Raw genomic sequence first — 54,567 nt, 5'->3', positions numbered from 1 at the left:
CAGGATGAATGAACTGGGCCCCAAATCATAGCCTTTGCTACAAAGGTGTCAGATTAACTCCAAACGCCCCCCACAAGAAGACGGCTGCCTCGAACAGGACCATGGTGATGGCATGCTCCAATTAACGGTGCAACTGATGCTTTTGAGCATCCCAAAAATATCTGGGTTTGTATTGTTTTCAAACACGACTGATCCTCAGCCCCTCTCAACCTGTCCAACAGTCCCTAATCCATACAAAGACCAAATCAAGCATCATGAACACATTTGTGAATCTAATTTTATGCAGTTGGGGTCAATTTCATCTCGATCTCATTCATTTCAGGAATTTAATCACACTCCAATATGATGGGATGCCATGTCCAGAATAACTTGGAATGATTTCTCACCTGTACAGAAAATACAAGTATGGAATACATGTTCAAAATACTTTCAAATGAGAAAAGCCATAAGACTATGTAGTGAAGAAAACACTGTTAATTTCTGATAATTCATCTCAATTAACATGTAATGAGATTAGTGGAGCTCTGAAGAAAAAACAATCAATGAGTAAGCGAGGCAGCTTTCAGCCAAGACTGAGTCACAATAGGTAGTTGGAAGGTCAACAACATTACTGTTGAACTACAAAGCAATATTGCGTGATAGTTCCCTAGTGTGAGTCCTCCTTCATTTCCTGAGTGCTATCTGAGTACCATTAAGGACACACTTATTTTCCATTACAAAGCATCAAGAGGAGAGACCAAACCCATTTTCAAAAGCAAGAGAAAACAGAACGCTGAAAATAGATCCAAATGAATATACATTACATCCAGTAAGGAGACTCTCTTTGTTGTTGAGACTTTCTTGTCTTGCCTGTGAATCATCGACTGAGGCGGGTGGTGAGGGTGGTGGGGATGTTCCCCAAGACTCTTGTCCTCCATTTAGTTTAACAACATCTAATTGGCTGTTGCTACAATACCTTCCGATGCGTGATGTCAGGAGGCAAGAAATGACTCCCAGAGTAGACGCAAAAATGATTTCCAACTTTTTATACTCATCCTGGGAACCCTTTATTGCACTGCAATAGACCTCATCACGCACAGCTTTGACTAAGTCATGTAAGCCTGCACTCTTAGAAAAAAGGGTTCCAAAGGGGTTCTTCGGCTATCCCCATAGGAGAACCCTTTTTGGTTCCAGGTAAAACCCTTTTTGGTTCCAGGTAGAACCATTTCAGATTCCAGGTAGAACCAAAAGGGTTCTACCTGGAACCAAAAAGGGTTCTTCAAAGGGTTCTCCTATGGGGACAGCCGAAGAACCCTTTTAGGTTCTAGATAGCACCTTTTTGTGTATTCGTTTGAAGCAAATGCAGAGGTGATCTAGATTCAAACCAGTGTCCTTATTGTATATTCTTGTCATTATAACAATCTAAAAGTTGTCTGAACCCCTTTGAGGGATTGCATTGTTTTAGTTGTAGTTCTGGTAGTTTAGATATTGTTAAGTGATTGATTACTTCATAAAACCTATGAATGATAGCACTGTATATTCCTGCGCCTCCATCTAACCATTTAGTAGACAGTTGGGCCCCATAAAGCAATCATAATAAGACAGAGGGCAGGAGCAAGGTGCTGTCAGAGAATGTAATTATTATGAAATACTGGCGTAGGGTGCGTTCCTAAAGGTAATGTTCTCCTGCTAATCTGTTGCTATGGGTATGGTTGAGATAGAGTTCAGGCACTGTAATGCTCATTAAGCTGTCGGCTGTGTGCTCTCAGCTTCTGTTATTTTCAAATTGGCAAGTCATTCATACTCATCTGGACAGTTTTGGATCCTATGGCAACAGATACACTACATGACCAAAAGTATGTGGACACTTGCTCGTCGAACATCTCATTCCAAAATCATGGGCATTAATATGGAGTTGGTCCCCCCTTTGCTGCTATAACAGCCTCCACTCTTCTGGGAAGGCTTTCCACTAGATGTTGGAACATTGCTGCGGGGACTTGCTTCCATTCCGCCACAAGAGCATTAGTGAGGTCGGGCACTGATGTTGGGCAACCCATTTCAAGAAGCTCTTGATGAACAGTTCTTGTGCTGATGTTGCTTCCAGAGGCCGTTTGGAACTTGGTAGTGAGTGATGCAACCGAGGACAGATGATTTTTACGCGCTTCAGCACTCGGAAGTCCTGTTCTGTGAGCTTGTGTGGCCTACCACTTCGCGGCTAGGCCGTTGTTGCTCCTAGACGTTTCCACTTCACAATAACAGCACTTACAGTTGACCGGGGCAGCTCTAGCAGGGTGGAAATATGACGAACTGACTTGTTGGAAAGGTGGCATCCTATGACGGTGCCACGTTGAAAGTCACTGAGCTCTTCAGTAAGGCCATTCTACTGCCAATATTTGTCTATGGAGATTGCATGGCAGTGTGTTCGATTCTATACACTTGTCAGCAAAAGGTGTGGCTGAAATACTTTTGTATATATAGTGTATTGTCATTGTCTTGAGATTATGGGGGATTTTTCAAAGGAGAATGACTGTGATAAAATACAATACAACATTCTTCTTTTTAATTTGTATAATAATATTTCATTTTTTTCAGCAAAAATAATTATCCACTCCATGTAGAAAAGTATAGACGCACACAAACAATGACTACATCTCATACAATACAACTTTCATTTACACAAATACAGAGCTAGTGTACATTAATACAAACATTGTGCAGTTAGTTTCCGCTTATTTCCATAGAATGGGTATGAACCATGGATGAGGACATTCCGCTGTGCTGAAGTGACCTCCCTGACAGCCAAAAGAGGGTGTAAATCTGCCTAAATGACACCCACTTTGACACATTCCCTGCGACACCCGCCCTGCAGCTTGCAGTTTTATGAGACTGATGTCTGTTAGGTCATCAATCTCTCTTCCCCTGGTTGGAGCTGAGACGTAGAGCAAATCGCTCTTCACCTCAACCAAGCCTAGCCAGGCCTCAGAATTACCTCTCTGCTCAGTCTCCTGCACAATTTGAGAAAGTGCTATCTAGAACCTAAAAGGGTTCTTCAGCTGTCCCCATAGGAGAACCATTTGAAGAATCATTTTTGGTTCCAGGTAGAACTTTTGAGTGACATATAGAACCCTTTACACAGAGGGTTCTACATGGAACCCAAAAGAGTTCTACCTGGAACCAAAAAGGGTTCTATCTAGAACCAAAAAGGGTTCTCTTATGGGGACAGCCAAAGAACCCTTTTGGAACTTGTTTTTCTAAGAGTGCAGTGCCATGCCTCAACTCTACACATTTCTCAGAAAGATTAATTGAGGCTAGTTGCCACATTTTCCCCAAAGCAAAACTTCATCACTTTGCTGTCGAAGTGTCTTGTTCCTGGGGCCCTTTGAAGACTGACAACGAAATAACAACACTAACAGTCATAGTCTGTGACTGAGACGAATTGAAAAGTTATAAATGGTCATGGCAATGTCTGGGAAGTGAGGAGAACTTCAAGAGCATTGGGAAGTTTCTGTGCTTAATGACTTGTCTGTTTATAAAGAGTTTCCGGCAAACAAAAGAGGCATTGATGAAAAGCACAGTAGCTCGACAAGTTGAAAAACCCTGTTGGTCAAGCCTATATGACAAATAGGAGCACTCTATTCAGGAAACCCTTTGTGGTAGCTAGCAGCCTAGTTGAAATGGCAAAGGGAGTGTAGGAACTCTAATAATTTATCAAAATGACTTTGTATCCTGTATATAACATGGTGTCAGAAGTGGGATCTACAGTCATTTTGACAAAATTGTTATATATGGATGAGGCTGAGAGACATGAGTCAGGTTAAGATGTTAAAGGACCTAAACATGGATTATCTGAGAGGATTATATGGCAACAATACAGGTCATGCATCCAAGTATTTGATCTTGAGCAATATCGAATTAACCCTTTATAGGACAAGTTGTGGCAGGCATTTGTAAGGGAGAATTCAAAAGGGCCAAAACTCCATGTCACATTATTGCATCCACTTATTGTGGAAATGTTACTTAGGCCAAGGGAAAGAAGTTTACTTTTGCAGACACAATCTCTCATGGGGCTTCTCATGTCATGGTCCGCTTATTTGCTCTTAGAAGCACAGTAACCTGTTTTGAGGAGCTTTACGTATATCAAATCAAATCAAATGTTATTGGCCACATGCGCCGAATACAACAGGTGCAGACATTACAGTGAAATGCTTACTTACAGCCCTTAACCAACAGTGCATTTATTTTTAACAAAAAAGTAAAAAATAAAACAACAAAAAAAGTGTTGAGAGAAAAAAAGAGCAGAAGTAAAATAGAATAACAGTAGGGAGGCTATATATACAGTGGGGTACCGGTGCAGAGTCAATGTGCGGGGGCACCGGCTAGTTGAGGTAGTTGAAGTAATATGTACATGTGGGCAGAGTTAAAGTGATTCTATCTTGGATTACGAAACTGTCTCAATGTCACCCTAAGGTCTATATTAACAGTTAACAATGCCACGTCGTGACACTGAGCTCTATTTGATGAACTCTCCACAGACATCTCCCAGCATCTAAAATAGGCAGGAAGCTCTTGGTGGAAGTAAGAGACAAAGTATGCCAAGGACTCGCACGGAAAACAGACTGGCCTGGATCATCTTGGGCCTTCGAGAAAGAGAGTAGTAAGAAAAAAAAGAATGAGGTTAACTAGAATCTTCAAAGTTATTAGCCTCCCAAGGGAATGAAGGAGAGAGGGGAGCTTTTAAAGATTTTGAAAGAACTGAAGGTATCATGGTGGATAGGGCCAGGGCAGGTGACCCCTTTGACAAGAGATCATCTTAACAACAGGGCAACAAGATCTGAGCAAATGACAACTTTTTAAAATGTTTTTTATTTGTGCTTTTCCTCTAGTATGCTACTGTAGCATGAACAGAAACTACAGGATACATTTTTGCTTGGGACCCTGCTATTTCAGAATAAGTCTGGAGGATGCGAAAGTATTCACCTCCCTTGGCATTTTTCCTATTTTGTTGCCTTATAATGTGGAATTAAAATGGATTTTTTGGGGGGTTTGTATCATTTGATTTACACAACATGCCTACCCCTTTGAATATGCAAAATAATTGTTTTTGTGAAACAAACAAGAAATGAGACAAAAAAACTGAAGACTTGAGCGTGCATAACTATTCATCCCCCCAAAGTCAATACTTTGTAGAGCCACCTTTTGCAGCAATTACAGCTGCAAGTCTCTTGGGGTATGTCTCTATAAGCTTGGCACATCTAGCCACTGGGATTTTTGCCCATTCTTCAAGGCAAAACTGCTCCAGCTCCTTCAAGTTGGATGGGTTCCGCTGGTGTACAGCAATCTTTAAGTCATACCACAGATTCTCAATTGGATTGAGGTCTGGGCTTTGACTAGGCCATTCCAAAAACATCCCCACAGCATGATGCTGCCACCACCATGCTTCACTGTGGGGATGGTGTTCTCGGGGTGATGAGAGGTGTTGGGTTTGCGCCAGACATAGCGTTTTCCTTGATGGCCAAAAAACTAGTCTCAACTGACCAGAGTACCTTCTTCCATATGTTTGGGGAGTCTCCCACATGCCTTTTGGTGAACACCAAATGTGTTTGCTTATTTTTCTCTTTATGCAATGGCTTTTTTCTGGCCACTCTTCCGTAAAGCCCAGCTCTGTGGAGTGTACGGCTTAAAGTGGTCCAATGGACAGACACTCCAATCTCCGCTGTGGAGCTTTGCAGCTCCTTCAGGCTTATCTTTGGTCTCTTTGTTGCCTCTCTGATTAATGCCCTCCTTACCTGGTCCGTGAGTTTTGGTGGGCAGCCCTCTCTTGGCAGGTTTGTTGTGGTGCCATATTCTTTCCATTTTTTAATAATGGATTTAATGGGGCTCCGTGGGATGTTCAAAGTTTCTGATATATTTTTATAACCCAACCTTGATCAGTACTTCTCCACAACTTTGTCCCTGACCTGTTTGGAGAGCTCCTTGGTCTTCATGGTGCCGCTTGCTTGGTGGTGCACCTTGCTTGGTGGTGCCGCTTGCTTAGTGGTGTTGCAGACTCTGGGGCCTTTCAGAACAGGTGTATATATACTGAGATCATGTGACAGATCATGTGACACTTAGATTGCACACAGGTGGAATTTATTTAACTAATTATGTGACTTCTGAAGGTAATTGGTTGCACAAGATCTTATTCAGGGGCTTCATAGCAAAGGGGGTGAATACATATGCACGCACCACTTTTCCATTATTTATCGAACAAGTTAAAGCCCAGCATTTTTTTCATTTCACTTCACCAAATTTGTTGTGTATTACATGAAACCAAATAAAAATCCATTTAAATGACAGGTTGTAATGCAACAAAATAGGAAAAACGCCAAGGGGGATGAATACTTTTGCAAGGCACTGTAGAATGGTACTACTGTCACTATTTTGAAATGAAGCATTGTGTATAACATTATAAAATGCCTACACATTCATGAGGAAAAAGGGGTCATACATTATAATACAAAGAATGTGCTCTACCACTTGGCTACATATGCATAAAATGTAAAGCAATTTACTGATGTAATTCTTGATACAGTATAACAATTCAGTCAATAGTGAATCTACACTGCCACCCAGTGGTGATCTAGTGTCACTCTATGGAAATGCACAACTACCTAATGGTGGTAATTTTTGCCTGTTCTGTGTTTACAATCAAAATATAGCCAATCATACCATCAACTGTTGACACTATTTACAGCAATGACAACTTGTATGGATTTATATTACAACATTGTGAAAGTCAGTAACAGAGTTTTTTAAAAATGGTCTATTATCAAACAGGGATGATAAAGAATGAGTCTGGAGTTTAAATCACCAGCCAATCTTTATTTACGTTTCAACACAAAACAGAAAAAGACAGTTCTTTCTTCCATTTGGCAGAATACAGACATATGGCAGGCATTTAATCAGAGACCATTAAATGGCATGGTCACTAGTTAGCCAAAACATAAATTGTGGCAAAATAGAATACAAACACAAAGCTGGTGACTGAAATGTCAATAAAGACCCCTTTTTATCAATGAGAATGTGGTGCACCAAGAATAGTGATAACTGCACTGATTCCGTTACCTATTGGGTTCACATAAACACCTGTAAAGCCAATAGACTCTTGACTAGATATGAGCAATGCCAAACCTTTTTAAAAAACAACAATTCTGAAACATACAGTGCATTCGGAAAGTAGTCAGACCCCTTGACTTCTTCCACATTTTGTTACGTTACAGCTTTATTCTAAAAACAATTACATGTATTTTTTTCCTCATCAATCTACACACAATACCCCATAAATGTATTTTTAAAAAAACATTAAGACGTTATTTATATAAGTATTCAGACCCTTTGCTATGAGACTCGAAATTGAGCTCAGGTGCATCCTGTTTTCATTGATCATCCTTGAGATGTTTCTACAACTGGATTAGAGTCCACCTGTGGTAAATTCAATTCATTGGACATGATTTGGAAAGGCACATATCTGACTAGATAAGGTCCCATAGTTGACAGTGCATGTCAGAGCAAAAACCAAGCCATGAGGTCAAAGGAATTGTCTGTAGAGCTCCGAGACAGGATTGTGTCGAGGCACAGATCAGGGGAAGGGTACCAAAAAAGGTCTGCAGTATTGAAGGTCCCCAAGAATACAATGGCATACATTATTCTTAAATGGAAGAATTTTGGAACCACCAAGACTCTTCCTAGAGCTGGCCGCCAGGCCAAACTGAGCAATCGGGGGAGAAGGGCCTTGGTCAGGGAGATGACCAAGAACCCGATGATCACTGACAGAGCTCCAGAGTTCCTCAGAGTTTGCCAAACGCACCTAAAGGAACAAGTACTGAGTAAAGGGTCTGAATACTTATGTAAATGTGATATTTCAATTTATAATTAATAAATTAGCAAAAATGTCTAAAAACCTGTTTTTGCTTTGTCATTATGGGGTATTGTGTGTAGATTAATGAGGGAAAAAAACGATTTAATCCATTTTAGAATAAGGCTGTAACGTAACAAAATGTGGAAAAAGTCAAGGGGTCTGAACACTTTCCTAATGCACTGTACTTCTTTGTGAAATGCTCTGCTTTGATTGTCTCAATTCTGCACACCAAAAATGGCCTATTTGGCAAGTCAGACACTGAAAATAACTCAGACAGTAACAGACAGCTGGGCAAATCCTTATTCACCTGATAGATACACTATATATACAAAAGTATGTGGACACCCCTTCAAATTAGTGGATTCGGCTATTTCAGCCACACCCGTTGCTGACAGGTGTATAAAATCGACCACACATCCATGCAATCTCCATAGACAAACATTGGCCTTACTAAAGAGCCCAGTAACTTTCAACGTATCACCGTCATAGGATGCCACCTTTTCGAGCAAGTCAGTTCATCAAATGTCTGCCCTGCTAGAGCTGCCCCGGTCAGTGTGAAGTGGAAACGTCTAGGAGCAACAACGGCTCTGCCGCGAAGTGGTAGGCCACACAAGTTCATAGAACGGGACCGCCGAGTAAAAATAATCTGTCCTCGGTTGCAACACTCACTACAGAGTTCCAAACTTCCTCTGGAAGCAACGTCAGCACAATAACTTTGAGCTTCATTAAATGGGTTTCCATGGCCAAGCAGCCACACACAATGCCAAGCGTCGGCTAGAGTGGTGGACTCTGGAGCAGTGAAAACGCGTTCTCTGGAGTGATGAATCACGCTTCACCATCTGGCAATCCGACGAATGAATCTGGGTTCGGTGGAGGAAGAATATGTTCTTCATGGTTCGGGCTAGTACCCTTAGCATGACAATGCCCCTGTGCAAAAAGCGAGGTCCATACAGAAATGGTTTGTCAAGATTGGTGTGGAAGAACTTGACTGGCCTGCACAGAGCCCTGACCTCAACCCCATCGAGCACCTTTGGGATGAATTGGAACACCGACTGCGAGCCAGGCCTAATCGCAGTTGGCGACCTCACTAATGCTCACTAATGCTCGTGGCTGAATGGAAGCAAGTCCCCGCAGCAATGTTGCAACATCTAGTGGAAAGTCTTCCCAGAAGAGTGGAGGCTGTTATAGCAGCAAAGGGGGGACAAACTCCATATTAATGCCCATGATTATGGCATGAGATGTTCGATGAGCAGGTGTCCGCATACTTTTGGAAAGTGTACCTTTGTGGGACTTCCCTTTCACTGCAAACTAAACTAGTTCCCCTTCCTAGATGCAAGTTGCTATTCACACATCTCAACAAAGAGAACAGTAATAGAATTATCTAACATCCTATTCTGATATGAGCTCAAAATAAGTGGAGAGCAGCATTTATTCTGTGAAGGGGTAGGGGTTTCATGACAAAGATGAAGAAATGACACATGATTGGCTCCTGAAGCAGTCAGTCACTTGATTTATGCAAATGTCATCAAAAGTGTGGTGGTTGCATACAAGTTTATGGGCTACAGAGGCGGTGTAAACAGGAAAAAGCCAAAACAGTGGAAAGAAATGGGGATGGGCTGATTTTTTAAAAACAAGCAAAGTCAAGGCACACCAACCAATGAATAAAAGGAAAAACTGTCATATTGATAGAGGTAATAGGTTTCGTAGTAAGGCGTGAACAGTATAATTTGTTTTCAAAACACTCATACTCATATCTTTAGTATATTGTGACAGCACACATGCACATTGTCACATTCTGTAATTCTGTATCTACATAAAAATGTTTTACAGTTTATCGCTGGTGTCTTAACAGGCAGATATAGCACAACAGCACACAAGGAAGGAGAACACTTAAATTTAAATTATACAGTAGATTTGCAAGTCTTCCAAGCTGTCCTTGTATCAGACAAGTCCAAAGACCACACATCATTAACAATAACTATCCCACTCCAAGAAATGCGTTCATCCATAACTCTTCTGTTGAAAGTCTAAGCTTGTCAGGAATGAAATAGGGAATGGTTTCTCTCATGGTACCAGGATAGGCACTATACCGGAAAGAAAAAGGTTACTAGGCAGCACTGGAGTCAGTCTGATGGTGAGCAAGAGACATCAAAGTAGGTGAAATCTGAAGGGGATGTTGTACAGCACCCAGAAAATGAAGTTGCTATGACGTTGCTCTTGAACCAATGGGATAAGGAATACTCCTTTTGGGGAGGTGTGTGGGCCCAGATAGTGAGTGTACAGGGAGTGTTGATTGATTACAGGAGACGTCGTGCGGGACATTGGGGTATGGTTTTGATTTGGTTTGGTTCAGATCCACTTGGCCTGCTAGGAGGTGGTTGCTTGTTTTTCCAGACGTGTTGTTTAGCCGTCCTTAGGCACAGGCATGGCAACAGAAGAGAGAGATACGGAACCAATGAAACACAATCCTCTGTGGACCAAGAGTAAAATCCTGGCATGCTACACACATAGGAATGTCCACTGGCAATTGAACATTTTAAAAGTAAAGCTTCATAGATAAGACCCAAACAGATTCAAATGAATCGAAATGTTTATTTATGTTTCTGTCTAATCTTGCGAGCCGTATTGTGTATGAATGTCTGTCGAGATGGACTACCTTATGTGTGGCCTGACTCAAGGAGGTCATGGAGGCCGACATGCTCGCAAGTGGCAGGGGGTCCGGCATCAGCTCCGATACTACGGACACCACGTCCTTCTCATCTTTCTCCTCATCCTCTTCCGTCACGTTGCTGATGACGAAGGAGGCAGAGGCGGCGGGCTGGTAGGGCGCCGTCTCGAAGGGCGCCATTGAAAAGCTCATGCTGGTGTCGTCGGGGGACAGGAGGTCAGGTGTCAAGGGGTTGGAGCCTGAGAGGCGCAAACAGAGCAGAGTAGTGACAGGCAAATTATCCAACTTGTCAGAGTTAATTTAGATACCATCCTTTTCCCCTTAATAAACATTGGGACAGACAGAGCCTTAAAAAAGGGACACAGATTGGCAATCAACTCATCTCCTGCACTGTGGTGACATGCACTGTTCCCTCTAAGCTGCGCGCGGGCGGTAGCTCCCCCAAAACTGCCAAGCAGAAGAAATATCAGCCCACTGAGAGAAGCACGAGATTGAACTTTACTCAACTTTCTAGAGTTTTCCCTGTTAGTTAACACTATCAACATTTCCCTTTACTGTGGTAATTGTGATCAAATCAGCGCAATATTAGCCACTTTCAATGCAACATACCGAAACAAAACTGTGCAAAATATTTTGTTGTAGGCAGAACGCATCGGAGAAGGATTCTAGAGCATTGACACACTTGACTCAGCCCGTACTCTACACAGGCCGGTGCGGCATAACCAAATAAGGGCTGCAGTAGACCTATATGCTAATAGACCATTGCCATATATGGATCTGTGCCATTTACTTTTAACTGAACTGTGTTTACAGCATGAGCGGTCGTGAGTAGATGCGCTTGTTGCCACGTGTGCACATTTTGTTCATATCCTTTGCTAGTTAGTGAGTTATTAGCCCAGTTATAGATCATTTGTAGTCAGCAATAGGGGAGTGATTGCTTCCTACAAGAGCACAAAACGTGTACATTTCTACACATCTTTGAAAAGCGAGTCAGGTAAAGAGCTTTTTCTTGTCTTAAAAGGGGCAGTGTTGTATTTTGAGGCAGGCTTGAATAAGCTAAGTAGCCAATAGGCAGAAGGTAGCATAATTTGTCTGATTCTCTGTAATAATGGTCTGGGAATAATAATCAATTTTATTTTGTGTAGTGGTTTCTTGCATGTCAAGCCCTGCGTTATATATTTTTTTTTGTGTCATGGAATGTAGGCCTACATTGAACACCACACATTGGCTGCTACTGTAGGCGGAATGATAGAACATGTAAAAATGTTAAGGGATGCATTTTCTCCATTGTTGTTGATGGTAGGCCACTCTGCTAGGCCTACATTAGTATAAAATACCCACAGTAGCCTACTTGGCCATTTAAAACTGTAACTTAAAGTGGGTACAGCCTCACATGCTGACCACACCGCTCGCGTTGCGTCAACGAGCGTCTACGTAGCAGGCGTTAAAATAGAACTTGGTTCTATTTTTTACCCTTGACGCGCTGCAAGTCCCGCCTCTCCCATCTCCTCATTGGTTTTTAGGAGCATATACCCACATGGGTGATTGAAAGCTGAACTGAGGTCCACACTCCAGTCCAGTTGGTGGTGGTAATGCACCTTAAAGTTGGTTGCCCACCGCCATATAAACTCCAAAGAAGATGAAGAAGAAAAAGAAGAAGACTGAAGGAGGAGAGATTGCTAGAAACTAACTAGGTTTACCCTTTTATCTGTGGATTAATTGTCGGAATAAAAGACGGCCTTGTGCATTTCAGGTAAAATAACAACCCAATGTTTATATCCCAGGACAAATTAGCTAGCGACAGCAAGCTAGCTAGCTAAATGGCCATGAATGTTTCATGCATTTCGACCTGTCCCCAAATTAATATAGTTGGTTCATAGTTCGTTTTGATATTTCAACCTGCGTGTCCTGATCGCGTCTGGTGTGGATGGACAAAATCAAGATGCGCGCAATGGCGCACGCACGCACATGCCTGGTCTAGTCAGCATGTCGGTGTTCACAGTAAACGCACGCTGGAAGTTGCACAGAATTTTCACAACGTTCAAGTTTGCGCTCAGTGCTGAAAAGAATTTGAGGGAACATTAGCCACATGGTCAGGCTATTTTTAATACAATGTCCTTTATGAGTTTCTGAGGCATGCGCGGGTCAGTGTGCTTTCAGTTTCAATCCTAAAGCCCATCACTTTCAGAAGACCAGCCCTATGCTTGTCTAGGAAAAGCAGGTTATCTGCCTGATAAGAACTCCATAGTCATCGAACAGCGCATGGCTATAGCATGTGAAACTGGTCATCATAATCCCTGCAACAATGACATGACTTTATGCCAGAGAGTTCCTGTGCATATCCATGCAGAAAGACATACAATCATAATGACCAATAGACGAGCCTACAAAACATAAACACAGTAACAGAGGTTGATTATTACAGGAGGCTAATATAACACATCAGCATTGCGCTAAAGCCATATTGAAGGTGATGACACACCTTAAAGCAGGAATCCACAGGTCGTGGACCTACGCCGCCCCACTTCTTGTGTAGTGTTTTCACTTTGAACGAAAACAAGGGGGTTGAGCCTTGGGCTGGCCTTCTGGGCAAGGTGTATTTTTGCGTTAAATCCCACCTACTTGAATGACCCTGCTGCCATGGCCCAGCAGCGGAAATGAAAGCCACTTGCAAGCTAACAGCCACCAGAAAAAAACAGAGCCGACAAAGCCAACAAGCTAGCTAACTTGTTTGAAGATAAACGGTCCTTGTAGCAGGGACAAAAGAAACAAGCATCATTCTCGGTTCTTGAATCAACTTCACCCCAAAAGGAGAAAAATAAGCGAGAAAATACTCCTCATGATCAATCCAGAAACCGGATAAACATTGGAATTAATTTTGAAAGGTAGAGTGACACTGAAATGGCCACTGTTCTCATGGACTGATAGGTAAGTGTTGGGTTGTGTTTTTAGCCTGCTAGCTACGTTAGCTGCTAACCTTAGTGTGTTCCCCTCATCAATCTACACACACACACACACACACACACAATAGCCCATAATGACAAAGCAAAAACTGGCTAAGACATTTTTGAAAAATGATTTTTGACTTATCCTGAAGCCACTCCTGCGTTGTCTTGGCTGTGTGGTTAGGGTCGTTGTCCTGTTGGAAGGTAAACCTTCGCCCCAGTCTGAGGTCCTGAGCGCTCTGGAGCAGGTTTTCATCAAGGATCTCTCTGTACTTTGCTCCGTTCATCTTTCCCTCGATCATGACTAGTCTCCCAGTCCCTGCCAATGAAAAACATCCCCACAGCATGATGCTTCACTGTAGGGATGGTATTGGCCAGGTGATGGCCGGTGCCTGGTTTCCTCGAGATGTGACGCTTGGCATTCAGGCCAAAGAGTTCAATCTTGGTTTTATCAGACCACAGAATCTGAGAGTCCTTTAAGTGCCTTTTGGCAAACTCCAAGCGGGCTGTCGTGTGCCATTTACTGAGGAGTGGCTTCCGTCTGGCCACTACCATAAAGGCCTGATTGGTGGAGTGCTGCAGAGATGGTTGTCCTTCTGGAAGGTTCTTCCATCTCCACAGAGGAACTCTAGAACTCTGTCAGAGTGACCATCGGGTTCTTGGTCACCTCCCTGACCAAGGCCCTTCTCCCCCAATTGCTCAGTTTGGCCGGGCGGCCAGCTCTAGGAAGAGTCTGGGTGGTTCCAAAATTCTTCCATTTAAGAATGATGGCGGCCACTGTTTTCTTGAGGACCTTCAATGCTGCAGAAATGTTTTGGTACCCTTCCCCAGATCTGTACCTCGACACAATCCTGTCTCGGAGCTCTACAGACAATTCCTTCGACCTCATGGCTTGGTTTTTGCTCTGACATGCACTATAAAACTGTGGGACCTTATATAGAGAGGTGTGTGCCTTTCCAAATCATGTCCAGTCAATTTAATTTACCACAGGTGGACTCCAATCAAGTTGTAGAAACATCAAGGATGATAAATGGAAACAGGATGCACCTGAGCTCAATTTCGAGTCTCATAGCAAAGGGTCTGAATACTTATGTAAATAAGGTATTTCTGTTTTTTATTTGTTATTATAAATTAGCAAACATTTATCGACCCGTTTTCTCTTTGTCATTATGGGGTATTGTGTGTAGATTGATGAGGAACATTTTTGATGTAATCCATTTTAGAATAAGGCTGTAACGTAACAAAATTTTAATACTGAATACTTTCCGAATGCACTGTATAGTCATGGGTTGCACGTTGTCACAATATTGTTTTGAACATTCGTTTTAGGACTGATGCCCGACTGAGGGTTCTACTAAATGCATTGTCAATTGGCGCTTATGAAGATTTCATCAAAGGTGCATTATAGAGGCTTGGAAATACAATGCCATTTCTAAAGAATGTAAATTATTACTAGGAAAACCTTTTTTCATCATTGTGATGTCACCAGATTGACTTTAGAAGCAGTATAACGATAGCTAACTAGCTAAGATTGCGGGGAGACCACCGGATATTAGTTAGCTAACATTAGCATTGCTAGCTATTTTGGACAAACTTTGCTAGCTAATGACAACATTGCCATCTGTCTAAAGCAAATTTGACAACATGATAATAATGGCAAAGTTGATTCCTACTAAATATTTGCTTATTTTAGCAATGCCATCGTATTTCCAGATCACTACAGTGTATTTTAGACAAAACAGTCATTAGCCCCCTTTCCGAATTACTGTGAATCACTGGACGTTTGGGCAACAATATGGCTGCTGCGTCTGTAGAACGTTCATAACAATGGCAACTACGCAACAGAGTGACGGAGGTGCAACCCATGAATAGGCCTAAACTGTAAAAATACTCTAATAAACCATGTAATATAGCCTACACCTTCCCAATAAATCCATTATTTATTTTAGACAGGTCTAAAGAAGCATGATATGAAGAAAGAACAGAATCGCATACTCTGAGTTGTCCTTATGTTTGGTCCTGATGTGGCTATGCCAAATGGCTGTGGGCTACACTAGTTCATTTAGCAGACAAGATTTGCTTACAATTCCGTGGCATTATTTAATAGTCAGAAGAATACAATTGAACAAAATATTTTCTCCAAACGATTTGAGGGAGTGCGCACATGCTGCTATTCTGTGTTGAGCGGTTAACAAAGAAATAGGTACTCCTATATGCTTAATTTAGAGTTATTCATGTAACTTTAGTTGTTCTACAAATGTTGGGCTATATGTTTTGATTTTTAATACATTTTAAGGCTGCATGATGCGACTAATGATGATTTGAAAAAAGTTGCTTGAAAGGCATGATCTCTGCTTTGTTTTTTTGCGAAGGCTGCACATACTTCATTAGTCTCTCATTCACAATTTGACAAGCACTTGATAATTCCTCGAATTTCACGGCAGCATCCCTTGAGCCATAATGTACCCTAAAACAATCCAGGCCTTTGTTGTGCCCTTCTCCCTGAGTGCACGCTCCGAAGCACGCACTGAGTGCTGCGCGCTCTCCATCACATGATCGGGACTTTCTCACAGGCTACAAGTGAAGACAGACACATCGCGCGTCCTTATCCAATTCCGAGGTGCATATTGAAAGAACTGTCCACATTTACTTTTCGTCAGCCAACAAGATGAGTAGGTCTAACGAACAGCAAAAGCACTAGCCTATGTCAATCTACTATCCCCCATAGTACAAAAGTCGACCTTTTCTATTCTGTGCGAGAAATAAATATTCCAAACATAGTCTGTGACAGTTCTGGGATGCAATAGATCCCAAATTAATACAACCACTAGCGTCACAAAAACATTTTTACGTAATGTGGCTGACACAACAGATCAGAATGTTTAGCTTAAAATGTTGATAAACTATTAGGCTATTTCTTCACATTATAAGCGCAGAAATGCTCACATGGCAGTAGGCTATAAGCGGGAATGTTCCATTAGTGGGAAAACACCATTATCAAAAGTGACCGCAGATACGAAAATTATCTTCCCCAAACTTGAACCTCACGTGCTGCTTATGTATGCCAGTTAGGCTCTAAACCCCTTGTAAAGCTGATTAATGTGCTTACTTTTAAGACGTTTTTTGGCCACTTAAGTTGTGATACAAACCTTATCAAAACATATAGGCCTATGGACTAGGCTACATGAGGTGTGCGACTATGATTCGAAAAAGTCGACCAAAAAAAAAGGCTGTTTCTTATGCTGCGCATCATTCACAAGTGAAAATACAATGCCTCGCAAAAGTATTCATCCCCCTTGGCGTTTTTCCTATTTTGTTGCATCACAACCTGTAATTTAAATGGATTTTTATTTGGATTTCATGTAATGTACATACACAAAATAGTCCCAATTGGTGAAGTGACATTAAAAAAATTCTACAAAATAAATAACGGAAAAGTGGTGCGTGCATTTGTATTCACCCCCTTTGTTATGAAGCCCCTAAATAAGATCTGGTGCAACCAATTACCTTCAGAAGTCACATAATTAGTTAAATAAAGTCCACCTGTGTGCAATCTAAGTGTCACATGATCTGTCACATGATCTCAGTATATATATATATATATATACATACACCTGTTCTGAAAGGCCCCAGAGTCTGCAACACCACTAAGCAAGGTGCACCACCAAGCAAATCAAATCAAATTTTATTGGTCACATGCGCCGAATACAACAGGTGCAGACATTACAGTGAAATGCTTACTTACAGCCCTTAACCAACAGTGCATCTATTTTTAACAAAAAAAGTAAAAATAAAACAACAAAAAAAGTGTTGAGAAAAAAAAGAGCAGAAGTAAAATAAAATAACAGTAGGGAGGCTATATATACAGGGGGGTACCGTTGCAGAGTCAATGTGCGGGGGCACCGGCTAGTTGAGGTAATATGTACATGTGGGTAGAGTTAAAGTGACTATGCATAAATAATTAACAGAGTAGCAGCAGCGTAAAAAGGATGGGGTGGGGGGGCAGTGCAAATAGTCCGGGTAGCCATGATTAGCTGTTCAGGAGTCTTATGGCTTGGGGGTAGAAGCTGTAGAGAAGTCTTTTGGACCTAGACTTGGCACTCCGGTACCGCTTGCCGTGCGGTAGCAGAGAGAACAGTCTATGACTAGGGTGGCTGGAGTCTTTGACAATTTTGAGGGCCTTCCTCTGACACCGCCTGGTATAGAGGTCCTGGATGGCAGGAAGCTTGGCCCCAGTGATGTACTGGGCCATACGCACTACCCTCTGTAGTGCGTTGCGGTCGGAGGCCAAGCAGTTGCCATACCAGGCGGTGCTGCAACCAGTCAGGATGCTCTCGATGGTGCAGCTGTAGAATTTTTTTAGGATCTGAGGACCCATGCCAAATCTTTTCAGTCTCCTGAGGGGGAATAGGCTTTGTCGTGCCCTCTTCACGACTGTCTTGGTGTGTTTGGACCATGATAGTTCGTTGGTGATGTGGACACCAAGGAACTTGAAGCTCTCAACCTGTTCCACTACAGCCCCGTCGATGAGAATGGGGGCGTGCTCAGTCCTCTTTTTTTTTCCCTGTAGTCCACAATCATCTCCTTTGTCTTGGTCACGTTGAGGGAGAGGTTGTTGTCCTGGCACCACACGGCCAGGTCTCTGACCTCCTCCCTATAGGCTGTCTCATCGTTGTCGGTGATCAGGCCTACCACTGTTGTGTCGTCGGCAAACTTAATGATGGTGTTGGGAGTCGTACCTGGCCATGCAGTCATGGGTGAACAGAGAGTACAGGAGGGGACTGAGCACGCACCCCTGAGGGGCCCCCGTGTTGAGGATCAGTGTGAGCTCTCCAAACAGGTCAGGGACAAAGTTGTGGAGAAGTACAGAACAGGGTTGGGTTATAAAAAATATCAGAAACGTTGAACATCCCACGGAGCACCATTAAATCCATTATTAAAAAATTGAAAGAATATGGCACCACAACAAACCTGCCAAGAGAAGGCCGCCCACCAAAACTCACGGACCAGGCAAGGAGGGCATTAATCAGAGAAGCAACAAAGAGACAAAAGATAACCCTGAAGGAGCTGCAAAGCTCCACAGCGGAGATTGGAGTGTTTGTCCATAGGACCACTTTAAGCCGTACACTCCACAGAGCTGGTCTTTACGGAAGAGTGGCCAGAAAAAAGTCATTGCTTAAAGAAAAAAATAAGCAAACACGTTTGGTGTTTGCCAAAAGGCATGTGGGAGACTCCCCAAACATATGGAAGAAGGTACTCTGGTCAGATGAGACTAAAATTAAGCGTTTTGGCCATCAAGGAAAATGTCTGCCGCAAACCCAACACCTCTCATCACCCCGAGAACACCATCCCCACAGTGAAGCATGGTGGTGGCAGCATCATGCTATGGGGATGTTTTTCCATCGGCAGGGACTGTGAAACTGGTCAGAATTGAAGGAATGATGGATGGCGCTACATACAGGGAAATTCTTGAGGGAAACCTTTTTCAGTCTTCCAGAGATTTGAGACTGGGACGGAGGTTCACCTTCCAACAGGACAATGGGCCTCATTCACCAATATCTACCTAAGAATTTTCTAAACTTTGTTCTTAATAAACTCCCTAAGAAAAGTCTACGTCGGATTCATGACATGTTCTTAAACAACATAATTGTTCGCACCTGTGTTCTTAGGATTGATGAATCCCACGTCTTCGTAATTGAAAGCGTGTGCCAGTTGTTCCTAATTAGCATAACGAAACGCCCCGCAAATTCCCATATAAGGACATGACACTTCAGGGCAGTGTGCAAGAAAAGTTGGAGAATGTCCAAAAGACGCACAGACGGTGGTGGTCCACCGATCACCAAATGAAAAAGGAACTTCAGTAATTCTGAAATAGAAATTCTACTGCAACAGGTAACTGCCAAACGAGACATAATATTTAGTAGTGTTTCCAGTGGTTTTAAAGCCACCAACAAAACGGAGGCATGGAAGGAGATCACGGATTCCGTGAACTCTGTTTCTGGACAACGTCGCTCAATTGAAGATGTAAAAAATTAAATGGTTTGACTTAAAATCAGACCAAAAAATCCATTGCCAAACATAAGAGACATATGCTGACCACTGGAGGGGGGTATGCAGGCCCCGAGTTATCTGAGATTGACCAGCGCATCAGGGACATTATTGGTGAGAAGGCACTCTGGTGTGCCATCAGCGGAGCAACTGGACACTGACCAGGGCCCTATATCAACAGCTTCATATCCTCCAAGGCCATCTCCCACCAGTGAATCAGACGGTAAGCAAGTCTTTCTGAATTTATACAATTTCATGCCATAATTTAACTGAAAGCAACGGTGAAACCATTGAAAATGAATTTTACACCAGTTTGTCAAACCAAATGTGGGCCTATGTGACTGAATGAGTCCTCACCTGAATTCCTAGTTTATTCAGTTTGAAATCCTATTGCTTTTGCAGTAGGCCTATATTGAACAAACTGAAACATCAAAAAAACAAAATTAAAAAAAACAGTGCACTGTGACTGTTTAACTTTCAGTATCGTTTTTGTTATTTACAGATCTCCAATCCAGGCAACCCCTCTGTGAAGAGGAACCTGACACCATTTGGCCTTCCTGCAGTAGGCCTGCCTCTGTACGTGCCCCCAGGTCCTGTCCAACTGCACGTGTCATCTCCGATGCGGTCTTGGATAACCAGGAGTGGATTGCGCAAAGTCTCTGTGAAATCGCTTCTACTCTGGCCACAATATCAGAAACACTCAAAGACAAACACACATTTAAAAATATAAAGAACGCGCACTGAAACCTGTGTCATTTCATGTGTTTAATTTGTGGTATTTAAAGGCTGTCCAGTCACGAATGGGTTTGCTCTTGAACAACTCCTGAGTGGCGCAGTGGTCTAAGGCACTGCATCGCAGTGCTAACTGTGCCACTAGAGATCCTGGTTCGAATCCAGGCTCTGTCGCAGCCGGCCGCGACCGGGAGACTCATGGGCGGCGCACAATTGGCCCAGCGTCGTCCAGGGTAGGGGAGGGAATGGCCGGCAGGGATGTAGCGTTGATAGAGCATGGCGTTTGCAATGCCAGGGTTGTGGGTTCGATTCCCACGGGGGGCCAGTATAAAAAAATATGTATTCACTAACTGTAAGTCGCTCTGGATAAGAGCGTCTGCTAAATGACTAAAATAAAAATGTAAACACTTGGGCCAACTCTTTATCAGGACAGTTGCGTACAAACATGTCTGCCAACTCTGAGCACTGATTGGGTAAGGTCCTGCCCTCACTCACAAGGTACTGTTCGGCTGCCTCTGCAGCTTTGTTAAGCCTAATCCTGAAATCTATTGGACCCTCATTAGCATATGGTTTGATTGAATAGAAATCAGCTAATGGCATACCTGAGCAGACAGTATCCCCAAAGTGTTGCTTGAGAACACTGAACACTGTGACAACAGGGTTGCTACGCATCCAGACTTTGGTCACATCCCGTGCCCTCCCCATGAGACATCACCTCCCCAACATTCTCAGACCCAGTGTAACCCCTCTTCTCTAGGTAGACTCCCATTAACTCCTCCCACTCCAGGACAGACTACTTATCTGAGCCATCACCCCTAAAGAAAGGTGGAGCACTAACACCTGACTTCACAACCAGATTCAGCTTGGACGCATCAATAAAGGTTGACCCACACTGCTCAGGCAGGGGAAACTGCTGGGGTTGGTGAGGGGGACGGGCAGGAGAAAGACTTGAAACCCCAGGCTGCAGTAAACTCGCTCTGATAGATTCTCCTATCTCTGAACCAATCTGCTTAATAAGGTCACTAAACTGACTCGGAGGCGTCCCATTATCACCGAGTACTGTGGATGATGGTACATCAAAAGACAGAGGTGGGATACCCTGGTCAGGTGGAATAAACAGCCTACCCCTCCCAGTGCTTGCAAACTCAGGACTAGCAAACGCTCTACTCCCAGGAGCTGACTGTACAATTGGTGTAAATGGAAGGACACCCCTCCCTCTACCCACACTAAAATCCCCAGCATAACACATCTTATGGACTTGAGAATCTTCCATGGCTCAACAGAGCACTAAAATATAATGTAATTTACTGCATTCAAACACATTTTTTTTTGTTGCAATAAACAAATTCATCCAAAACATACAAATAAATATGGAGGACTAAAAGTGCCACAATTAAATAAATAAATACACCATTAAATAATTACTTAAATGTGTCATTAATTAATTAAAATTAGAATTAAATACATAAATGTGTAATTAAATGTATCATTAATTAATTCAAATACCGATTCATTTTATGTAAAATACATATATAATTATTTCACTATTTACATTTACATTTCATGGTCCTGCGTTGGAGTGATTCATGAATTACTTAAAACTGTCAAACTGACCCATCAAAAGTTGGTAGGCGGAACCTAACGCCTGATTGGTTACCCTCTGCATCAAGCCAAGACAAATCAATTCCGGATAATGGATTGATGCAGAGCTACTGAACACATTCCAATACACTGGGTGGCGCTATTCACCTCTACGTTGGTTTAGTTACACGGTTAAACAGTACTTTCATTGCAACGGCTAAAAATCAAGAAGACTCGGTCCTGCTAGCCCCAATGTTGAGACGCTGTGTGAGGTGCAGGACAAAATGTCTAAAAGTTGCCCGGAGCTGCTGAGAGAAGCAGCGAATTTGATTGAGGAAGCTCTGAGCAGAAGTCCAACGGCTCCCGCGGCACCGGTGACTCCGGCAGCTCAGTCACAGCAGATACCGGCCGCTCAATCACGTACACCTGTCCAAGGTAAGCTAAGTAATTTCATGTTAGCCAGGTGTGCTACTATTTAATGATTCGGGACACACGTGTAGGTTAAATTAGATCGACTCGAACATGTATTTGCATGCGGTATTATGATGCTTCGTGCGTGACACGTTTATTGTTAATGGGGGGGAAGCATAAACCTAGCTAGTTCGCTAATCGGCTAAATGGTGTTAGCTGGCTTGAGCATCCCAAGATAGAAGTAGAGGCTGTTTTAGCTGACTGGTGACCATTGAGCTGTTACGTTTTTCTGTGTTGCAGCGGAGGTAGCAAGGCTCTTTGCGCCATATAACATTGGAGCCAGAAGGAATATGACGAGACGACCAGCACAAGTCCAAGTTAGCCGAAGAAGCTACACACACACTGTCTGTTGTTTGGCTGACCACAATGCGGATAAAACTCCAAGCGTACTGTTTAAAGCTGAACTTCTTACTTCAGGCTTGGAGAGCAAAAAGTAACATTTTCAGGTCAGTGCCAAACTAGGCATTTACCAAAAGTAAACAAAAGTTTGTACTGTCTGTGGCTTGTTGAAATTATTTGCATTTCTTTTTATAGTGACTCAAACTTAATTGGTGTTCATAGTGTCAATAATAGTTATCACAGGCTTATTTGCTTAATTTAAGGTGAGGTGAGTTATGATTTTGTTTTGTTTTTTTCTCCAGGGAATGACCACGATCCCATGGTTATAACAAATAAACTGATGGAAGTGTTTCCGAAGCTCCAACAAGGGGGAGGCTTTGAATTTCTAAAACTTGTAGGATCTACTCGCAGTCGAAATCTTGCGTTGCTTCAGTGTCCCAGCACTGGATACACCCTTGCCTATCTGAAAGATCCATCGACGATGATTGGACAGGCTACAATCTACATACGTCCACTTCAACAGGATCTACCCTTAGATTGTGTACATACATTTACAGAGACTTAGTTTAATACATAATCAAAACAAAGATTACTGGTGACTTTTAATCATTAATTAAAAGCCATTTGTTGTTGTTGTTAGGAGAGCTCACGTCCTGCCTCTGGTCCAGTCATCCCCTGCATCACTTGTCAGAAGGAAGTTCCCTTTTCAGAGATGAAGCTGCACAGATTGAGCTGCAATGGGTATGTACTTCTTAAAGCAATGCAAGGGTAGCATAATTTATTTTCTTTGGGAATATGTCTCTCTTATTGTTGTGCACACAAATAAGCGAGTATGACCATCATTTCAATTGTGTTAACTTCAAGGACACCCATGCAGGAATCAGAAAGAGAACAAGAGGGAGGCCAAAGTGAAGAAAATGATAGTGAGACAGCCCTAGTCAGTGACAGTGTTCCAGTGAGGCCTGAAACATCAGCTGAGAGTGCAGTAGTACCGGCAGTGATTGTCAACGAGGAGTTGGATCGCAAAGAAACAGACAGTGGTTTGTGTCATCACAATAGTGTTGCTATAAGATTGTGTGTAACTGAAAAGTTAATAGAAAGATAACACCTGTAGGATATAATTAGATAAGATAATACAGTTACAGACAATTAATAACATGCAACTGGGTTTTTCTATTTTTCTAATATTTAGTTGTAGTTGTTTAGTAGTGCTGTTTTTATGTCAACTCAGCGTTGTGACAGGTTCTGAAGATGTTGGGTCTCACGTTTTGTCAGTGAAATGAACAGAATTTTCCTCCTGTTCTGTAGAGTGAGAGGATATCTGTATATGCAGGTAACATGCCAACTCACAATATGTCTCTCTGTAATAGATAACTTTATTGTTGTTGTTTGTTTAGAATGGAAGCTTATTAAAGAACCCACTCAAGCTGCCAAAGTTTTCAAAGAGAATCTGCTAAGGGAACATGCAACTGGGAAACCACTTAGAATGAAGATGGATGTAAGGGACTCTGAAGAGGACAGGGAACGGGAGCTTCTCTTATTCTATAAACAGCAGCAAGAATGGGCATGTCCACTTCATTGTACTCTGGTTGGTAAGTAATATAACATTTATAATATAAATACATCAGTACAGTTTATACCACTCAAGTAGCTTATATGTAATTGTTAAATGGGAGAATGGAATGCACAAAATTATATAATTGATAAAAATGTTATATGTATGTATGTGAATATTGTGCACAATATACTCTTGTTATCTGGAATAATCAATATTAAGGATGCTATTCTAGAATTACAGCCAATAGAAGTTTTTCTCCCTTTCTTGTTAAATGTTACCAAATCCAGTTACCTGTATTAGGCCGCCACTTTTTTTCCAGTGTTATTATCAGTATTTTATTTCAGGTGATGTTGCTATCGGAGAGGGAGTGATGCGGTACTTTATGACAACAATCATATCCAAACTCCAGTTTGGATTCAGTCTAGATCTTGGTAAGTATCTTACTAATTTTTTGAAGGTTAATCCATCTATAAATTGCAGAAATGTCTGTCTGTAGCGCATGTCTCTCAGTTTGTCACGGATCAGACAGACGACCAGAGGACCACAATTGCGTCACACCAGAAAGTTTATTAAACTTAAGGGAAAAGGGAAGTAGGGAGTGAATGAAGGCTCCAGGGGTAACAGGGATCCCGTCCAATGCGCTGGGTCTGTGCCCCCCCCAGTGGCAGCGATGCGTCCTATGAAGCCGGTGGTGGGTGGTCCAGAAGTCCTGGGGGGGGGAGACACAGACACAACAGGGCGGAATGAAACCAGGCAGCAGTACAGTTCAAGGGAAATCCAAAATACGTAGTAGCAAGGCAGAAGGCTGGTCAGAGTTACCGGGATTGAAGAGTAGTCAGGAGTCGTAATGGCAGAAGCAGGTCTGGATCTCCTGAGGCAGAAGAGTATCCAAAAAACAGGCAGGTCCGGGGTCACAAAACCAGGGTGAGCCAGAAGCGCGAGCAAACAGGTTCCGGGTGTGAGCTTTGCAGACGATCTGACACCGGAGAGCTGAAAGACAGGGCCTTAAATACTGGGAGAGGTAGTGGGTAATGCAGCGCAGCTGGCAGAGTAATTAGAGCAGAGCAGAGCAGGGACAGGTGGAGCTAGTTAGGCTGAGTAGAGAGAGTGGTGAGCAGAGTGGAAGAAAATTAAGGTGGTAACCCGGTGGAGTGAGAGGCCCATGACAGAACCCCCCCCCCAAGGGACGGCCCCAGAAGTCCCAAGAGCAACACCACGCCGGGCGGGAGGAGGGGAGCCGGAGGAGGGCTAGAACTCCTCCGAACGGTCCGAGTGAACGTCCTCATCCTCGGAGGAAGCCGGAGGGCCGTGGTCGGGAGATGGGACAGGTCCCGAGACAGGATCAGGCACAGGACAGGAAGCCGAGCGGGCCGGACGGTTAGGGACCCCTCTGGGGCGGCCCCTACGGATTGCAGGTTGATCAGGATGCCGTTGGTGGAAAGCGGTGATGAGAGTCCTATCCACAATCCGACTAGCTGGCACCCAGGTCCTTTCCTCAGGTCCATAGCCCTCCCAGTCAATGAGGTACTGGAGACCCCTACCCCTCCGTCTGGACCGAAGCAGGCGGCGGACGGTGTAAACCAGACCACCATCGACGAGCCGTGGAGGAGGAGGACCAGGCGCAGCAGGGACCAGCGGACTCTCATGGATGGGCTTAATCTTAGACACATGGAAAGTGGGGTGCACCCTCAGGGAATTAGGCAGTTGGAGCCGGACAGCAGTTGGGCTAATCACTCTTATGATAGGGAATGGGCCAATGAACCGAGGTGCCAGCTTCTGCGACTCCACCCTGAGTGGCAGGTTCTTCGATGACAACCACACCCTTTGACCAACATGGTAGGTGGGAGCAGGAATTCTCCGACGGTTGGCCCCGGTAGTGTAGCTGGCAACGGATCTGAGGAGTGTGGCTCGGGCTTGTGACCAGGTGCGGCGACATCGACGGGCAAAAGCAAGTGCAGATGGGCAAGTAACCTCCTCTTCCTGGCTGGCAAATAGAGGAGGCTGGTATCCATAAACACATTGGAAAGGGGACATACCGATGGCAGAGCAGGTCAGAGAATTGTGTGCGTACTCCACCCATGTCAATTGCTGCGACCAGGAGTGGGGGTTGCGTGAAGTCATGCATCGCAGTGCCTTCTCGAGCTCCTGATTAGCCCGCTCTGACTGCCCATTGGATTGGGGATGGAATCCGGAAGTCAGACTGACTGTGGCTCCCAGCAGGTGACAGAACTCCTTCCAAAAAGCGGAGGAGAATTGTGGACCACGGTCAGAAACTACATCCTTTGGCAGCCCGTGGATCCGGAAGACGTGTTCCAGGACCACCTGGGCGGTCTCCTTGGCGGTTGGGAGCTTGGGGAGGGGAATGAAGTGTGCCATCTTGCTGAAACGGTCAACGATGGTGAGAATGACGGTCATGCCACTTGAAGGGGGCAGCCCCGTGACAAAGTCAAGGGCGATGTGAGACCAGGGACGTCTGGGCACAGGCAGGGGCTGCAGCAATCCGGCTGGGGGCTGGCAGGACGACTTGTGTTGGTTGCAGATGGGGCAGGCTTGGACGAATTCCCGTACATCCTTCCTCAGAGAGGGCCACCAGAACCTCTGGGCGAGCAGGTTGTAAGTGCGGGTGGAGCCAGGGTGACAAGCTAGGCGGGAGTCATGTCCCCACTGAACGACCTGGGACCTCAGGTCTTCGGGGACAAAAAGGCGGTCAGCTGGGCAAGTGCTGGGACCTGGCTGGTTACGGAGAGCCTCCAGCACCTGTTCCTCAACAGCCCAGGTCAGAGCTGCAACGATGCAGGGACTTGGCAGAATCGACACAGGGTCCTTGGAGGGGGTGTCATCCTTCTGGAATTGACGGGAGAGGGCGTCTGGCTTGGTGTTGCGTGATCCAGGCCGGTATGACAGAGTGAAATTAAACCTGGTGAAGAACAGGGCCCAGCGGGACTGCCTGGAGTTCAACCGTTTGGCCGTGCGGATGTACTCCAAGTTCTTATGATCGGTCCAAACGAGAAATGGAATGGTGGACCCCTCCAGCCAGTGACGCCACTCCTCCAAGGCAAGCTTCACAGCCAGCAGCTCACGGTTCCCTATGTCGTAATTGCACTCAGAGGGGGACAACCGACGTGAGAAAAAGGCACAGGGATGGAGCTTCCTATCCTCCGCAGCCCACTGAGAAATCACAGCACCAACTCCCACATCCGAGGCGTCCACCTCCACAATGAATTGCCGGTCCACATCAGGCATCTGGAGGATGGGAGCGGAGGTGAACCTCACCTTGAGGGTACTGAAGGCCTTGTCGGCTGCTGGGGTCCAGGTGAAGGGTTGCTTGGTGCTGGTTAGAGCAGTGAGAGGGGCAGCAACGGTACTGTAGTTCCGGATAAACTTCCTATAGAAGTTAGCAAACCCCAGAAACTGTTGCAGCTTCTTTCTGTTCTCCGGAACTGGCCATGAAGTGACTGCTGATACTTTGGCAGGATCCATTTGGATACTTCCCTCTGCCACTATGTACCCCAGGAAGGCCACTGTCTTGACGTGAAACTCACATTTCTCTGCCTTGGCGTAGAGGGAATTCTCCAGAAGACGATGAAGGACTTGCTGGACATGGCGGGTGTGTTCCGACAGGTTTCTGGAGTAGATTAGGATGTCATCCAGGTAAACGAAGACAAACTTGTTTAACATGTCCCGCAGTACATCATTCACTAGAGCCTGGAACACAGCAGGAGCATTGGTGAGGCCAAAAGGCATAACCAGATACTCGTAGTGGCCTGTTGGTGTATTGAATGCGGTTTTCCATTCATCTCCCTCCCGGATCCGCACTAGGTGGTAAGCGTTTCTGAGATCCAACTTGGTAAAAACAGTGGCCCCCTGGAGCAACTCAAAAGCAGAGGTGAGCAGAGGCAGAGGGTAACGGTTTTTCACTGTGATGTCGTTGAGTCCCCTGTAGTCGATGCAGGGGCGAAGAGATCCGTCCTTCTTCCCCACAAAGAAGAAGCCAGCACCAGCAGGAGATGAAGATGAACGGATTAATCCTGCGGACAGAGAGCCATTGATGTAGTCCTCCATGGACTTTCTTTCAGGAGCAGACAACGAATAAAGACGACCCTTTGGAGGAGCTGTTCCAGGGAGGAGGTCGATGGCACAGTCGTACGGTCGGTGAGGGGGCAGAGATGTGGCTCTTGCTTTGTTAAACACCTCTCTGAGACCATGGTAGCATTCTGGGACATTGGAGAGGTCAGGAGCGGAGTTAGTAGGTACTGGCCGAGGGGGTAGTGCGGCAGCAAGCAGGCAGGTTCGGTGGCAGTCCTCTCCCCACTCCCTGATCACCCCGGTCACCCAGTCGAGCTGAGGGTTGTGCCGGCGGAGCCATGGGTAACCCAGGATGAGGGGTTGGCCTGGAGAGGGGAGCAGGTGAAACTGGATAGTTTCTTGATGGTTTCCGGACAGACCCATCGAGACCGGGGCCGTGACATGAGTGACCGATCCGAGTAAGTGTCCGTCCAGTGCCCGGGCAGGAATAGGAGGTGTCAAACGGAGGTTCTCCAGTCCCAGTTGGCGTGCCAGCTTGATGTCCATTATGTTGGCTTCGGCGCCAGAATCCACCAGAGCAGCCAGGGTGTGAGTTGAGTCAGAGAGGCGGAGGTGAACTTGCAGCAGGGGTTTGCGGTCGGAGGACTGGATGGTCATTGAACTCAACCGGACTCCCCCTATGCCCGGTGAGCTTCGGCCCTTTAAAGGGCAGGTTACCACACGATGTCCATCACCTCCACAATAGAGGCAGAGGTTTGAGGTGAAGCGGCGCTGGCGCTCTGCAGGAGTGAGGGAGGCTCGCCCAATCTCCATAGGCTCAGACTGATCAAGCTGACCTGGGTGAGTGGCAGTAGATGACAGGAGCCCAGTCGGATCTCTCCGAATGCCGGTAGTAGGTGGACCTTGGCGCCCCCTCTCACGACGACGGGTCTGTATCCTTCTGTCGATCCTGACAGTCAGTGCGATGGCTTCATCAAGAGTGGAAGGCAGTTCATGGGAGACCAACTCGTCCTTGATATAGTCAGCCAAACTATGGAAGAACGCGTCCACCAACGATGGTGTGTTCCAAGAACTTCGTCTAGCCAGGGTTCGGAAGTCGATGGAATGGTCTGCGACTGTACGTCTGCCTTGTCGAATACTGAACAGTTCACGAGACGCCTCTGCGGTGGGTGAATCCAGGTCAAACACCTTCAGCATCTCCTCAGCAAACAGGTCGAAGGTTGCACATGCGGGGGTTTGACGTTCGAACTCTGCTGTTCCCCAGAGTCGAGCTCGGCCCGTCAGGTGAGTGATGGCATACCCAACTTTAGCCCCCTCCGTGGCGAAGGTCCTTGGCTGCAAGGAGAACTGAAGTCGGCAGCTAGTCAGGAATGGCCGGACCTGGGTTGAATCGCCGTTGAACCGCTCGGGGTTTCCAATCTTGGGTTCCGGAGCAGCGGCTGCAATGACCGGGGCAGGTAACTCGGGGGCTGGGCTGGTGGGCAGACTGGCTGGGGTAAGGTTGGTGAGGAGTTGAATGATCATGGCGAGTTGTTGTTGCTGCTGCTGGAACTGCTGCTCATGCTCATCGGTTTCCATGTCGGGGAAAGTGTGCGCTGAGTCCATAATGGTCAGATCGTACTGTCACGGATCAGACAGACGACCAGAGGACCACAATTGCGTCACACCAGAAAGTTTATTAAACTTAAGGGAAAAGGGAAGTAGGGAGTGAATGAAGGCTCCAGGGGTAACAGGGATCCCGTCCAATGCGCTGGGTCTGTGCCCCCCCCAGTGGCAGCGATGCGTCCTATGAAGCCGGTGGTGGGTGGTCCAGAAGTCCTGGGGGGGGGAGACACAGACACAACAGGGCGGAATGAAACCAGGCAGCAGTACAGTTCAAGGGAAATCCAAAATACGTAGTAGCAAGGCAGAAGGCTGGTCAGAGTTACCGGGATTGAAGAGTAGTCAGGAGTCGTAATGGCAGAAGCAGGTCTGGATCTCCTGAGGCAGAAGAGTATCCAAAAAACAGGCAGGTCCGGGGTCACAAAACCAGGGTGCGCCAGAAGCGCGAGCAAACAGGTTCCGGGTGTGAGCTTTGCAGACGATCTGACACCGGAGAGCTGAAAGACAGGGCCTTAAATACTGGGAGAGGTAGTGGGTAATGCAGCGCAGCTGGCAGAGTAATTAGAGCAGAGCAGAGCAGGGACAGGTGGAGCTAGTTAGGCTGAGTAGAGAGAGTGGTGAGCAGAGTGGAAGAAAATTAAGGTGGTAACCCGGTGGAGTGAGAGGCCCATGACACAGTTAGTCCGATGGATTTCAAACTTGACAGGTGTCTTGCTCTGGTCACGAGTAAGTGCAGTGCCAAGTTTGACGACGTTTGGATAAACGCAAAAGATAGCGTTACATATATAGGTAAAAGAAGCACACATTGGCTTTTGCCGCTCTTGCTGCTTGCCATTCTCACACTGCATGCAACGCTGACTGAGCACCTGTTTGTGTCGTGACTCACTCTACACCGCCTCTCTCTATGCGCGCGCACACACACACGCGTACACGTACGTTCTGGTGGTTGATGAACGCGGATATGTGCTGTTTAGCGGAGGGCCGGTGGGCAATGTTTTGTGTCAGGTAAGTCTGTAGTAGGGTATACAGGGGAATTGAATTTGAAGTGGTTTGGGGTCCTTCTGTAAGTCATTTTGGAGTAGGCTACAATTTGGTTTAAGTGAATTCTACAAGCAGCAATACCACAGGCCAAGTAATCGCCACTAGTATGATGTTATCTATCTATCTATCTATCTATCTATCTATCATACATTTTTATTTAATGTATTTAAGAGGTTAATTGTTGTGACTTTATTCCCTGCTCTCTTGGTACTTTACAGGAGGAATGGGCCGAACACTGCTATTTGAGGGTGAACCTGACCATCTTGTTCCAGCAGCATCAGAGGCACTTATTGAAAGCAACCTCTTCCGGGTTGCAGGAAGGATGTTGGGCCACACCTTTCTGCATGATGGTCCCCATGTCACAGGACTAAGTCCTGCTGTAATTCATGTACTGTTCAATGGGGACCCTGAAATGGCTACCGTTGTTACAGAAGACTGCCCTGATCTGCACATCAGGAGCATCATAGAACTGGTATGTAACCTAAAAGAAACTTTGCCATGTAAAAAATATTGCTTGGGCAGATATAATAACTTGTATGGTCTTAATTCTAGCTTGAACATGAAGATCTTACACCGGAACAGAAGGACACAGTTTCAGATCTTTCCATGTCTTGGGATCTTCCGGCAGTCACCAAAACAAATCGGAGATGGCTACATAACAAACTTCTACTCCATGCAGTGAGTTCCTGCTGGTTAAGTGACAGAATTCATCGCTGTACTTGTTGAAATTATAGAATGTGTTGTGAACCCTGGCTTGTTATGTTAACACGAGAGTTTAAGTACTAGAGTTTTAATGGATTTTTATAAAGCACTTTATTGTGTTTATTAACATTTTTCCTACTGTGCCAACTTTTGTCAAATTTGGGTTAAGGATTTGGGCTGTAATATGGGTCGGTCTGTCTCTTAGGTCGTTGGGAGGACCATGCGCCAAATTAAACAGTTGAGAAAGGGACTGAAAGATGTGATGGTATGGCCCCTGCTGACATCTAGGCCGGATGTTGTACCACTTCTTTTCCCCAAAATGGCTGAAATGCAGTTCACACCCCAGGTAAGTCAGTAATTTAGTTATATTTGTGACTTAACTTGATGAATTTACGTGTATTTTCAATGACTGAGATGGATATTTTTCAATTTTCTAAGATTTTGATCTGCATAGTCCTTCACCAAAATAAGTTCTCCCTTTTTTTAAATTACAATTTTTGTTTTCTTTAAGATGCTCCTAGAAAAAATCACATGGCCAGTTGAGGACAGTGATGATGAAGACTTTGACACCACCTGCCGCATCACTGGCTTTCTAAGGATGTTCATTGAAACAGGTATAAACCTTATTTTCTCTCTTTACAAATGCTTCTATGTCTCATGGATAGATATGATCAATTACAGTTGAACTAAATGTCTTTAATCCATTTTATGACTTTTAGCTTCATCAGGTACCCTGGCCCAGCTGCTGACATTCTGGGTTGGCTGGGAGATGCTTCCTCCTGAACTGAGAGTGGAGATTTCTGGGGGAACCCTTCCTACGTCCTCCACATGCTTTGAAACCCTAAAGCTGCCAGCTCATTTCAAACTCTACATGGACTTTGAGAAAGCACTTGTCGCTGCCATAAAAAGTACTGGATTTGGGCTTGTTTAAGTTTTTTCAGACGTCAATTAGGGCTGGGCAATATTTTAATATTATATCTATCGTGATATAAGACTAGATATCGTCTTAAGGTGCTTTTCCATTACCAGTACCTACTTGACTCGCCTCGCCTCGACTCGCTGTGCGTCCGTTTCCCATTGCAGATTTTAGGACGAGGCGAGTAGGTACCATGTAATGGAAAAGCACCATTAGATTTTGAAGAAGTGTAATATCGTTACATGGTAAGTTTAGTCTTTTCCTGGTTTCAAAGGCTGCATTACAGTAAAGTGATGTCATTTTCTGAACTTACCAGACTGTTCTAGCTGTTCTATTATTTGCCTTTTACCACTTAGTCATTATATCCACAATATGATAGTTATTTATCCGAAATCTAAATGTGGAAGATATTTTGTGAATGCACCAATTGTCAACCTTACAATATCGTTGCAATATCGACATCAAGGTGTTAGGTCAAAAATGTGATATTTGATTTTCTCCATATTGCCCAGCCCTAATGTCAATGCATACACAGTTCAGATGAATTGACACAAGTTCAGTGTCTTTGAAAACATTAACACACTGTGCAGTAGTTGACTTTTTTTTCTTCCATTTACTAAAATCAAACTGTTCTGCACCTTCAGTGCTAACAGTACAGCATTCATGTTAGTCATTCTGTGGACCATAATGAGACAGGAAGCTTCAAAGAAACAGCTTTTTTTCCTTTCTTTTAAAAGGAAAGTAAACTTTCAGTTTTTCCTTGCTTGTTCTAACACAACAAATAAAAACATGGGTTGGACATCAGTCTAAGATTCTTGATAACACTTCCACAGTCTCTACATATAGTCTAAGTGCATCAGTAACAGAAACTCCTGGAGCTGGCAAAATTGCAACCTCTTCATCTGAGAGCTCACGGGCCAGCTGAACCTCGGGGACTGACACAGTGCCTCGATGAAGGCAGTGAGGTCCGTTCCAATCGATCCCATATTCTTCAGGAACCTGAATGGATGACAAGCATAATCAGTCTTGTACTTAAAACTAGTTTGACATGTCCTTACACAAGATTGTTATTTTTGGTCACCAAGGCAGTGAGAAATGAAATGTTACTTATTCAGTTTTTTAAAATAATACAGCTTTGCATAGTATGCACTGTAGAAACTACAGCTCACAGGTTGATGTCTTTCCATAAGCGGGCTTCCTTCACCTTTCAAAGGGGCAGAGCTCCAAATTAAAAATACATTTAAATAATGCCCATATTATTATCTACTCACTTGGAACATGCACACCTCTTGCATTCAGGTGACCACGCATTAGCTTGTAGCCGGTGTTTGGATGACTTCTGTGAATTTCACTTACAATACGGTCTAACTCCTCATCATTCACAGCTGAATAGAGATCTGTCTTTCTGTACAAACAAGAAAAACACAACATCAAGTAATGTTACCTTAAACGTCATATTCTTTCCGAGTGTATGAGAGCAGCAATTCATAAACAGAAAACTCATGAATTTAGTGTAAATACCTTAAACTGTATTGTTGCATGCGCCTCCTGATGGTCCTCTTTGACACACCGAACATCGCTGCAAATTTGAACTGCGGGAACTCCACAAAGAAGTTAATGCTCCAGAACTGCACTCGGTATGTCAAACGCCAAACGCCCCGGTCCCTGTGTGTGTTGGGCCTGAAGTGCCCTGGTACCAGAGAAGCGGTGGACAACTTCTTCTAGATTTGCAATCACTCTGTGGTCGATATCTTCGTCGGAAAGTGCGGAAATGACTCCAACAACTTCAATAAGTTCCTCTGCTTTACTAGCTACATGCTCTGGGTCAGCAGGTCCTGCTTCTACATCCTCTGCTAAGTTTAAAATGTCTCTAACCAACTCCCTGGAAAGTTCACGGAGATCCTCCATTGTTTCTATCCAGGTTGGCCTACTCTACTTCAGACCAAAGCAATGGATCAGACTAGATTCGCGTTAGCCCCGCCCACTGACTTTGATGGGTCAGTTTGACAGTTTTAAGTAATTCATGAATCACTCCAACGCAGGATCATGAAATGTAAATGTAAATAGTGAAATAATTATATATGTATTTTACATAAAATGAATCGGTATTTGAATTAATTAATGATACATTTAATTACACATTTATGTATTTAATTCTAATTTTAATTAATTAATGACACATTTAAGTAATTATTTAATGGTGTATTTATTTATTTAATTGTGGCACTTTTAGTCCTCCATAAATAAACACAAATACCTGTATCTAATGAATATGCTACATTCACTTTCACTATTTACAGTATATATTAGCTTAGATAAGGTGAATGCACCAATTTGTAAGTCGCTCTGGATAAGAGCGTCTGCTAAATGACGTAAATGTAAATGTACAGCAAACCATCAAAGAAATGCGCAATCGCAGGTCGTGTACCTCATCCACAGCTCCTGCGGTCAGCTTGAGCTGACCAGTCGGCAGGTCACAGCACCAGTTTGTAGCGTGGTTCGTTCTGCGTTGTGTACTTTTACTTAGGACACTGCCACAACTGGAATTCTGATGGTTGGATAATTTTTATCCGACCTGCACACGAAGAGACACACAATATGTTAGCCCTTGGTGCAGTCACAGCTCTCGGGCACCTGCGTGAGCACATAGAAACTCACTCAAACACTGCCCCAAATACTCCCGAGTTACAATAGGTCCCTAATTAGCGAGCTCGGTGAAAGTTGTTAACATAAATCTTTATATTGTCCACATTGTAACAAAACCTATAGTTGCGTAACAGCACTTTGTGTAACGTAACGTTACCACAGTTTTATATTGACAAATTACGGCGCCAAAGACAACATACCTTGCTAATTGAAGGTCAGGTGAAAGAGAACAATAAGAGGGTACTTAAGTACAGATAACCCGCGATGGACCAAACCAAAATATACACAACTTTTACAATTAGGTGTATTTACAATATAGATATATAAAAATGTTTGTACACCAAAAAATAACGTTAGCTATGCAGCTGTAATTAAATAAAGAAAACACATTGAATTATTATTATTATTATTAACTTATTAACATCCCCTCTTGACCTGGCCTACTTGAACTGTCCTTGTGTGCAATTTGGTGCATAATCTAGGGGAACAACATCACACTACTACAAGTGCAACAAACGAAAGGAATTTTGAAAAGTTACCATTGTAATCTATGGTATTGTAATGAAACAGGTAGGGCGCAGGTTTCGAACCCTCAACCTTCTAGCCTGAAGTCCAGCGCGCCATCGACTGTACCCCAAAAGCATACTCGCGTTGCAGAGTCGACATCCGCGCTTATAAACCCAGGGTCATTACAGTATTTTAAGGCGTTTGTATGGGGAACATAAAAATATGGTGGTTGGATTGATTATAACAGTGAGTAAACTATTATTCCAGCCATGCAATTATTCTGCTCAATCACGGGCCCTTTAAAAAGGATGGAGGATGAGGGAAATGGGCGGAGCATACATACTCAACTTGTTACTGTTGTCGCTGCAGTGATATCACAAAATCTACAGTAACACAGCGTTATGAAGTCTGCCGAAACCACCATCTCTCGATCAACATTCCGGCAGTCTTTGTGACAGGTCAGTCCCCAAATGCTTGTAATATGTTGCTGAATTCAGGGTACCCCACCCCTACGTTTTATTGCCGCATCCCCCGGATTTTAGATATGGAAGTGGTAATCATTCCTCTGGATAAGAGCGTCTGCTAAATGACTAAAATGTAAATGTAAATGAAGACCACAGTAATCTATTGCAATCTTCTCCGCGGCATAATGATTTGTCGGCATGCTTCATACAGTATTGCACGTAGATCCCCTATTCATTATGAACTTGAGCTAAGTGGAGAAACAGATCTCTTCTGACTGAAGGTGCTAGAAAGAAAAGGGAAAATAGATGACATAAATCACATTCATTGCATCAGAACTCGATCAGGCCCTAAGGAATTTGACTTTGCAAATACAAAGATGTATGTCTCCTTGTCAAGAATTAAAGCACCAAAAATTCCATTCAATATACAGTATTATTCAATATACACTACATTGCCAAAAGTATGTGGACACCTGCTCGTCGAACATATCATTCAACAATCATGGACATTAATATGGAGTTGGTCCCCCCCCCCCTTTCTGCTATAACAGCCTCCACTCTTCTGGGAAGGCTTTCCACTAAATGTTGGAACATTGCTGCTTCCATTCAGCCACGAGCATTAGTGAGGTTGGGCACTGATGTTGGACGATTAGGCCTGGCTCGCAGTCAGCGTTTCAATTCGTCCCAAAGGTGTTCGATGGTGTTGAGGTCAGGGCTCTGTGCAGGCCAGTCAAGTTCTTCCACACCAATCTCGACAAACCATGGACCTCGCTTTGTGCATAGGGGCATTGTCATCCTGAAACAGGAAAGGGCCTTCCCCAAAGTGTTGCCACAGAGTTGGAAGCACAGAATCATCTAGAATGTCATTGTATGCTGTAGCAGAAATATTTCCCTTCACTGGAACTAAGGGGCCTAGCTCGAACCATAAAAAACAGCCCCAGACCATTATTCCCCCTCCACCAAACTATACAGTTGGCACTATGTAGTCGGGCAGGGAGCGTTCTCCTGGCAGCCGCCAAATGCAGATTTGTCCTTCGGACTACCAGATGGTGAAGCGTGATTATCACGCCAGAGAACGCATTTCCACTGCTCCAGAGTCCAATGGTGGCGAGCTTTACACCACTCCAGCCAACGCTTGGCATTGTGCATGGTGATCTTAGGCTTGTGTGTGGCTGCTCGGCCATGGAAACCCATTTCATGAGGCTCCCGACAAACAGTTAAAGTGCTGACATTGCTTCCAGATGTAGTTTGGAACTCAGTAGCCATGTTGAAAGTCACTGAGCTCTTCAGTAAGGCCATTCTACTGCCAATGTTTGTCTTTGGAGATTGCATGGCTGTGTGCTCGATTTTATACACCTGTCAGCAATGGGTGTGGCTGAAATAGCCGTATCCACTAATTTGAAGGGGTGTGCACATACTTTTGTATATATAGTGTACATGCATCTACTTCCTGGCTTCTCTCCCCTGGCATTTGTCTTGTTTAGAGTCTTTGAGAGCATTTTCTCAATACAAAATGTAATTTTTTTTGTTTATTTGATTTTTCCAGCGCAAGGTTATACGCCTGCTAAAATGCTCAGATTGCATCATTGATTCTCCTGAAAGGCCTGACTCCATTACTTGGAGTATATGCACTGTCTCACTCTCGCATTCTTCTATATGTGCACTAACCCACTCTCCTGTAGATATGATTATGGGGGCCTAATAAGCATGGAGACCGACTGGAGGAGGACGGATGCCAGCTAAGTCCCTCAACTCACCAGACCATCGCTGTTGTCAACATCCCAGTATTCTCAGATAGGCCCATGAGAAGTCCTTCTTGCAAACCCTCTGAGCCATGGAACACAAAATACAACAGAGGGACAAAAACAGGCCCAGCTACCTTGGCAACGTCAAGACCAGGTCTGCAATTTAACTGATTTCTTGGCAAAAAATGAGGAAAAGCACTGCTTAGACTTGTTGTGACGTTGTTTACTTAATCCCAGAATGTGTCAGCCTATTCTTTTTTGTGTTGCTCTCCCTACATGTTGTGTTGCTCTCCCTACATGTTGTGTTGCTCTCCCTACATGTTGTGTTGCTCTCCCTACATGTTGTGTTGCTCTCCCTACATGTTGTGTTGCTCTCCCTACATGTTGTGTTGCTCTCCCTACATGTTGTGTTGCTCTCCCTACATGTTGTGTTGAGGTGAAGGGAGCGCAGCAGCACAAAGCAGTAGAACTTCAACACCTTCTTTGATATAGTCACTCTTGTGAATTTACTTCTCGTTTGAATAAAGGAACACAAACCGTAAAAGGGCATTATGTGGGCGAGAGGAGTGCAGGTGCTTGCCAGAAACAGCAACAGCCTATATATCCCTAACTCCCACTATCCTACATGAATCACAAATGTGACTACCAAAATAGCCAGGCAAAATCATAAAGAATCATAGATGATTGCCTCGGATGGGTTATCAACAATTTCTACCCTTACATGCTCATATACTGTAGATGGAGTCAGAAGGCTTTCCTAACCATATTATATGGTAAACAGTAAACATCCCAGTAGTTTTCGCTACCACCAGTATCCCTCTGTTCTTTCTCCCCTACAGACTGGGGTCCAAGCTCCCTGCTGGGGCCACCCAGCCCCCCAGGTTCATTGCCGGACCCTTGGAGACAAGGCCTCAGACCAGCCCAACCAAGGAGGCCAGGGACAGCGGTCCGGGCCACCGTGCCGTGGGGCGTCCCCTTGACCACGTCCCCCACATCCGGAACCCCAGACTGCGACAGTATTACCTCCAAGGTGAGGTATCTCTCAACAAGGTTATGTAAATATCTCTGGTTTGTTTGCCTTAGTAGGGGCTTGGTAGCTGCAGTAGTTCCATCTCCAATTATTCATATGGTATTTATAAATGTGTTGTGTATTTTCGTAACAAACCATTCTAGAGCCTGACAGATAACACACAAGGGAAGGTTGGTAAGGAGGATTCCTCTCTCTAGATGTAGCATTTATTAAACTTTTGAGGAATTGCAACACTGCAGCAAGGAATGCTTGGGAACTTCTGACAGACAAAATACCCGTTGACTCGAACATAACAAAATGTGGAAAGGGGTATAAATACTTTCTGAAGGCACTGTACCCAGAACCACAGATCTGCCCCTGTCAATGTTGACATTTTTACAGAAGGACTTCAAACTCCTTATTGGATCAAATTGAAAGCCTGCTGGAGGAGTGATCTAGTTTGCTGACACATGACATTGAGCCAAAGATCTGACATTTCAATGTCGGTGTGTCAAAGACAACAGTGCTGCCTTGTTGCACACCTGAGGCTCTCAAAGAGAAAACTCAGTACCTTAATAAACCTCAGAAACATGTATAATGTATTACATGTACCTCAGAGATCCACAAAGGAGCCCACACACAGGGCCAGAGGGAGTCGGGGGAGTTGTTTTGCATGAATTAAACTATAAACAGTACCACAAACAACTAAGTCAGCAGCAGAAAGAAGAGAGTACTGGTGGAAAGAGTTGTCGCTTCTCAACATGTTTTTACATCTTGCCTTCATAGAGGCTACATGGGGAACGGAGGGAACCACAGCCAAGTCCACGGACAGAGATCACCTGTCAGCTGACAAGGTAGACACTATGATGAGTCACAATCTCATGTAGACCTACTCCTATGTCAAGGACCTTAAAGACCTGCTGCACCCTCACATTTGATAACCAATACAGTGCATAATATATGGTATTGATAGATTCTGATAATGAGTGTTAAAAGGTCAGACAAGCTGTATTTCAGTGAAACAGTGGTCACAGATCAGTCACAGATATTCCTTATTTCAATGGGTATCCAAGGGTATATTCAGAGGCTCTAGAACAGTTATAATGGAAGGACAGTGTATTGCAAAGTATGTGTTGAAAATAAATGTTCGTAATTATATCACAGGCAGATGTAGACGCTTCTATTACTGCAGCTTTCAAACGTTATCAGATCAAACGTTATCAGATCATGTATTTCGTAAAGGGGAAATTGAAATGTGGAACTACTGTAAAAAAAACAGTATTCAAATAATGCCAAACTGGTAGCCTGTATCACAATGGCTTGTTTAAAAATGTTTTAACACACACACAAGCAATTAGGCATGTTCCCACCAGTCTATAGTTCAAACACACACACCCTCTCATACCCACACACACATAGAGTAGCTGAGTGTGAATAATTACATTTACATTTTCGTCATTTAGCAGACGCTCTTATCCAGAGCGACTTACAAATTGGTGCATTCACCTTTATGATAGCCAGTGGGACAACCACTTTACAGTTTTTTTTTTTTTTTTTTGGGGGGGTAGAAGGATTACTTGATCCTATCCCAGGTATTCCTTAAAGAGGTGGGGTTGCAAGTGTCTCCGGAAGGTGGTGAGTGACTCCGCTGTCCTGGCGTCGTGAGGGAGCTTGTTCCACCATTGGGGTGCCAGAGCAGCGAACAGTTTTGACTGGGCTGAGCGGGAACTGTGCTTCCGCAGAGGTAGGGGAGCCAGCAGGCCAGAGGTGGATAAACGCAATGCCCTCGTTTGGGTGTAGGGACTGATCAGAGCCTGAAGGTACGGAGGTGCCATTCCCCTCACAGCTCCGTAGGCAAGCACCATAGTCTTGTAGCAGATGCGAGCTTCAACTGGAAGCCAGTGGAGTGTGCGGAGGAGCGGGGTGACGTGAGAGAACTTGGGAAGTTTGAACACCAGACGGGCTGCGGCGTTCTGGATGAGTTGTAGGGGTTTAATGGCACAGGCAGGGAGCCCAGCCAACAGCGAGTTGCAGTAATCCAGACGGGAGATGACAAGTGTCTGGATTAGGACCTGTGTCGCTTCCTGTGTAAGGCAGGGTCGTACTCTGCAAATGTTGTAGAGCATGAACCTACAGGATCGGGTCACCGCCTTGATGTTAGCGGAGAACGACAGGGTGTTGTCCAGGGTCACGCCAAGGCTCTTTGCACTCTGGGTGGAGGACACAACGGAGTTGTCAACCGTGATGGCGAGATCATGGAACAGGCAGTCCTTCCCCAGGAGGAAGAGCAGCTCCGTCTTGCAGAGGTTCAGCTTGAGGTGGTGATCCGTCATCCACACTGATATGTCTGCCAGACATGCAGAGATGCGATTCGCCACCTGGTTATCAGAAGGAGGAAAGGAGAAGATTAATTGTGTGTCGTCTGCGTAGCAATGATAGGAGAGGCCATGTGAGGATATGACAGAGCCAAGTGACTTGGTGTATAGCGAGAATAGGAGAGGGCCTAGAACTGAGCCCTGGGGGACACCAGTGGTGAGAGCACGTGGTGCGGAGACAGATTATCGCCACGCCACCTGGTAGGAGCGACCTGTCAGGTAGGACGCAATCCAAGAGTGAGCCGCGCCGGAGATGCTCAACTCGGAGAGGGTGGAGAGGAGGATCTGATGGTTCACAGTGTCAAAGGCAGCAGATAGGAGGACGAGAGCAGAGGAGAGAGAGTTAGCTTTAGCAGTGCGGAGAGCCTCCGTGACACAGAAGAGCAGTCTCAGTTGAATGACCAGTTTTGAAACCTGGTAATAATGCCCGCAGACATGGAGTCTCAAAAGTCAGGTTCATGGACCTAAATTACGTTCCCATCTGTCAATAGCTGAATCCTGTGTTGTGTAGGAGCGGCTGGAGGGTTCACATTATATTATTGGGCTTGTCAGAGGGTTGTAGCGTCTCAAATGAAGGGAAAAGATTGTAATTATTTGGTCTGATTTCTTTTAATATTGGAGTACTACCTGAAGTGGATTTCTGCACTATGTCTACTCACAGGCTGGCCATGAAGACACTGTGTTCAGTGTCACCTCCAAGTGCAGTAGCCTGGCAGATCAGACTAAGCTGAACAGGCAGCTCTCCACCTCCTTCATCTCTTCCTCCCTCATCTCCCGGCAGGTAAGAAAGAGACACCCTTATCAGATGCTACATCCTGTACACATGCATGTATGCGTATCTTCCAGAGCCAACATTTATTGATATATATATAATGACTGGTATCTTTTGTTTCTGCATTCTGTACCTTCTCCTCACTCAACATGTGACACCTTGAAATGTCACAGGAAAACAAACGTGACACACTATGCATGGGGGCATTGTCATGCTGAAACAGGAAAGGGCCTTCCCCAAACTGCTGCCACAAAGTTAGAAGCACAGTATCAGCCAGAAAGTCATGGTATGCTGTAGCGTTAAGATTTCCCTTCACTGGAACTAAGGGGCTTAGCCCGAACCATGAAAAACAGACCCAGACCATTATTTCTCCTCCACCAAACGTTACAGTTGGCACTATGGATTCGGGCAGGTAGTGTTCTCCTGGCATCCGCCAAACCCAGATTCATCCGTCGGACTGCCAGATGGTGAAGCGTGATTCATCACTCCAGAGAACGCGTTTCCACTGCTCCAGAGTCCAATGGCGGTGAGCTTTACACCACTCCAGCCGACGCTTGGCATTGCGCATGGTGATCTTAGGCTTGTATACAGCTGCTCGGCCTTGGAAACCCATTTCATGACGCTCCCGACGAACAGTTCTTGTGCTGACGTTACTTCCAGAGGCAGTTTGGAACTTAGTGAATGTTGCAACCGAGGACAGACGATTTTTACGTGCTACACGCGTCAGCACTCGGCGGTCCTGTTCTGTGATTTTGGGTGGCCTACCACTTTGCGGCTGAGCCTTTGTTGCAGCACTTACAGTTGACCTGTTGGAAAGGTGGCATCCTATGACGGTGCCACGTTGAAAGTCACTGAGCTCTTCAGTAAGACCATTCTACTGCCAACGTTTTTCTATGGAGATTTCATGGCTGTGTACTCGATTTGTCTACACCTGTCAGCAAAGGGTGTGGCTGAAATAGCCGAATCCACTAATTTGAAGGGGTGTCCACATACATTTGTGTATATATAGTATGTTGTTTTGCTTGTACTTTCCACTATGGATTTGGCATGCAAAGTGAGTGAAAGACTACGTAGTCGTCACCACATGGTCTTCAGAGAACCTACAGGTAACTGGCAAAAAAAAGGAAACACCAATATAGTGTCTTAATAGGGCGTTGGGCCACCATTTAACTGCCAGAACAGCTTCAATGCATCTTGGAATAGATTATTCACGTGTCTAACTATTGGAGGGATGTAACTCCATTCTTCCACAAGGAATTCCATAATTTGGTGTTTAGTTGATGGTGGTGGAAAACGTTGTCTCAGGCGCCGCTCCAGAATCATCCATAAGTGTTAAATTGGGTTGAGATCTGGTGACTGACACACACACACCTATGCTCCTTTGAGACCCCTCTTTCAAAGTCACTGAGATCTCTTTTGGCCATGGTAGCCAAAATAATGGCCAACTCTGCATTTTTATACATGGCTCTCAGCATGATACGATGTTAATTGATTAATTAACTCTGGGACCACACCTGTGTGGAAGCACCTGCTTTCAATATACTTTGTATCCCTCATTTACTCAAGTGTTTCCTTAATTTGAGCAGTTACCTGTATTTTGCATTGTTACCAAATCAATCCTCCACCCCTCCACTCCAGTAGGCTACAGATAAGACCACAGTAAAGCAGATGTAGAGTTCACAGTACATTAGAAAGAGGAAGTGGGAGGTCTTGAACTGGGCAGAGTTTTATTTACAGCAGCGCACAAATATGTGTTGTGATGTTTCTCCGCACTTTCATTTCGAAGAACCTCCGCGTTCCCAAGAGTAAAGGCTTTGACCAAGGCTCATCTCCCGCGGTGATGCACCTTGACCCCAACCTCAGGCTGGAGCCAGAGTTGGACACTGACCTGGGGCTCGGGCTTTTTCCGGCCCCATCTGCCAGCCCTCACTCCCCATCACCAGATGCAGAGTATGACAAACTACTGGTAAGGACAATGTGAATGCATTTATTCCACAAATCATACAGAAGAGGAAGTACATTTGACAATGTTTTTACATTATTTAACCATGATTATCTGGCTCCTGTCAGGCCTTTAATGGAGTGTGTTCTTGCTTTTCCGGTGGTAGAGTTGACTGTTCTTGTCAGGAGAGGCCAAAATAGCTTAAATTAAGCTTAAATTGTTAAAAAGAATAAGAGCCAATGCAGGACTGGAAAAACGTAGCAAACTCGCTAATGGCAATGATTGATTGTTTCTGTGAGAACTGTTCTTTTCAAACCTGCTTAGTCAGCTCTGTGTATATAAAGCACTGTTTTAACGAGTGGCTAATGCCTGCTTTAGACACTAGTAAGTCAAGGGGAGAAGTGCATATTACTGGGCTACGGCTGTGTTTTGATTCTCCCAGGATGTGGAGGCAGTGCCAATGCCTGACGGACAGCGCTGCCTACTGGCCCTCCCTCCCGAGTGCTCCCAAGGTGAAGGGCAAGCCGCCATGCCGTATCTCAAATTGTTCTGCCGCTACATCACTGACCGCAAGGTGGGTGGAGACTAGCGCCGCTCTCGTTCACCTCTCACGCACCTCGCTCTCGCACTTCTTGCTCACCCCTCTCTCACCACCCGCTTACCTTTCTCACCTCTCTCTCTCTCTCTCTCTCTCTATATATATATATATATATATATATATATATATATATATATCTAGGGTGTGGTTTCTGGAATCTTGCTAGTGACGTCCAATAAGATCTTCTTTGACCCGTGTAAGACCCACCCGTTGGTAATGGAGCACGGCTGTGAGGAGTACCTGCTGTCCTGCTCAGTGGACAGCCTGGCCTCGGTCTCCTTCTACTCGGACATCTCCCACGTGCACTTCAACTCCTCCACACACAGGTCAGCATTGAATGACTGTGCACGATTGAGACACACAGATTCGGTGCAGCTCTGCACAGATCAACATACTGTGTCTTCACATTGCCTGGAAGGCGTTTAACCTATGAGGTCACTAAAATAATCCTATATTCTGGGCAGACCTGTCAAATCGGTGTATCTCGAATACGTACTATGACTGGATCAGTGTGGGTGAGTCTGACATATCCACAGGTAGCAACAGTGACCTTAAATACTGTATGTTCTCTGTGATATCTAGCAGTGCAAATGGAGTATAGCCAATTAAATTGGTCCAAGGATTTCTATGGTATCAAATTTTATTTGTCACATACACGTGTTTAGCAGATGTTATAGCGGGTGTAGCGAAATGCTTATGCTTCTAGCTCCGACAGTGCAGTAATATCTAACAATTGCACAACATATACACACAAATCTAAGTAAGGAATGGGATTTAAGAATATATACATATATGGACAAGCAATGACAGAGCGGCATGGACTAAGAGACAGAAGAATATTATAGAATGCAGTATATACATATGAGATGAGTAGTGCAAGATATGTAAACATTATTAAAAGTGACTAGTGTTCCATTTCTTAAAGTGGCCAGTGATTTCAATAGGCAGCAGTAGCCTCTAATGTGCTAGTGATGGTTATTTAACAGTCTGATGGCCTTGAGATAGAAGCTGTTTTTCATTCTCTCGGTCCCAGCTTTGAGGCACCTGTACTGACCTCGCCTTCTGGATGATAGCGGGGTGAACAGGCAGTGGCTCGGGTGGTTGATGTCCTTGATGATCTTTTTGGCCTTCCTGTGACATCGGGTGCTGTATGTGTCTTGGAGGGCGGGTAGTTTGCCCCCGATAATGCGTTCGGCAGACCGCACCACCCTCTGGAGAGCCCTGCGGTTGTGGGCGGTGCAGTTGCCGTACCAGGCGGTGATGCAGCCCGACAGGATGCTCTCAATTGTGCATCTGTAAAAGTTTGAGGGTTTTAGTTGATAAGCCACATTTCTTCAGCCTCCTGAGGTTGAAGAGGTTCTGTTGCGCCTTCTTCACCACACTATCTGCGTGGGTGGACCATTTCAGTTTGTCGGTGATGTGTACGCCAAGGAACTTGAAGCCTTCCATCTTCTCCACTGCGGTCCCGTCGATGTGGATAGGGGGGTGCACCCTCTGCTGTTTCCTGAAGTCCACGATCATCTCCTTTGTTTTGTTGATGTTGAGTGAGAGGTTATTTTCCTGGTACCACACTCCCAGAGCCCTCACCTCCTCCCCTGTAGGCGGTCTCGTCATTGTTGGTAATCAAGCATACTACTGTTGTGTCGTCTGCAAACTTGATGATTGAGTTGGAGGCGTGCTTGGCCACGCAGTCATGGGTGAACAGGGAGTACAGGAGGGGGCTGAGCACGCACCCTTGTGGGGCCCCAGTGTTGAGGATCAGCGAAGTGGAGATGTTGTTTCCTACCTTCACCACCTGCGGGAGGACCGTCAGGAAGTCCAGGACCCAGTTGCACAGGGCGGGGTTCAGACCCTCGAGCTTAATGATGAGCTTGGAGGGTACTATGGTGTTGAATGCTGAGCTATAGTCAATGAACAGCATTCTTACATAGGTATTCCTCTTGTCCAGATGGGATAGGGCAGTGTGATGGCAATTGCATCGTCTTTGGATCTATTGGTGCGGTAAGTAAATTGAAGTGGGTCTAGGGTGACAGGTAAGGTAGAGGTGAAATTATCCTTGACTAGTCTCTCAAAGCACTTCATGATGACAGAGGTGAGTGCTACAGGGCGATAGTCATTTAGTTCAGTTACCTTTGCTTTCTTGGGTACTGGAACAATGGTGGCCATCTTGAAGCATGTGGGAACAGCAGACTGGGAAAGGGAGAGATTGAATATGTCCATGAACATGTGTTTAGCTTGTCTGGAAGCGAGACGTCGGTGTCGGCAACGTGGCTGGTTTTCTTTTTGTAGTCCGTGATTGTCTGTAGACCCTGCCACATACGTCTCGTGTCTGAGCCGTTGAATTGCGACTCCACTTTGTCTCTATACTGATGTTTTGCCAGTTTAATTGCCTTGCGGAGTGAGTAGCTACACTGTTTGTATTCTGCCATATTCCCAGTCACCTTGCCGTGGTTGAATGCGGTGGTTCGCGCTTTCAGAATTGCGCGAATGATGCCGTCTATCCACGGTTTCTGGTTAGGGTAGGTTTTAATAGTCACAGTGGGCACAACATCACCTATACACTTCCTGATAAACTCTGTCACTGTTTCAGTGTATATGTCTAAATTATTTTCGGAAGCTACCCAGAACATATCCCAGTCCGCGTGATCAAAACAATCTTGAAGCATGGATTCCGATTGGTCAGACCAGCGTTGAATAGTCCTTAGCACGGGTACTTCCTGTTTTGAGTTTCTGCCTATAGGAAGGGAGAAGCAAAATGGAGTCGTGGTCAGATTTGCTGAAAGGAGGGCGGGGGAGGGCCTTATAACCATCCCGGAAGTTTGAATAGCAATGGTCGAGGATTTTAGCAGTGCGAGTACAACAGTCGATATGTTGATAGAACTTCGGCAGCCTAGTCCTCAAACTTGCTTTGTTAAAATCCCCGGCTAAAATAAATGCAGCCTCAGAATATGTGGTTTCCAGTTTGCATAAGGTCCAGTGAAGTTCTTTGAGGGCCGTCGTGGTATCGGCTTGAGGGGGGATATACACGGCCGTGACTATAACCGAAGAGAATTCTCTTAGGAGATAATACGGTCGGCATTTGATTGTGAAAAATTCTAGGTCGGGTGAACAGAAGGACTCGAGTTCCTCTGTTACTACAATTACACCACGAGTCGTTAATCATGAAACATACACCTCCGCCCTTCTGCTTCCCGGAGAGATATTTATGTCTGCGCGATGAACTGAGAACCCATCTGGCTGGACCGATTTCGACAGAATATCCCAAGAGAGCCATGTTTCCGTGAAACAGAGTATGTTACAGGCCTTGATGTCTCTCTGGAAAGAAATCCTTGCCCGTAGTTCGTCGACTTTGTTAACCTAAGATTGAAGATTAGCGAGTAGAATACTTGGAAGCGGTGGGTGGTGTGCGCGCCTCCTAAGTCGAACCAGCAGGCCGCTCCGAGTGCCTCTCCTCCGCCGGCAATGTTTTGGGTCAGCCGCTGGAATCAATTCAGTTGCCCTGGGGAGAGCAAACAAAGGATCTGCTTCGGGAAAGTCGTATTCCTGGTCGTAATGCTGGTGAGTTACCGCCGCTCTGATATCCAATAGTTTTTCCCGGCTGTATGTAATGACTCAAAACACTTTCTGAGCTAATAATGTAAAAAATAATACATAAAAAAACAAAATACTGCAAAGTTTCCTAAGAGCTAGTCGCGAGGCCGCCATCTTCGTCGGCGCCAGGACCACCATCAAGGAGCGTTTGCCGGGTTACATATTGCAGAACATGCAACATACATAGGGGGTTGTTTTTCTGTAACTAGGTGGAAAGGAACTAAAAAGACACAGAAAACTGGCTCCAAAACTGGCAAGACGCTCCAGCAGGGTGGGAGGCGAAGCAGCAGGAGCCCACAGCACAAGGGGGAGACTATCCCAGCGCTGGTCTCTGCTGCTACGTCGGAGCTGAGGTCTGCCCTGGCTCTGAGCCTGGTCCAGGGGGTCGCTGAGGAGGAGAGTAGCAGTGACATGACTGAGGCAGAGAAGCAGCTGGAGGGGAACGGGAGTCCACTGGAAGAGCTGGTTGTGCAGTCATCCGGGGCTCTGGGAGTGGCTGTGCTGAGCAGTGCTGCCACCTTCTGTTGTGGAGGACAAGAGGCAGCAGGGACGGGGAATCTAGTGAGAATGGAGCTGGTGGACAGAGAGGGGACGGAGAAGGAGCAGTCTGTGAGGAATCGGACGCCAGGTAAGGAAAGGAATCAAGTCGATAGGTTTATCTCATTGTTTTATCCCAAGCAGCACTGTGTGGTTTAGGTCTGCTTGATAAGTTTGTAGGAAGATTGTATCATAACAAATGCTTCCCACTCAGTCTCTTTTTCTTTCTGTGTTTTGCTATCCCCTCACTCTTTTTCTCCATCCTCCCCCCTCTCCCCTTTTCTTTCTCTCCCCTTTTCCCACTCTCGCCCTCTTTCCCCCCTCCCTCTCTTTCTTCCTCCCCCCCTACTTCTCTCCCTCTTCTCCAGGCCCCTCTAGACCTTCTTCAGGGACTTTTGGATGTCTCATGTTCGTCAGGCTGCGGCTCCAGCGGTCCGCTGGGAAGAAGGGTTTGGCTGTAGGCCTGCAGCTGGGGACAACCAAAACCTTGCCCCGGTGGGATGCCTGGTTCGCCTTCTCCCAGGAGAGGTAACAGTCTGCAGTCTGGAGCCACAGAAAGACTGTTTTAGTTTAGCATTTACACTCCACTTACATTCTGTGAACATTAGCACCTCACACTGACAATGTCTAACATTATTATTATTATTATTATTATTAATAATAATAATAATATGCCATTTAGCAGACGCTTTTATCCAAAGCGACTTAGTCATGCGTGCATACATTTTTACGTATGGGTGGTCCCGGGGTTCGAACCCACTACCCTGGCGTTACAAGCGCCATGCTCTACCAATTGAGCTACAGAGGACCACATTAACATAATGTTTACATGTCTTGTGCAGCAATTTCAATGACCTCCCTTGCTGAGGAATATAGAGACTTCAAGTTCAAAGACATTTCTCACTAGAAGTAAGTCAAAGGTCTTTAACACTAAATCTTTCTGCTCTCATGGTCTTGTCTGTAGCTCAGACGAGCTCTACGCCTATCTGAGCCACTGGAGGCCAGACCTGCGCATACTGGAGGGAGGGTCGGAGGAGGAGGAGGAGGAGGAGGAGGAGGAGGAGGAGGAGGAGGAGGGGGAGGGCGACAAAGACGAGTTTGTACTGGTCGACGACAGAGAAGAGGAGGAAGAGGTGTCCAAGAACCACGGACGGACTGGGGAGGACTGGGAGGTAAGTTTGTATATTAATGTCATTGAGGAGAGTCCTAAAGAAAGTCTATAGTGGCTGACAACAAAAATGGCTATTTCTATTTACTTTGACTAGAGAGTCAGTGGTGACAATGCATCTTGTGCACATCTTGCCCTGGGGAAGTTTGAGCAACTGTTTGAAAGTTTGAGCAGTGTTTAGGTGGGGTGGGGTCCGTGGTTGTTGTTTGAGTGTGACGTGTGTGTCAAGTTTGAGTGAGAGTGTGATGTTAATGGGTTTATAACTAGGTTGTGTGTCTTGTCTTGCAGATGGTGTCAGTGGAGGACGGTGGTGGGAGACTACCTCTGGTCATGGACAAAGATCCAGAGGGACTGTGTGAGATCGTAGAGCAGAGTCGCATCTTGGATGCAACGCTTGTCAGAGAGGTGAGCACCCAACCATAGACACATGTATGTCAGGTCTTCACAAAACACTGTCTGATCTAATCACACATGCACAAATTCACAATGGAAGATTGTTCTCATCCATTCTTGGATAAGAAAGAGAGATAATGACTTCATTAATCCCCAAGGGGAAATTAATTAAAGCCTCTCATGACATGTCACTGGCCAGCACCACACATATAGAAGAAATTGCACACATTCCTTTTCTTGCCTCTAGTTCCACAAATGCATTACAAGTTCAGCATTCATTGACTGGTCTGGGGTTAAAGATAAATCCAGAGTCTGCGACTAAACCTGACTTTTCTGCTTCTGCCTCAGTCTCCCTCAAGCAGCATTGGTCTTCAGTCATACACACAGTGCCATTCATAACTGAACCTTCGTGCTGAGTAGATTACTGACAATTCGCAAAACCCCTACTATGGGTGTATAAGGTAGAACGCTGGTAGTGAACTCCTGTGGAGAGATTTAAGCAGAGCAGTGCTGTGAGCACTTTGAACCAATACATTAGCTATGGAGCCCTGCAGGTCAGCTCTTCAAGTGTTTCATTATGTCCAGGCTCATTCACTTGTTGGATACCAATTATTTCCCTTTTCTTTAACTAATCTTTTCCTCTGTTGAGCTAATCTTAATCTTTTAATAAGTATCTATTCTCCCATCTTTGTGCCCCTTCTCTCCAACCCTCACACAACTCTTTCTCCTTCTCAATCCTTCCCTCTCTCTCCAGCTCTCAGCCGAGTTGCCTCCCAGGACAGTGGGCCACATGTGGCATCTGGCCTACAGCACGTCTCTTCACGGCTCCAGCCTCAAGTCCCTCTACCGGAAGCTGAACGGCAGCGACTCGCCCGTACTCATGGTCATTAAGGACTCGCTCAATCAGGTGACCTTTTTATGTACTCAGATTAGTTTTATTTAAAAGTTACAAACAACTCCCCAATGTTACATGCACCACCCTCAACATTTTTGACTATCTATCTGCTTTAGAGATTAAACACAGAAGCACGTACCATAGACCACCTGCTTTTCATGGCATTTGCACTATTCACTTCAGACACTCAACTGTTCCAGAGACTATGGTGGGGTTGATTTGCCAGGAGTCACGAGTTCATTGTGGACTTATGGTTACCTATGAAGACCCTCATTGTATGAGCTCGGTCTTGTTTGGTTACCAGAGGGTTGTGTTTTTGTTTCTCTGTGCCCCAGGTGTTTGGGAGCTTTCTCTCTCACCCACTGAGGCCGAGCGAGACCTTCTACGGCACAGGAGAGACATTTCTCTTCATGCTGCGTCCTCGATTCAAGGTCATACATGACACACACTATGATGCATACACTACACTTACACAACCATTGCCAAACAATTCTCTCCTACATGTTCTAATCTGAAATGTGGCTTTTAAGGTATCGGCACAGGATTGTTGTGAAAAGTGAAAAGACAATACTGTTGTGTTGCAAATCTTGCTGATGTAATAGGGCATGAGTTTCCATAGCAACCAAATTACTATTCACATAAAGGTCTCTACCAACATTTACATTTTAGTCATTTAGCAGACGCTCTTATCCAGAGCGACTTACAATTAGTGAGTGCATACATTTTCATACTGCTCCCCCGTGGGAATCGAACCCACAACCCTGGTGTTGCAAGCGCCATGCTCTACTAACTGAGCTACACGGGACAACAACATCACATGATCGATTTTAATACATGACTGGATTATGAAAGGTCACTCGTTGCTATTAATCACGAGGTTGGTGGCACCTTAATTGGGGAGGACGGGCTCATGATAATGGCTGGAGGCGAATAAGTGGAATGGTATCAAATACATCAAACACATGGTTTCCATGTGTTTGATTCCATTCGCACCGTTCCAGTCATTATTATGAGCCGTCCTCCCCTCAGCAGCCTCCTGTGCTATCAGTAGTGTACTGTATATGCAGAGCATTACAAAGGGCAAGTTCATTGGTCTGCAATTCACCTGGTCTGCAATGCGAAAAGGGTCAGAAGTAATGCATTAATCAGATAGGAACCTGAGGTACCCCTGTGTTGGTGTCCTTGACTGACTCTGCCCTTGTCACCTCCCACAGTGTTTCAGATGGACCGGAGAAAACTCCTTCTTCATAAAGGGAGACCTGGACTCTTTTGCTATCGGAGGAGGAAGGTAGGGCCACTCCCAGTCATACAAATGTGTTACGTTATGGTTTTCTTGATGCTGATGTTATTTCTGTTTGCTTGACACTTAGTATGTTGCTTTGTGGTACAGTAAGTGTCAATATGTTTAGGAGAACACATTACTTTACTCTAAAACAATTAACTGAGTTTCTCTCTCTCTTTCTCTTCCGCAGTGGTCACTTTGGCCTGTGGCTAGATGAGACTCTGTACCTGGGCAGGAGTAGCCCATGTTACACCTTCAACAACTGCTGCCTCTCGGAAAGAGACGACTTCCACGTCATAGACCTGGAGGTGTGGACGTTCTGGTGAAGGCCTGCCCTCTTCAGCTCGCCTAGCAACACCCACTCACTCTGTCTGGCCATCCAATGACTGCTTTAAACAAGACTCTAGAACCCATCTCTTCTAGAACAATGAGTTGTTGGAGGTACCTGTTTTGACTTAATTCTGTGGATTTGGGCTGCAATCTGAACTGTGATTATTCTGAACCCTAGCTCTGAATGTGGACCAAACCATTAGGTGGAGGAGGGGTGTTAGTGGTTTGGGACTGAGGTTGAAGCCTCACTCCATTGGAAGACTTGCCCTGTTGCAACCCCCCCACTACTTTTGCAGGTTGGTATGGTCCTCACTTTCAACTGACTCTGCATTGTGGATACTGTAGTTCTGTGGTGGAATTCACATCTCCTTCTAGCAATGATCTCCATCTGAAGACCTACCTGCATGTGCAGGCCTGCATTTCCACCCCAGCACAATTGGCACTGTTATTCTGGCATCATCTTTTTTTTGTTGTACATCTGTTTGCCTCTTGTGAATCGCTAACCTGAAGGTGGCTGTCTCTTTTGTAAAATGGAGGAACTGAAATTAGAAGAAATAGGGGCTTAAGATGCCCCTTTTTGCATATGGACCAAATTATATGAACTGATGTACAAATTTAGTTAACTTGAACAAAAAGAGGACGCAGTCTAACCTAACTGTCTTTAAAAATGTTTAATGCTACCCACTATCCATCAAACAATACCTGAAAGTTGCTGTCACTGATCAGAAGTTAGATCTATGTTCCCATAATACAACAAGTAGACAAAATCAACAAAATGTTTAAAATAGGGCTAATGTTATTATAACATGTCTTTATCTGATATTTTTGAGAAACATCGAGCTCATCCAGTGGTCAATGCAAGCTTGGGGACAAAATATCAATCAAGACTCCTTTTAGCAAAGACCCATTTTAATTTCTTGCACAAAATGTGGCACTATCAGTCAAAGGTTATTTCAAGGGGATGACTACCTCTGCAATGCTAACATGTGCATACATTGCTGCGATTTAAAAGGAACGATTCATTCATTTTGAACGTTATATCATATTTGTGCATCTCTGAGCGATGTTCTATCGATTCCCGGGGTCATTTCATGTTTATCTGAGCGATTCGCTGTTCAAGCAGGCAAAAATACAGCCTGCTTGAACAGCGACTAGCTCAGATACACATGAAATGACCCCGGGAATTGATAGAACAGAGATGCACATACGATATAACATTCAAAATAGGTGAATCTTTCTTTTAACAAGAGGATGGAGAAATAACATTTTGTTAAGATATTACCTGATTCAAATGTACACACTAAGTCAATTTCATCTTGCCCTTGATAACGGTTCATTTTGTTAGATAATCTTTGGTGTAGTCACACCGTGAATTCTGATCTCATGGGCAAGGTGTTCTGAAACTACAGGTTAATTAAAATGAGATGTACAGCAATGTTTGGCTTCATAGGAAAGATAACAAAAAGCAATTACATTAAACATTGTGCCACCATCCAACTTTGTTTTGTGTTTCCATGACAGCTGTTGGCAACCTCGGGAACAGAGCAGGGGTGTTGCCTGCAGAGGTTTTAGCAATGACGTCAGGCTTTGGCTAGCCAACTTTGGACTTTCAGGCAAGGCCGTCACAAACTGCTAAAACTCTAGAGGGAACGACTTGACCTGCTCTGCCACTCCAACTCCAACTCTTCCAACAATGACAGAAGTATTACAAATCTATGGTTCTTTACATATTGCACAACAGAGATTAAGAAAAACAAGAATTAGAACAATGCATTATGGTGCAGTCTGCTTGTTTTGGTGTGAAGATG

At 44.8% G+C, this 54,567-nt stretch overlaps 1 protein-coding gene and 2 long non-coding RNA genes across 3 annotated transcripts; all 3 read left to right on the top strand.

The window, feature by feature from the left end:
* The first annotated feature begins 23,206 nt into the window (after positions 1–23,206).
* LOC311103098 lies at positions 23,207–24,707 on the top strand. Its single transcript, XR_014610060.1, has 3 exons — positions 23,207–23,401; positions 24,058–24,252; positions 24,563–24,707. It is a non-coding gene; the product is annotated as an uncharacterized lncRNA (long non-coding RNA).
* Positions 24,708–31,080: 6,373 nt separating this feature from the next.
* On the top strand, positions 31,081–32,510 carry LOC311102789. The gene is made up of 5 exons (XR_014610039.1): positions 31,081–31,359; positions 31,440–31,565; positions 31,795–31,935; positions 32,101–32,203; positions 32,309–32,510. It is a non-coding gene; the product is annotated as an uncharacterized lncRNA (long non-coding RNA).
* A 5,446-nt stretch (positions 32,511–37,956) lies between these two features.
* On the top strand, positions 37,957–54,253 carry LOC311102701 (oxidation resistance protein 1-like; the record flags this gene model as incomplete). The annotated part of the gene is made up of 15 exons (XM_084144073.1): positions 37,957–38,021; positions 38,707–38,897; positions 39,663–39,730; positions 41,913–42,032; positions 43,810–43,989; positions 44,408–44,539; positions 44,705–44,889; positions 48,364–48,782; positions 49,060–49,219; positions 49,656–49,863; positions 50,148–50,264; positions 51,007–51,159; positions 51,483–51,578; positions 52,362–52,435; positions 52,620–54,253. 15 exons carry the CDS (start codon positions 37,957–37,959, stop codon positions 52,753–52,755), a joined length of 2,304 nt encoding a protein of 767 aa, XP_084000199.1. The 3' UTR covers positions 52,756–54,253.
* Between the last annotated feature and the right edge of the window lie 314 nt (positions 54,254–54,567).

This window comes from Coregonus lavaretus (genome assembly GCF_964263955.1).
Source record: "Coregonus lavaretus genome assembly, chromosome: 27".
NCBI classification, from domain to species: domain Eukaryota; kingdom Metazoa; phylum Chordata; class Actinopteri; order Salmoniformes; family Salmonidae; genus Coregonus; species Coregonus lavaretus.
Note: the sequence above shows the minus strand (reverse complement) of the source record. Positions and strands in the feature narration are given on the sequence as shown.